Raw genomic sequence first — 70,325 nt, forward strand, 5'->3', positions numbered from 1 at the left:
CTTTTTGAGGGTCTGCCACTCACCAGGCTGGAGCTCATCCATGGAGCTGGAGAATCTGGAATCCTTGAAGGGTTTTAGATTTTACTGGTGATGTGACACAGAAAAAGGGACTGTCCTCCTTTTCTACAAACACATTTTATGTTAATGTTTCCATGAGGGATGAGATTTAAGAGGTCCATATGCAGTTCCTTCATGAACCTTTTCATGAAGGTTCATCCACATTGTAGAGAAAAAAAGGAGAAACACACAGAACCTTTTCTGTTCTTCAGCAACTTCCAACGTTTTTATTCCTTGCTTCACCAATTCTGGTAAGGTTAGAGAGTTTTGCAACATGCTTTAGTACTGAAACAATGTGACTTTAAACCATCCTGACCTTACAGAATTACAGTCTTTACTTAGATTTGGTGTTCTTTGCAAATACTTGGTATATGACAGGAAAGTGCTAAAGGAACAGGTCGATATCTGTTCACTGTACCAATAAAAAGGCAAGAATGTGCTGCTGTAAATACTTTTCCAGTGAAGAAGCAGGAAATGAACTGTTCAGGGCAGTGTCCTCACACTGCATGCAGTGAGACACTGAAAGCTACTCAGGAAACACTGCAAGAGATGAATCAACAATGCTGGCAGTGCAGGGGGATCACAGTGCTCTGCAAACAGAGGGAACACACCACAAAACCTGACTGCACAGCAGCCCTGGGCTCCCAGAGCTGCTGCTGGGGGAAGGAGCAGGGAAGGATTTGGCCAGGAATTCATTCTGACAGCCCTGCAGGAATGAACACCCAGGCTGTGTTTGTACAATTTCTGATTTGAAAAAAAAAACAAAACTAAAAAAAACCCAGTCTTAAAACCTGACTAGTCCCTAATGTGGATTGATCTCTGTGTGTAAGTTGACTTTGGTTTAAAACAATTAATTGGGTTATGTTTTCCAAGCTTATGTGTTATAACAAATAACACAGAAATATTTTCAAAGGCATCTTTGGGATGAAAACTTTGGAATTATTTTACAAAAATAACAAAAAATAAATTACTCTTTCTTTTTAAACAGCTATAAAATCCATGAACCAAACAACATATAACATTGACATGAGATGAAATATATTACACTAAAGGGCAGTTAATTACCACAGTGGTATGAGGCTTCAAGTAAATTAGGAGGCACTTTTTGGCTGAGCAGTAGTCACTGATTCAGTGTAAAGTCCCAACTCACAGAAACACATGAAACAAAACTGCTAAATCTTTCTAAGGTTGAGAAGAGAAGAGAAGAGAAGAGAAGAGAAGAGAAGAGAAGAGAAGAGAAGAGAAGAGAAGAGAAGAGAAGAGAAGAGAAGAGAAGAGAAGAAAAAGAAAGTGCTTATAGAAAGGCAAAGAGCAAAAAGGCCACAGAGGGCACCCAGGTCTGCTGCTTCCCTTCCTGGACTGTGGAGTTCCAACACAATTAAGGCTTCACACAGCAGAGAGGAGCAATAAAACTCCAGGGACGTGGGAGAACAGACATAAGGAAAGGCAGCAGCAGGTCAGATGAGAGCAGGTTCAAAGTGGAACAGATTGAACTCCACTCTGATTGAAGGGAGCATTCAGTACTTGCAGAATTCCAGGCATTAATACTTGTGCTCTGTACAGCCCACGTGGAATGGACTGAGTGACCCCAGCACCACAATCTGGTATCCTCAAGATCCTCAAAACTAAATCTTCCAGCAAACAAAAGGAGGTGCTGTTGTGGAGGATTTAAGTACCAGTACATGAATAAGTTACTATGAAATATTGCTATTAAAGTCCCTAACATAACAAAGAGGAAGACAGTAAAGGGTAACTTCAGCCATAAATTACATATTTAGAAGCACTATAAAAAGCATTATTGATATTTAATATAATTACACACACATGTACCTACATGTACTACTGATAACCATACCTAATAGAAGATTGTATTGATTCAGAGGTTAAAAAATTTAGAAGGCAGCACTTTGTGGCACTCCTGCAAAGCACAGTGTGTTTGGGCAAGAAAAGCACAGCACTGAGTGGTCCTTAAGAAATCCTGTCACCTCAACGAGGTGCAAAGTTCTCCAGCTGGAAGACCAGGTCTACAGCAGCATCCACGTCGGGCACAATGTGGTCTGGCTCCACCAAGGCAGGGGTCGAAGCTGAAATCCCGGTGCCCGTGGAACACGTTCTCAGCCACGCTGTCCCTGCTGGGCAGGGCCACCTCGCTCTGGGGGTCGTACACGCCGGTGCAGACCAGCACAGACCTGCAGTGGGCAGCAGCTGCAGGTGCCAGCTCCGTGTGCCAGCTGCGGCCGGGGGCTGTGCCTGCAGGGGCCGGCTCCGTGTGCCAGCTGAGGCCGGGGGCTGTGCCTGCAGGGCCCGGCTCCGTGTGCCAGCTGAGGCCGGGGGCTGTGCCTGCAGGGGCCGGCTCCGTGTGCCAGCTGAGGCCGGGGGCTGTGCCTGCAGGGGCCGGCTCCGTGTGCCAGCTGAGGCCGGGGGCTGTGCCTGCAGGGGCCGGCTCCGTGTGCCAGCTGAGGCCGGGGGCTGTGCCTGCAGGGGCCGGCTCCGTGTGCCAGCTGAGGCCGGGGGCTGTGCCTGCAGGGGCCGGCTCCGTGTGCCAGCTGAGGCCAGGCTGGAGGCGCTGGGGGAGCCGGGACGGGGCTGTGCCTGCAGCAGCCTGGGCCTGCAGGCGGGCTCGGGGGCAGCGGGCCTGCAGGTAGCGGTTGTACAGGTTGGCTCCGTACACATCCGTCATCACATTGTCCCTGCAAAGCACAAACTCAGTCAGCACCTCAGCTGCAGCTGCCAAAGGCATTGTTACATTTCATCATTTTGAAATAGAGATTGTTGCATTGCACTCAATAGTTTATTTAGTTGTTGTTTTGCACTGGGTGATTGGAAACTCGTACTGAGTATGGTATGTCACGTGGATTGTTATTTCCCCTCGCCATGACATGGTCTCTCCCTCATGCACCCTTCTGCTCTATCCCCTTGTAGTCTGCCCCCCTGGTCTCCCCTCACTCCTTCTCCATGGTACCCCATTGATGTGGGCTCTTCCCCTGCCCCCATTCTCTCGGGTATAAAAGGCCCCTGCAAGAAGGCAACGCCCTCTTTTCCACCTGGGAGGTCACCAGAGTCTGAGGTGTCCCTTCCCAGGCCAATGAACGGGACACTGGTCCCCATGTGGAGAAGAGTTTCTCATCTTTTGCTTTGTCCACGTGAGACCGTGCGGGCCAGGGTCCATAGCCAGCCAGAGTGGGCTCAAACAACAGCCCAAGAGACACAGATTCTTACAAGAGATTTTTGGAGTTCACCTTAGTAGTAATATGAATTAAGCATTTTAATTTTAGCTTGTAGAATTATGTGCTGAATTTTGACCTTTTACTTAAGAAACCTCTGCCATGATACAAAGGGCATAGGAAAATGCAAATTTCTGAAGCGTCTTGCATCAAGAACAATACCAGGAGAAGACCAAGGGATGCAAGAAACCCAGATAAAGGGACTCCTCTGTCTCCAAGCTGATTAAGGCCAACAGACATACTCAGATAAGCACCAAGGTGTAGGGGGATACAGGATGGGTAAATGAAGGTGATATAGAATGTAATCTTATCCCCTAAAGAGTTGCAGCTGAACCAATTACTAAAGATTAGGAGCAGGCCTGATGTTAACAGACCACAGCTGTAGGCAATCAGAAGAGTGCTATAAAAGAGTGGATTGGTGGGAACTGGAGTCAGTTGGCTGCTGTGAGGATGAGGAAGAGGCAGTGCCTGGAGGAGCTGCCTACAGAAACATCAAGGAGGTGCAAAACTCTGGCAATATGGAACCCTTGCAATGTAATGACAGTAGAGCTCGTGCACTATAATGACAACACCAAGGGACCAAAGCACACACGTAAAGGAGAAAGGTTCAGAAGTTCAGTCATGAGGAAGACCACAATCTTTGGCCTCAGAGATCACTGAGAGACCCCCGTGTGACCACCACAAGGCATGCCCAGAAGGACGTGGATCTGATTACCATGCGAGGCGAGGACAGGCAGGGCCAGGGGTTGAATATGCATGGCAAGGTTGTGCAATGTAATGAATGTGGAACATCTTCCAGAATAAAGATGTGGGTCAGAGAGAGGCTCAGGGCACAAGTTTTCATGAGAGCTGTCTCGCTTGTGCCGGGTGCTGACAATACATACCCACTTCACAACTACATCAGACTGTGGAGTCTATTTATTCTGAGTATTGCCTCAATTTCATCTAACAGTTTATTGTATACTTTACACCACTTTGTGTGGAATCAGGCAGACAGGGAGAAGTCCAACCCCTCAGCTATTTTATTGCACTGTTTTCATGAAGCATGACAGGATAAAAATGAATCACTCTCCATACTGGGGCAAGGGGAGAGAAAATCAAGGTATGAGCAGCCCATGAATGAGCTTATTATATTGCCAAACATCTTGGAGATTCTGAAACAGTCTTTAATACAATGCAGCTTTATCTTCTTCTCTGAAAAGGATTCTATGATGTGGCAGCACATGCAGCAGCATATGACCAACCTAAATGACCTCAGAGATAAAGTCTAGGTCTGCAGTCTCTAACTGTCCTTTGCTCAAAGGCAGTTGGTGTTACACCACTAAACCTAACAGAATAAACACCCAGGCAAACCCTTTGTGTTAGATTCACACAGCCTATTTCAGAAAAAAAACTAAATAAAAAATCAGGAGAAATCTTAGTTGCATATAAAACACCTTTTGTGCTTCTGCAGAAATTACATGTAAAAAGAGCAAAGCATCATTAATCTTTAAGATTAGAAATGTCATGAAAGATATACCATAGCACCAAGAAAGTTAGATGGTCTTAATGGTAGGAGAAACAAGCTGGTAAGAGTTTTGTGTGTTTTCCTTGGCTGGCATTTACACTGTGAGTAATTTCCCAGTGTATTTGTCTGGCTCAGCACACCTGACCCCACAGCACAGAGGGTTTGGGGTTTCCTGCTCTACCTGTGGGGCTCAGCACAGAGAGTTTGGGGTTTCCTGCTGTACCTGTGGGGCTCAACACAGCTTACCCCACAGCACAGAGAGTTTGGGATTTCCTGCCGTGCCTCTGGGGCTCAGCACAGCTCACCCCACAGCACAGAGGGTTTGGGATTTCCTGCTGTACCACTGGGGCTCAGCACAGAGAGTTTGGGGTTTCCTGCTGTACCACTGGGGCTCAGCACAGAGAGTTTGGGGTTTCCTACTGTACCTGTGGGGCTCAGCACAGAGGGTTTGGGATTTCCTGCTGTACCTGTGGGGCTCAGCACAGAGGGTTTGGGATTTCCTGCTGTACCTGTGGGGCTCAGCACAGAGAGTTTGGGGTTTCCTGCTGTACATGTGGGGCTCAGCACAGAGAGTTTGGGGTTTCCTACTGTACCTGTGGGGCTCAGCACAGAGAGTTTGGGGTTTCCTACTGTACCTGTGGGGCTCAGCACAGAGGGTTTGGGATTTCCTGCTGTACCACTGGGGCTCAGCACAGAGAGTTTGGGGTTTCCTGCTGTACATGTGGGGCTCAGCACAGAGAGTTTGGGGTTTCCTACTGTATCTGTGGGGCTCAGCACAGCTCACCCCACAGCACAGAGGGTTTGGGATTTCCTGCTGTGCCTCTGGGGCTCAGCAGACCTTACCCCACAGCATAGAGGGTTTGGATGGGCTGCTCCCAGCTCCTCTGCAGGGCCTGGGCCCGGATCAGGTGCTCTGCATACTGGTATGTCAGCCTGCTGGGTTTGCCCATCAGCGCCTCGTACTTCAGGTCTTTGCCAGTGATCTTCTTGTAAATGTTTTCCAAACAAACCATGAATGTTCCATGTCCAAACCTACAGAGATGTAAAACCAAACCATGAACGTTCTGTGTCCAAACCTACAGAGATATAAAACCAAACCATGAATGTTCCATGCCCAAACCTACACAGGTATAATACCAAATCAAATTACATTAAGCACAGATTTAAAACATCAAACTAGGCTTTTTTTATTTCATTATTTTTTAGGAATAAATTGTGTCCTGCAACTACCAAATTCTGCTCAGCATGCAACATTTCTGCAGCTGGTTCACTGAAAATTAAGTGCTGATTAACTGAACAACTGACACCACAACAAACCCACATTACTGGGATGGCACAACCATCTATCTAATTTTAAAATTGCTCACTGGAGGTATCCTGGCTGCCTTACTGCAGGCTGAAGCCATCACACAGATATCTTTTCCAGTGTGTTAATTAGAGATGGCCTCTGCTTCCAAAGACATATCTGAACAGATCTTTGACCCAGGACTGAGGCAGCAACCAAGTCACAGTAAGAAGTTTCTATTTCAAATTACAGACTGAGGGGAAGGGAGGGGAAACAAACCTATTAAAGAAGTACTTCTATTAAAGCCAAATCAAACAAAACCACTCTAAGAGGTCCTGGCACCTTGTTCTGTGTGTTCTGCTTGTTTTTCCTTGTGTTCCCTAAAGAGCTCACTGCATTGTCCTCAGCTCAGAACCACTCACTGCTTTCACCCAGCGGGGTCAGCTCTTTACCCTACCAGGAAAAGAGAAATACCAAAGAGGGACCTAATGAAATGAAACAATGGCCTTGATAATTTTTTCATTTTTGCCTTTGAACCGAGGCTCTGAGGCCCTCAGGAAAAAAACTCTCTTTCTCCATTGTTCTGGGACTGAGGAAACAAAAGGTTTAGAGCTTAAAAGCAGCTTTTCTCTTGAGAAGTGATTTCCTGGATGCAATAATGCAGCCAGCAAACAGGCAGCATTAGCTGAAAGTGCATTAGAGATGTTGCATTCCAAGCCAAGCCATCAAGCATTCTGTGTTCAAGTGCTGACTCTGAATCCTGCTGGAAAAACGAGGAAGCCCCAGATGAATCCCAATGACATGAATAAAGCACTTACCTTGGGGACTGTGCCTCAGCCACCCACATCAGGTCCATGTTGCAGGCCAGCACAGGAATGTGAGGGTAGTTTTCCTGCCCATAGGGATTGCCAGGATAGCCACTGGTCAGCAGAACATCAATTATCAGCTGCAGGCTGGTTTCCCATCTCACTGGCTCCCCAAACAGCACCACAGCTGGGAGAAGCACAGGCACAGAACAGTCATGGAATTGTTATCAGAGCACTGAGGCCTAAAACTTGGCCTCAAGAGACTGAACAAGTCATTTAAAATAACCAGGAACTGATCAAACAGTCACATTAATTTAGGGGCTTAATATATCACATGCCCATCCAATCACAGAAACTCAGAAGTAACAAGACCCCACTGCAAAATCTACAGGTTTAGGAATTTTATTTTATAGGTGAAGTTTCTCCAGAAATTACAATATTAACTTCTAAATTGTATTTCTAAATCTCCCATAACTTTTGAGTTCCCTGTTTACATGCAGTATTTAAATACAACACCAGAGATGTTGATTTGTTCACCTCAGGGCACAATTTGGATGTTGTTTTTAAAAATTGCTTTGGTCTCCAGCAATAACCTGACATGGATATTTTTAAATCCTAAGGTCCAATTTCTACTTTCTTGTAGTTCAGATGAGATGAGAGTGAACACAAGACCCTTCTCATACTACAGCTGATCCGGACTACTTGTAAGAACAAGATTAATTATTTCTGAATAATGAACATCAGTTCATTATGAAAGGAGAGCAACAATAGTCTGTTAAAGGCAGATGAAGAGGAAAGGAGACCTCAAATACCCTTCAAACTTCAAAACCCAGTGGCTGAAAGCTGCACACATTAAAAAACAGCTTTACAACACATGATGCTTTCAAATGAATGACAGATGTCATTAACAAGGAAATTTTAGGATTGTCTCAGACAAATTTTCAAAGTGCCCAACTATCTAAAAAATAATTTCTTATAATAAAATAAAATAAAATAAAATAAAATAAATAAAATAAAATAAAATAAAATAAAATAAAATAAAGATATTTCATTTATTAATGGATAGATGCAAGTTAAATAAAGATAACTGACCCTCAATCTTGGGAAGCTCCACAGCAGACGGGGACTGCAATGAGAAAAAAGGGAAAGTTTTCTACAAGATGAAACACCTGTTTTTAACAGAATAAATTCCAGCTCAGCTCCCACAGCTGTCTCCTGCCACTCCAAGAGGAAATGCACTCTACATTGGTATATTCCTGACATCAGTTCACTCACTCATCACTTGTGTTTCCTCTCTGAAGTGACAGCTCTGGCACAGGGACAGCAGTGACTGTGCTCTACCTGCACCTGCCTCCTGCTTCTCCTCAGCTGCCTCTGGAGTTTTTTAACTCCAGTTGTTAAAACTACTTGTGTTGTGATTTCAGTTGTTTAAATTACTTGTTTAATTAGTTGTTTTAACTACTTGTGTAGAAAAGTATGGATGTTTATTTTTCCACAGGAGTAAGAGGCTTCCAGCAGTACCAAGACATTTGAAAAACAGTTTTTGAGATGTTTTTCTTTAACACTTCTAATAAAGAATGCACTGTATAACATGTAATATATTTGCTAAACAATTAAGAGCCTGACTTCATTATTTACTCTGTGTGGTGACAAACACTTTAACAGGCTCTTGACCTTCCATCCCCATGGGTGAGGAGCCCAGCAAAAGGTGCCACAGCTGAGCTGTGATTCTGTGAGCCACAGAGAATGTGTTTATTACAAGTGAGGAAATCCACTCTGTAGGCTGGCCCTGAGCATGTACAGCACACCCAGCTATTCACTTCTGCTTTAATTCTGGACAATCCAACTGGAACCACTGTAGCCACTGCTGCCATTTAAATAGCGCTGTAAACAGCAAAGGGAGTCCTTTGAGGGAAAATTATTTTCTTCAAAGCATTCATTTGCAATCAAAGCAGCCTTGTGGGTTAGAAACAATAGCAACACAATCATATATTCAGGGAAAAGCTTATGTTATCTTCCACACCTTCTGAGGAAGCTAATCAGCTTTCCAAGGCAGATTTTGCATTAGGTTTCTGTATTAGATTGTGAGTTTTCCCACAACAGCAGGCTATAAAATAAAAGGCTGAGTTAAAGAATTACTACTGAGAGAAAAGAGTTGTTCTTGAGAAAAAGAGTTGTTCTTGAGAATGTTGTAATAAAACAAATAAGGAAGCAGAAGAGCAAAGTCAAAATACAATGTAAGAACAGCAGCAGTTGCTTGGTAGTTAAATATTGATCCCTGTTATAGGATGTCATGCAAGGAGCAAACAGAGAGGTTTGAAACACAAATCTCACTCACCAGGACATTGGGTCTTCTGTCATGGTCAACTGCATCGAGCAGAGGGCGTTTCTCCCTCAGAGTGTCTATGGTGATGGGCTGGCAGAAGCCAAGGCTGGGGCAACCAGCTAAGGACACACAGCTGCTCACAGGGAAAGGTTTTCTGACTGCTCATTCCACCTTAACCATTTAAAGGTATTCAACTGACAAATTGGTTCGCAATGAAAGCAACATCAAAGACAGAATTTCCTTCTGTGAGACAAAAAGATGATCTGATAAATGAGAGACCAAAGTTCTCCTGTTTTGTTTTCAGTCCTCTCATCTACTTCCCTCTTAGCCAAGCCTAATGAACTTTGAATTTAGAAATGCATTTCTAAGAGACAATACCTTCAATACCTTTTTCTCAGGTATGTACTTCAAATAGAGCTTATGCTTAGAAGTTGTATATACATTTTTACAACTTATTATTCACACCAACTTCAATGAAAATCCCACTGCAGGAAGAAGTGCAGAAGGGACTTAATGGAAGCCTGAGCAAAGTTTATGCAAAAGTTAAGGTTATTAAGTTACAGTTTGAGATTTTGATACTACCATGATATCAATATTATTCAAGTCCTTTGGGCACTTGGTATAAAACCACATTAAAACATAAATTTGGCACCATACTAGGAACTATCATTACTATTTATTACTGCATTTGTAGGGTTGAAATATTTGATTTTCACTTCATCCAGAGGCTCCCCTGAACCTGATTAAGGAAAACACTTTGGCAGAAAGTTGTTGGCTTTTTTAAACTCTTTTTTTAAAGATACTCTTGAGCAATATCAAGAAGGGGTCCTTGTCCAGATACCAGGACACATTTTTTATGATAACGCTTGAACATCCGCAGGGGACTGTGGGACATCATCACTTGATCTTGGGAAATCTGTTTGGGATTTAAAAACAAAAGGACTCTGTTGTATTCCAGAGAAGTTGTTTATACATAGATTCAATTAACAGATGTGACAGATTCCAGGAATTACATAACAATCAGCATTTTCTCCTTTCACAAATGATGTATTGATAATATGCCAGAAAAAAATACCTTACTGACAAGTTATCACACATCCATCCCCCTTTCAGCTTCCAGCTCAATTCAACATGAACAAACCTTTCTGTCCTGGTTTTATAAAATCACCAAATTCATTTGGAAGCAAACAGGGAAGGACAATCAGAACTGGTTCCAGTTGTGGGCCCTTTGCTAAACTGTAGCTGTGATTTAATTGTACCAGATTACCACCTTCTTTTAGCTTATATATCCCCACCCCTTCAACAGGACAGGTAGTAACCAGTAAGACTATTATTCTGGAAAGATACTCCTGTGAATCACTACCTACCATCTTTCCAAAGAAATACCTTTAGCTTTACTATTGGAAAAACCAGTGCCTTTACCAGTTAGTTTTGGACAGCACTTTTTACTTTCAGCAAAGCAGGTCAGGGGGCTTAAGGGAAAAGCAGCCCTGATGAAGTGAGCAGCATTTAATGGAAGATAACACATCTGACACATCCAACATGCAGTAAATGGCATTGAGGTGACTCACTGGAACCCCCAGCAGGTGGGACAGCTGCTCAGCCTTCTTCTGGCGCAGGCAGTTCCCAGCGTTGGTGACAAAGACCACGGGCACCAGGAACTGTCCCTGAGGGTTGACCAGCTTGCCAAAGGCTGCTCTGGCAGCAGGAATGGGGGTCCTGCCTCGCACCAGCACCCCATCAATGTCAAACAGGAATCCAAAGGATGGCAGCACGCCGGGCTGGGAGGGATGAAATCAGAGGGTACATTGGTTATGCATGTCCTTACACATATTTAATAGAGTTTACAGCAGCTACAGCCCCCTGAGAACAGGCACCTCCAGTGACAGCAGGGGAGCCATAACCCTGCACATCTTATTGCTAAAAACATGTTGACACAAGCAGCACCACTACTCCCTCTGCCTTATGCATACAGACTCATGAGAGCTGTTTTGCCTTAGAAATATTTCCAGATTATTTCAGAGGATAGGGAAAAATTAACTTAAACTGATGCCAAGAGGTACAAAATACATGCTGCTGTGCCAGTGAGTCACACTTCAATGGCTTAACCCCCACAGAATACTAACAAAATATGCAAAAGTAAATTTTTCAGCAGTAGGCAGGTCTTGGACACAAGTATTGTACTTGGCTGCTCCCTTACAAGGTGTTTGTAGTAAAACTGTTCTGTTCCACAAGAGTTTGATTACAGCCAACAGCCTGCTGTGCTCCTACACATGGCTTCAGTCCCAGTTTCACACAGGGCAGGCTAATTGGCAAAGTCAGCACCTCCTTACACCAAGGTGCTGCTCGAGTTACTAAAATGCATCTCCTTGCCTGCCTTTGGGGCGGTGAGGAGCTGGACTTGGTGAGCTCCGGCAAGGAGAGTGAGCAAGGATGAGCTGGGGGATGAGGGCAAGGAGCAGAGCCAGAGAGAGGAGTGTGAGCAATGAAACTGTTACTGGATCAGGCTGGAACAGCACGGAACAAAACCTATCATCTAAAACTCATCTCTCTCCCGAGCCTAAAGCAGGAACCAGGGACCTCGGGATTTATGGCCAGTGATGAAAAGGGAGGGGTTAAGGGCCAGGGCTGAGCGCGATGGGGGAACAGGCACAGAAAGGACTGCAGCCATGGGAGCTGGGACAGCCTTGGCTAACAGGCACAGAAAGGACTGCAGCCATGGGAGCTGGGACAGCCTTGGCTAACAGGCACAGAAAGGACTGCAGCCATGGGAGCTGGGACAGCCTTGGCGAACAGGCACAGAAAGGACTGCAATGATGGAGCTGGGACAGCCCTTGCTAACAGGCACAGAAAGGACTGCAATGATGGAGCTGGGACAGCCCTTGCTAACAGGCACAGACAGGACTGCAATGATGGGAGCTGGGACAGCCCTTGCTGCCCGGGCTGGCTCAGGGCACGCACCCGCAGCCGCTGTGTCTCCTGTGCAGGAGGAGAAGGGCACTTTGCCTACTCGAGCAGCACTTTGTTGCACATCAGTTATTCACACACCACGTTTTTCCTGCAGTGGGCACAGCCCAGGGACAGGCACCGCTGGGAATGGGGTGCAGCTCAAACAACAGCGGGAATCTGCCCCCCCAGGCAGCCCGGGTTAATAACGGCAACACCGTAAATAAATCGCATTCCCATTCATTTAAATTAGGCTGGGGTTTTGTCTTTACATGCAAGAACTCCCCCCGAAACCTTGTCCTCTCTCCTCTGTACAATCATCACCCTTTTAAGAACAAAACCCCCGAAGTCCTTGTCTCCACATGGCCTGCACCCGTTTCAGGAAAGCTAGATCAGAAATAACCCAACTGCTGCAGAGATGCTGCTAAAGGCTCGCTAATAAAAACAAAGTCTTCCCAGGCTTTGTGAATGGGTACCTGAAACTGCTGAAACTACAGTGGCATTGGAATAATTTTGTAGCAGATGCGATCCTTTACGTTAATTTTGCGACATATAAATAGCAGATGTATAGATAACAGATTACAATGGGAATTTCACAGTGAGTAACACGAGCAGGAAGAAAAAGAAAGGGGGGAAAAGCAATAAGGTAAGAACTGAAGATATATATATGATAGATATCATGACAGATAGAGGTAATGAAGTCGGCAGCTTTGTTTCCCTTTTGACCCCAAAAGAAATTGTTGGTGGCAGGAGCGCTGTGCCGCGCTGCACAACCAAAGGGACAGAGCCGGCAGTGGTCGGAAGGAGTTTCCCTGGTTCTCTCTGTAAGCCCAGAGCACACGCAGCCCCGGGACAGGAGTTGCGGCCGGCAATGCCCGGGAAATCCGTCCCGGCGTGCCGGGGAAGCGAGGATGCCCCCGGGCATCCCCGGGCACGGCGAGTGGCCCGGCTGCGCTCCGCCGCGCCCCGCGCCCGTTTCGCTTTCGCTGCGCCCCGGCCCGCCCGCCCCGGGCCCCGGCCCCGCTCACCGCGCTGTGCCCGCTCCGCCCGGCCGAGGGGCCGCGCATCCCGCGGGGCGCCGGGAGCCGCGGCGAGCGGGCGGCCCCGAGCAGGGCGCGGAGCGGCGGCAGCGCCCGGCGCATGGCGAGCGGAGTGCGGGGCCGGCAGCCGCCCCGCCCGGCCCGCGTCACTCACGGGGCAGCGTCACCCGCGTCACGGGCCGGCGTCAGCCCGGGCAGCGGAGCAGCGCCCTGCGACACCGCCGCGCCCGGCGAGGGCTCCGCGCCCGCACAGCCCCCGGGGCTCGGCCCCTCCGGCGCACCGCGGCTGGCGGCACTGCCCAGAGCAGTCAGCACAGCAGCCCGACCCAGAGATAACTGCTGTTCGATTCAGCAACAGAGGAACCATTCTGTCTGAGTCTGCCTGGCCAAGGGATGAAGGGACTGGAGCATCTCTCTTCAAGGAAAGGCTGAGGGAGCTGGGCATGAGAGGGAAGCCAAGAGGATGGAGCAGGATCTGCTTGGTGGTGCCAACCATTTGGACACGGGAAATGGGCAGGAACCGATGTCCAGGAAGAACTTCTTCCCTGTGCAGTGACTGAGCACTGGAACATTGTCCAGAGAGGGTGTGGACTTGTCTCACTGGAGCTACCCCAGAAGTGTCTGGACAAATCCTGTGCCCTGTGCTCTGGGATGGCCCTGCTGGAGCAGGGAGTTTGGAGCAGATGCCCCACAGTGGTCCCTTCCAGACTGACCCATTCTGTGATTAATTTTCTAGGAAAAAGCCTAACATGCACAAACACCACAGTCCCTCAGCTCTGCACCCCTGCAGCTAAACTTGAAAGTGAGACAAGCAGCACAAAATGTCATTAGTTAATGGATCCTCTGCAAAGCTGTCTCTGTTTATCTTGCTCATCTGCTAATGCAGATTAGGTAAATCCACTTATTTCCAAGTGCTGCCAACAAATATTCCTCAGCACCCCTGTGACTGCGAGGAGAAACTGATCCTTCAGGGACTGCACTGCACTCACCAGGACACAGAACAAGGAAGGTGCCTTCCATCTGCAGCACTGACGTGGCTGGCATTAAATGAAACACACAAATGCATTTCTAAGAGACGAAAGCAGACCCAAACCGATGCAGCAGACACAACAATTAGAGAGTTTATGCCCTTGCTCAAGCCAGGATAACACACAGGGCAGAACTCTGAGCACACATGTAAGAATACATCAAGTACCTGTTTTCTAAGCTGGATGTGCTCAGGGCTGAGGCATTCCAGAGGTGGAATGAGCCATAAGCCTGGCACAGCTGCACTCAGAGCTGAGCCTGCCCACTGCTCCATTCTCCAGGACAAACAGGAGCCATTTCCTGGCTGTGACCACAGCAGCTTCCCCGCCCTGGCTCCACCAGCAATTCCACACCCTGGCAGGACACAGGATTTTGCTATAGGCCACTCTGGGAAATAATTACTGTGCAATTTGTTCCCTCAAATGCAGCCAAGAGCACTCAGCTCAAAAATGCTCCACACTCAGAGCTACAGAGAGAGGATCTGGCACAGCAGGGCCAGGCAGCAGCCAGTCTGCCTTGCAGTTACACACAGCAGCTCTGTGTGTTTATTCCTTTTCTATGTTGGCTGGCAGAGATCAGCCCTGTCTATAAACCTGCCTTTTACATCATGATGTTGGTCACACTCCTTTGAACATTAATGTAATTACAATCCTGTTGCTTTTTTTCCCATTCTTTCCATGTATTCTTCTTTTGTATTTCTGTTATCATCACTCTGTCCCTGATCTGCTTTTACCCTTGTGTGTTCTTTTATCTTACAAATTCATACAGTGACAGAAGGATCTACCATTGGTATCACCAAGCCCTCAGACTGTTCAGGTCATAAGAATCAGCTGGTTTTTCCCCTGCTTAAATCTAGTTTGGTTATCTCCAGTCTACACTTAAGCAAATCTACAACAAATTATCATAAGCCATAAGACATTGTTTGCTGCTTTCTTACAAAGCAGAGAAAGCTGCACTGCAGCCAGGAAGAGAGAAGAATGTGTTTGTGATGTTAGTTGTCTGCTTGCTACCAATAATTGAGCTTTTGATTTATTCTGGGGTTGGTTTTTTTTAGTTTTAATTTGGCAGCTATGCTTTCCACTTTTTCAATTCCTTTTTTTTTTTTTTTGTCTGATCACTTCATCAAGTAACACAAAGCTTGTCTCTATAATTTAGAGCTTTAATTGTTCTGGAGTGGATTATTCACAATAGATTGCAATAGATAAATCCTGAGAGCATTCAGAAATGCTGAACAGTCCTAGACCTGGCTGTTCAATACTCTGTTCCTTAGACAGAAATCCTGCAGGGCTGCAGATGTCCACCTTCAAATGCCATTCATTCAGACCTGTACAACAGCATTAGTCATCCATAAGACTTTGACCAGGCTCTACCTTGCCTCCTGTCCCGGGATTCACAAGCCAAGAGCAGTAGGGGATGCAGAGCTTCAATCCCTACAGGGATGGCTGTCTATGATCCCAATCTTTGGCTACCACTAGGGAATCATCACAATCCTTTGAGCTAGAATAAAACAGACATCAGGTTGTAAATAAGTTTTAATAAAAAATATTTGAACAAAGTATTGCAAAGTTTTTTACAGTAGCTGCTGGAATATCCAGCATTTAAGCAATTCATCTGGGCACAGTTACAAACCACAAAAAAGGTAACAGGTTTTAGACATTGCAGGTGTTTTAGAAAGCATTAAATCTGCTCCAAGGTCACTCCTAAGATCTGCCTTCAAGGCCCCTCTAGACAGGTTCCAGGTTATTCTGGCAAATGAAGCAAGTGTAATAGTGTGAGTTACTTCTCAGCTCAACAATACCCAGCATGAGAAGAAGTGCACACTTACAGAGCAGACAGGATGGCAGGAACACCATGGGTTTTCTTCCAGGATTTAGGAGCTCACTGGTGTGGTTCTATCTGTAGGAGGCCCCACAGCACAGACCCTGTCCCAAACTGCCAGTACTGAAGGCAGCTGTTAGATGCACAGACGAGTTCACCAAGGTTTGACCCTTTCCAGCACACCACGCTGTAATTCCAGCAGCCTGCTCCACATCCAAAGGAACTTGCAGAGCTAAAACCCACTGCTACCAGAACTCAGGAGCCTGCTGCTTTCAGAGGGATTCCCCACAGAGCAGGACACTGTGCACTGCTACAATCCCAGCAGTGTCTTTGCCTCCTCGCTCTGGGCCAGGAGGGTTTCACTGGCGTACTTCTGGAGCAGCTCCATCTTCTTTCTTCGTACAAGAGCTTCCTCAATCTGCAGAGATAAAAACAGGGGGGATTCAGCTGAGATGCTGAGTCCTCAGATACTCAGCTATACCACAACACCTCCCAATTTATGGAATACTTAGGAAAGTTTTGGAAATTCATAGGTCAAAAGGGTTATAGCATTTGCAAGGGGATTAAACAGCTGCAGAGTCAAGTCACAGACATCACAAATTTAGGGCCCTTTCACTGATGACCTGATGTAAATTAAGATGTGTCTTGCAAAAGCCAGTGTGCATCTCTGCAGCTGAGTGCTGTTCTGCCTTACCTCCTGTTGAGTTGGCACTGGAACATGTGCAATAAATTTCTGTTGGCCGTCTTCACCTTCTCTCTCCTTGCCACCTTCCTCATCAGACTGAAAAGTGAAAAAATCACATCAAGGTTATTTTCTATAGAGGTCATAAAAACCCTTTTTCACTTGCTTTGCCAGAAGAAACAACACAAGATCAACACTACAACACAGGAATGAGTGAAGAGGACCCAGCACCAAAAGAACACAAGGATCACATGCACACCCTGCTCCTGGACATTTTCAGCACTACTGCTTCCATTTCTCATATGGCCTTTGCTCTGCTGTGGCATGGCCACAGATGTAAAGCTGCATTTCCTCCCCTTCCATAACTCTGGGTGCCACAGCAGAGCTGTGAACAGAAGAGGAGCCAGCTAAGCAGCAAGTGCTATAAAAATATGGGTACCACTTCCCTGTACAGCTCTGTACTGCTCTGGTCCCACACCCAACAGCTGGGCTCACGAACCACGGGATTATACAAATAAAACAGGGTACTGGAGGAGCCACCAGATCCACCTGATGGATTGTCACAGACACATTGCATGAAAAATCATTTCCTTAGGATTTTTCCTCCTGAGAAGCTGAGAGGCCTCAGGAACAGAATGTAACCAATGGTTATCTGCTGCTGTGGAATGCAACAGGTGCATCTGGGATCTGGCTCATGTGGTTGTTTCTAATTAATGGCCAATCACAGTCAGCTGGCTCGGACTCTCTGAGACACAAACCTTTCTTATCATTCTTTCTTTTGCTATTCTTAGCCAGCCTTCTGATGAAATCCTTTCTTCTATTCTTTTAGTATAGTTTTAATGTAATATATATCATAAAATAATAAATCAGCCTTCTGAAACATGGAGTCAGATCCTCGTCTCTTCCCTCATCCTGGGACCCCTGTGAACACCATCACAATGGATTCCTCCTTTTTATTCTTGTGCTTAACCCACCTAGATACAGACTGAGAAATGAGACCTTGTTTCCAGTACCCTTCTCCAGATCTCACTGGGAGCAGATCTCATGTCAGAAGAAACAGCCATGTCACAGCAGTGACAGCAGCACCAGCAAAGCCCTGCTGCATCATGATCCAAGGGCAAACAAGGCCCTGCAGCCCTTGGGTTTTCACACAGTGGCAGTGTGACATTCTCCTGTCCCCAAAGCTGCTTGTGCTGTTACTGAGGCAGGTTGTGCTCAGGAGCCAGACTGAGCAGTGTTACCAACACACCAAGGACAATAACAGTGCCACTGAGATCACAGCAAGGTGTTTCTCACTGCAGTGAAAGGTCTGTCCTCACCTGCCAGCCCCCAGCACTCCCTAAGCTTGGGCCAAGAGCACTCCCCTGCTACTGATTCTGACTAAACTGTGTGGTGGCCAGGTGGGGAGAGGGCCAGCACAGCAGCAGACAGGTCCTTGGCAGAGTAATGCCATGTCCAAGAAGGAAGCACAGAAGTCACATGAAAAGTCACAGCACCTGAGCCACCCCTACCTCTTCCTCATGGACAGCATAGATGTTTTCTTCCTCCTCCTCCTCGCCTCTTGCAAGTCGTGCTTCTCTCTCCATCTTCCATTTTTCCACTGCTTCTGCTATAACTGGGGAGCAAAGGAAAATGGCAAGTGTGGCTGAGAGCCAGTCAGAGCAGCATGGTCTTATTGCCAGAGCTCTTCCAATGGACTCAAACCCTTTGCCTAAATCCTCTGCATCAGAAAAAAAAGGTGCCTTCAGTTCAGAGTGCATCAGCAGCCCTTGCTGGGCTGCTCTGTGCAGGTTTGGAATCTCACATACCTTTCTTCTCATGCTCCTGCTCCAGGGGCTCCAGAATCCCATCATCCTCATCCCTGTAGCCATAGTACTCAGCATCAATGTCCTTCATAAGCTCAGCCCGAGTCTTCCGTGGGGGTGGCAGGGCTGCAGGAACACCACTGTCACCCACCAGGCCACCTCCATCGCCTGCTCAGTGTCTCCAGGTGTGCCCAAGCTCACAGCACCACAGCTGCCTCGTGCCAGCCAACACCCAGCACCATGGAGCTGCTGCCAGCACTGGGAGCACTGGTGTCACCCTGTGGCCTGCACAAAGCAGTTCCAGTACATGACCCAATGGTTCCCCCACACCCTGGAGTATTTCCCATAATTTGTCTCTGCCTCACTTTCAGGCCCAAGCAATTGCACTCATTTCATGACAAGTTTCATCCCCTTACCTCCAGTTTTTCATTATGAAAACTCATTCCTGCTTCAAAAATTATGCTCAACCCAACTTTCCCTTCTTCTAGTCCTGAACTCTGAGTACCACTTACAACTTCTCACTGAAGTTTGCCTCTTATGCTGAAAGTTTCTATAGGACATCAGTCCTTACCATGTGGAATTCCCAGTAGGAACCAGTCTACTCCTTACTACATTTCCTGAATTGCAAACAGCCCAAGGTGCTCTAGCATTTAGTTATTTATGTGTGCTCATTGTTTCACTGAGCTGGCCTAAGACATTCAGAAATGCTGTTACCAGCACTCCCCACAAACTACAACAGCATTTTACTCAAGACATTCTACTGCACAGATTCATGTCTGGGAGGAGCTGCTCTTTACTTACGTTCCTTTTCAAAAAGTTCTCTTACTCCTGGCAAATCCTTTGCAGCCCCAAAGTATTTGTAGCCTCTGTTTCCTGGGACCTCTTTCCCTTCATGATCTAACATTTTTGGGCCAATCCTCTGGAAAATAAACAGAGTTCATAGTTTAAAACTTTCTTCTAACACAGCCAAACATTTCAGGGGCTAAATTAAAATAACACTGGCCAAGCCATCCATGGCTAACTAAATGTTACATATTTTTCTCAGCAGTCACTTCACTTGTGAGCAGAACCACCATGCAGTACAAGACATTCCACACTTACAGCATAATCTGGACCTCCCAGCTCCTTTATTCTGTATTCCCAGTGTCCTTTCTCCCTCAGGAGTTTGTTTATTTCATCGTTCAGGTCCCGAATTCTGAATTCACCCAATCCAGCTGTTAGAGAGGAAAAAATCCAAAAAATTAGGAAGCTCAGAGAAATACCAGAGGAATTTCAGAATTTATTGCAATGGAAACAGTAGAGTTTACATGAAATGGGATTTTTACTGGAACTGCTTATGACTGGATATTCAAAAAATAAAACATAGTTAGAAAAATCTTACCATTTTGGATCTGTGCCACTTTCTTGGAAATCTCCCCAATGATCTAGTCAAATAAGAACACAGAAATTAATTTCTCAATCAGTGGAGGGAACAAAGAAGAGCAAGATTGTTTGAGAAGTGCATGGCAATAGGGCAAGAAGCAATAAAACACAAGTTGAAACTGGAGAAATTCTGATTAAATTCAAGGGGAAAGAAATCTTTAGGAAGATAATCAAACACTGGAACAGCAGCTCCAAAAACCTGGAATCTAAATCCCTGGAGATTTAAAGACTCAGCAGGACCTGGCCTTGCAGCAACCTGATGTGGTAGGAGCTACTCTTAACACTGAGCTGTACAATCTTAGAAAATGTTCTGTGATTTAACTGTCAGGGCACTGCAAGTGTGGAAAACCCCTTGTAAGCAGGCTGTCTAAGCAGGAAATGTAAAGTTCTACTTCCTACAGAATTAGAAAATGCACAGGCTGGCATTACCTGTCTCCTCCATTTCTCAGCTTTGGGCAGCTCATTGCACTCTGAGGCAAGGAAAGGCCTTCGCTCCTGTTGACAGAACAGCACACACATGGGATTCAGCTGAGCTCTGACACAGCACTTCACACAGGCTCTACTGCTCCATTAATGCCAAATCATGCTACCAAGCTCCAGGGCCTTCTGCTGCCATCGAGTTGTAGTAAGTGAAGAACAGTAATGATTTACAGCCCTGACAAATTAAACTATCACAGACTACAAACACCTACTTAGATCCACTTTATCCAAACCAAAATCTCTCACCCCATAATCCTTTCCAATACAACAAATGTTATATTCAGGACAGTTTCACCATTTTCAGCACACACCACATTCTTAAGGTTAAGCTTTTCTCAATGCTACTCCTAAACAATGTAATTTTTTCCAGTTTATACAGAGTACCTTCTTCCCAACCTTCTTCACATTCCATTGGCTTGCTTATACAAACTGATGCATCATCTTGCTTCTAGGGTTTTGTGAGCAGTTATTTTGTCCCTTCCCCACAGTTCTACCTTTTATTAAAAGGCTCTACCTTTTTACTAAAATCTCCACCTTTTATTAAAAGGTATTAAACCCCTTTTCTCTGCAAAATACGCAATACGAAACAGAAAAGTAAAAAAAGTTTGGAGAAACTTTAGTGGAGAATTTTCCTGCCTGTGTGAGTGTGAAATACAGTCAGCTGAAATATTTTCCTTCTAACTAGAGTCAAGCACAGAATACCTGGGCTCTGAACAAGGCCTGCCTTGAGCTACCAAACCTCCAGAGCTTTTACACCTCACCTTGACTTTTCCTTCCTCCAGCTGAGCTTGCCGAAACCTTGCCAAGGCCGTCCTAAAGAGAAGAAAGCAGATTTACTTTCACAAATCCACATTCCAACAGGAACAAGCTTTGCTCTGGATGTTTATTATGGACTCAATTACAGTCTGTAAAAAACAAAGGCCTGAACACATTCACTGAGCACCTCCAGCTCTTCCAGCTAATGACTTCTCAACACCCAAAATCCTCAGTGGTTCATTTCTCAAGTAAAGCAATGCTGACTGATTCCTCCTATCTGGCCTGGCATCTCTGTTGCCAAAATGGGAACTGCCTAAAACCACAAGGGTACCCTTTACAGCACATTTCAGTGTACTCATCCCCCAGCCTGCAAGAGGACAAGTACATTACTACAGGGTCTCTCCTATACAGAACCACCCAGCACAGCTACAGGAGCTGCACAGCACCAGGTACATGTGTGTGCAGGTGTCCTCCAACTCCCACTGCCTCTGGGCCAGCACACGCACAACTAAGAACCCAAAAATATCATTAAACTGTTGGTGCTTTGAAAGAGGCTGAACAGCGAGTTCTATGGGCCAGCCAGTCACAGATGTGTGTTCTGTGGGCCAGCAGGCACAGGTGTGTGAGATCGGGTACAGTCGGGGCCAGCAGCCACGGATGTGTGAGACCAGCTCTGAGCTGAGCCGGGGCTCGGAGGTGTCCGTGCCGCACTCACATGGCCTTCTCCGCGTTGCGAGCCTGCAAGACACAAACAGAGCGGCCTCAGGCACCCCTGTCCCTGCCCTGCTCCTCCAGCGCTCCCAGCCTTTGGCTGTTCCCCTCCGAGCCCCTCACCGGGCAGTGGCACCAGGGGACAACAAGTGCCGAGTGGCCCCTCAGCCCTGCGGTCACCATGGTCCCGCCGTGCCCTCAGCCCCTCAGCCCTGCAGTCACCATGGTCCCGCCGTGCCCTCAGCCCCTCGGTCCCGCACTCACCATGGTCCCGCCGTGCCCTCAGCCCCGCACTCCCCATGGTCCCGCCGTGCCCTCAGCCCCGCACTCCCCATGGTCCCGCCATGCCCTCAGCCCCGCACTCCCCATGATCCTGCCGTGCCCTCAGCCCCTCAGCCCCGCACTCACCACGGTCCCGCCGTGCCCTCAGCCCCTCAGTCCCGCACTCCCCATGGTCCCGCCGTGCCCTCAGCCCCCCACTCACCATGGTTCCGCCGTGCCCTCAGCCCCTCAGTCCCAGCCCCGCACTCACCATGGTCCCGCCGTGCCCTCAGCCCCTCAGCCCCGCACTCCCCATGGTCCCGCCGTGCCCTCAGCCCCTCAGCCCCGCACTCCCCATGGTCCCGCCGTGCCCTCAGGCCCGCACTCCCCATGGTTCCGCCGTGCCCTCAGCCCCTCAGTCCCAGCCCCGCACTCACCATGGTCCCGCCTTGCCCTCAGCCCCTCGGTCCCGCCGAACGCGCCGTGCACGCAGCAGCTCCAAGCCCCGGAACTGAACCCGGCCCCGCTCCCCAGTGCGCCTGCGCGCCCCGCTCGCGCAGGATCGGGTGACCCCACTTGGCGCATGCGCGCTGCCGGGGGTGGCCAGGGAGGGCCGGGTGCGGGGGGACCTTGGGGACACCGCAGTGCCACCCCTGCCACGGCACCGACACCTCCCACTGCTGCCCCGGGCTGCTCCCAGTCCCGTCCCGCCTGCCCTGGGACACTGCCAGGGATCCTGGGGCAGCCACAGCTGCTCTGGGCACCCTGTGCCAGAGCCTGCTCACCCTCACATGCAGAGAAGCTCCTTCCAATACTTGATGTAAATTTCCCCTTTCCCATTTGGACCCATTGTCCTTTGTCTGGTCCCAACAGTCCTTCTCTATAACCAGTTCATGAGTCTGCCATAAGGAATGAGGAGATGCCTCAGTAGCAGTGAAAAAGATCAACATGAAATACATGGAATTGATTTTTCCCATGTCCCACAATGTATGAAATCACCACTTGCTTGTCCAGCTCCTGTTCACTTGGGAAAACTGACTATGAACAGCAGCACCAATGTCCTCACAGAAAGATGACCAAGGAAGAGACATCTCCTTTTGAAGTAATTTTCTTCTTCTGGAACTTACAGCCCAGTTTGTGTTCCTCAGCTTTTAAATCTTGTTTTGTTTGTATAAAAGTATAGATTTTTTTAGAGGAAAACATCACTTTGTAGTTGGCATTGAAGTCCCAAAGACTTCCATGTCTTTGTAATCAGAGAGGTCCAAACTTTACTGCTATTTAACTAAGACAATTGTGTGCAAAGACTCAATTTGTCCAAGCCTAGCAGGCTGAACCACCATGTGCTATCTGCACTACCCCAGGAGAACCCAGACATTTCACTGCTGCTTCCAAAATTACCAGGAACGCTACCCTGACAGTAACTGTAATGATAAGAGTGCCAGGGCCAATTCAGCTGTCTCCAGCACAGCTGCAGATGCCAGTCTGGCACTTCTCCTGCAGGGAGAGACACCACAGCCCCCTTCTCACTGCTACAGCCCCCACAGCCTTTGGGACTGGACAGGAAAACCTTTAGTGACAATTCAAATGTGAGTCCAGCACCCCATCCCTGCCCCTAACTGCAGATTGCAGGGAGCTGCCAGAGCTGGAGCACAGGCAGCAGCTCAGGCACTCCGGGCAAAGCCCAGTCCTCACACCAGGGGTGAGCACCCCCTTCTGCAGCTGCCCTAGGGTGAAGCAGTGCCCAGCCCAGAGCCCCTGCATGCTGACTGTACCCACTGAGGGCAAGTCAAGAGCCTCTCTTTATCAGCTCCTTTCTGATCACTGACCCCCTGTGAACCAGCACAGGGACAGGGCGAGTGCAGGTGCAGAAGCTTTGGTTCTCAGTGCCACTGTGGCAGCTCAACCACCACTCTGACCTACTCAGAGAGTTTGGAACTGCACCTCCAGCAGCCTCCTCTTTCAGTGGTTTTCCATTAAATGCTTGAAGTGCACCAGCACGGATGCAATCAGCCCCCATCCAGCCCCCACTCCCATGAACGTGTGCAGACAGGACCTCAACATGAGACAGCAGAAAAGAAAAGGCCAAGCTGAACCTCCACATACCCCTTTTAATATGCTGTTTTGCACTGTGTACAGGAAAACCAAAAATAAACAAAAGGAACTTTAGCCAAACTCCCCTTCCTCCTCCAGCTTTATTGATAGTTAAAATTACATTTTCTATGTTCTAGGACTTCAATTGCTCTTACCATCTTACTTTAAAAACCGATTACAAGCAAATGAAACTCAGTTGTCTAAGTGATATAGTATACAAAAATAACATCTTGATTTCTGTGAAAATGCATTTATTTGCAACTCCTGAATAGCTCCAAATTGTTTATGCTATGAGCACTGATGTCTGGGTTTCAGATTGACTTTGAGATATTTATTCAAAAGCTTCCCATTGCGTTCTGTATCTCCAACATTAACATTCACTGACTGAATTACTGTTACTTTTAGATTTATTTCAGATTTCTCTCTCTCTCTCTCATGGCCATTAACAGGCATGTGCATCTTGTTTGTTTACTCCCACTCAGCTATATGCTCTAGGTAGGGCCTGATGCAGATATCACTTGGTGTTAACAGCTACTGAGGTCAGACAATCCAAGGCCATTGTAATAAAATAAAAGTTATGAGGAAGTTTAGACACTTCCAGAATTTCATTCCTCCTGCATAGGATCACTTCCCTGTAACCCAGAGAGGGTTTTTGCTGGTCTGACTCAACTCTTCCCACTCATCAATCCCTATTCACCAGTGGCACGGAAAGGGGGTTCTTTAACAAAGCATTATACATAACACCTCTACCAAACTAAACATAAACATTTTTGTAGTTAAATGCAGAAAGTTGATTTTTCCACCCCTTTCCTCCTTTTACACGGCAAGTAAAGCTCACTGGCCTGGGAGTAGCCTCTATCTGCCAACCTTTGGCCAGTGAAGAGGATTCAGAGAAAAATAATACAACCATCAATCAGAAAAAGGAGGGGCGACAAAGGAAAATAATTAGGCTGTAGCTTCAATTGTGCATTCCCGTGCAAGGTGCCCTGACTCGCCGCAGCGGTAGCAGTTGACTTCGCTGGTCTTGCTGCAGTTGATGGCTACATGGCCAGTTTCACCACACCTGCAAAAAAGCAAAGGTTCTGTCAGAGCAGCCACAGCACCCACAGGAGCAATCCTACTCTGCCCAGGACACTGTCTACTTCAGTTTCATGCAAGCCTAGTCCTGCATTCAAGGCTTCTGTTCCACAACTCTCTGACATGAAGCAAGTTTGTCTTCAGCAGCCATGAACTGCTCCCAAATGATCAACTCCCATTAATCACTGTACATCAGCTTTGTGGGATTGCAGGGTTTTTTCCCAATTATGTCTTGAGTTTTGCCTGTCCCCAACACTTATGCTTGCAGTTTAGCCTTGTTTTGAGAATAATTAGTTTTAACTCAAATACACCATGTTCTCTCTCCTTCCTCCACAGAAGGGAATGTTGGTGGGGGTGAAGAATACTGCTCTCAGGAACGTGCTGTTTCTGGTATATGCTGCATTCAAAAAGCAGACAACACTCTGAAGAAGATGGCATTTCAAACCAATTTAACACCCACTTCTATTCACTGTTCCCATAAGCAAAGCATCCTCAGTGTGCTCCTGCAGGGGCTGGCTGTGCCAGTCAGCTGGGCAGTACAGCTGGGGTTTGTTAGCTCTGGCAGAAGACACAGGGTGCCTACCTCTGCTACAGCCAAGTGCCTCCTGCCACCTTCTGCAAAAGGACAGGACCCTTTCTGCACAGCTCCAATGACTGAGCACCTGCATTGGGTGGCCATGTAGAGATACAGCAGGGAATCTGTACTCCACCTTGCTAGTAAGTATTTAAGCCTTAGCTCTGAACAACAGTGGCTAACTGTTCAAACAAACTGTATTTCCTAACCAAAACCAGACACAGAACCCATGCAGCACAAGAGGTGCATCTCACAGCTGCCTGTCAGTCCTTACCTATAGCATTTCACTTTGGTGCAGTCTTTTTGAATGTGCCCAAACTCTCCACAAGAATAGCACTTCTGCTCGTCTGCGTGGTCGCAGTCGCGGGCCAGGTGGCCGGGCTTGCCGCAGTTGTAGCAGCACTGCTCCCTCTCCCTCTTGGGCTCCTTGCAGTCCTTCGCAATGTGGCCACCTCTACCGCAGTTATAGCAGGCTTCCACAATAAGAAAAACATACCAAACAAGACTATAAAACCTTGGTAGAGCGAGGGGCAGCACGCTGTCAACAGGGCACGTGCACTGCCTGCTCCCAGGGAACCCCAGCCCCTTCTCTTCAGGCACACAGCTCTGCCTGTGGCACTGAAGAGATGGAATATTTAGTGATACTTACCATCCTCCTGAAGGTCACAGTCCTTGGCAAGATGGCCAGACTCACCACAGCGGTAACAGATATCCGGCAGAGACGAAGACATGAACTGGAAGCCTGCTTGAAAAGGGTTAAAAGAAAATAAATAGAAGTAAGTATTACATTCAGAATACTTTTAGGAATCAATCACAAACTGAATTGACAAGTTTGCTTCACTCCCAGAGCCCCTGGCCAAACTCTTAGGTAGAGGCAAGTTTTCCTGGTTCTTATTATCAATGAGATTGTCATCTTCCCTGGGGTCTGCCAGAGGCTGGCAGCGCACACAGCAGGCAGCTGGAGCTGAGCTGTGCACAGGAACACAAGGGCACAGCCCCCACACACTCACTCACCTCTGCCACGGCTCCTCATGCCACGGCCACGGCCCATCCCAGTGGGGCACTCCCGGGCCCAGTGCCCGGTACGGCCACACTTGAAGCACTCGTTGCTGCTCATGGCTGCAGATCACCTGTCTGAACAAGAAGGACATTTCTGAGCACCTTCTGCTCCCCCAGCCCAAGGCTACATGAAAATGAGAGATTCAGAGGCTTCCCAGCCCCTCAGCAAAGGCAGTGCAAACCATACAGGACTTCCAGCTAAGTCAGTCCTGTCCTGTACAGTATCTGATCATGACCACTGAAACCACCGCAGAGGATACAAGTTTGCCTCCACTTTGCTTTCAGTAAGACAGCTTTGAACAGACAATGTGCTATGTAACTTTTCCTCTAAGTATTTTGTAGCCACCCTTTACTTCAAAAAATTCCAAAATGTTCAGAGAGAGGGAAAAAGAGAAGGAAATCCCTTTAACTATTGTAGTAGCAGCTTTAATATCATTATCCCTTTCAGTAAAGCACCTTCTTGCTGAGAGTTAAACTCAAAAGCCAGAAACTTAATCTCTACAAGTTATTTCCTCCTGGTACTTGTTACATTTTCTCTTAAAGGATCTGCCTAGCAGCTACTACGTTTACTGACTGGAAGCCAAAAATAGGCAGTATTAAACCTAAAGCATTCAAAAGCCCTATAGCTTAACACTTGAAGATTTTAGGTCTTTTATGACCTAAACAGCAGTTTAACTCTGAAAAGCAAAACTACAACTTGTAATTAACCTTTAGCTCAGGATGCATATTCCACTCCAGGTATACACGAAAGAAAATGTTTTAAGATGTAAAGACAGCAGCTACTTGCTAACTATGTAGAAGGCTAATGGGGCAGAACATCCTTAGAATGCTCTGGAAGCATCAGGCAGGCAGTTCTGACAGCCCCAACTGGGAATGGAGCATGAGCAGAGGCAGCCTGCACAGCCCCCAATGGACAGGGCAGGCTCCAGACTGTGCTCACTCTGCCACACCTCCCCTGAGCTGCAGGACACTCACACAACACCTCTAGAGCCAGAAAGAAAAGAACAAGGAAGTTACACATTTAAACTGAAGTCTTTTTTAAAGAGTGCTTGAAGACAAGTTTAAAGTACACTGGTCTAAAAATACGCATGTCAAGCTTTGTTTTGATGAAGTCTCCTGAAGTTTTAATACCTCACATACGCTCTCCCAACTCATTATTCTTTACCCAACAGAAGTAGAATCATTATCTGGCATCTTTCACAGTTTACCTGATCCCCCTTCCAGGTAATCCCCCTGTAACCCTGCAGTTTATTCATGTTACAGAATGAATCCCCTCCTCCCAGACCTCCAGCATCCCAGACTACAGAACTCCCACAAGCTGAGCCTTGAAGAAAGCCACTACAGGAGCAGTAGAACAACACATGACCTCCAGAAGGAACCAGATTTAGCTCTTAAATACAGAGTGTGCATCTAAACATGAATTGTCATTTAGCTATTTCCAAAGTACCTCAATGTTTCACAAATTCAGTGTGGCTTTTTATCCACTACTCCCTCAAAACAGTTCCTCTCTCTGATGGTCTTCTGAACAGAAATGGTTATTCCAACCACAGTAAAAGGGTAAGAATTTAAAATACAAGAGGCCTATACTCTAGCATGTCATCTCTACAGCCCCACATCTAACCTCCAGCTGGACTAGATGATGTATTTTACCCTCAAAATGAAAGATGGCCAGGTTAGAGGTTAGGAGTGAAAAGCTGCAAGAGGACCTTAGACACATCTAAACAAAGTGAAACCAACTGGTTGTTGGAGCACTTGGAGAGATTCACTTGATTTCACACTAACTCAGTGCTCGATTTGCAGCGCCCTCTGAGGGCAGGCAGGCTGAGCACTGCCCGCTCTGCTGGCAGCAGCTGGCACTCCCTGTGCCATTGTTTATCCCTGCTTTCATAGCAACCCCGTTGACACTGCACAACAGGAAAAACACAGCACGGCCAACTGCAGGAGCTGGGCTCAGGCACCGCAGTGGATGCTGCTCCTCATCTGCGAGAGGGCCAACATGGGGTCTCTGCATTTGAAATCTATCTGTTCTTCACTTCATTACAACAGTCCTCACACTAAAGCATTATCAAATGGCAACACAAACTCTATTAAAAAGAGCAAAATAATAGGCACCAGCTGCAAGAGACCTGCAGCACATGTGAGAGGCTTCACTCCCAAGCATGAAGCCGAGAGTCCAGCAGGAGGTGACAGGACTGGGACCTGCTGGCCGTGCCCCACAGGAAGCACTGACAGAACCAGCCAGGTTAACAGGTGGCAAAAGATAAATGTGTGACAGGTGAGCCAGACCTGCTCCAGATACACAGTGGGGAGCTTTTAGACCAAGATTAATGGCAGCCTACAGCTAGTCTGTCCTCCTGCCAGTGCAGGTCAGCAGCTGCAGGAGGGACAAAAGCTCACTCCCCCCAAAGGAATGTCAATACACGAGTTTTACATCTGATTCAGAGGTTTTTTTTCCTTTTTAACTGCCCCCACAAAGGGAAAACCTCAAGTTTCTCCTTCCTCTGCTATACAGCAAATTGGTAAAGATTACACAAACTGCAGCAGAAATCTAAAGCCAAACACCAGTCTCTGTGCAAGGATCCTTCCAGACTGAGATTCATTCAAACACCTCTATCTTCAGAGGCCCCTCTGCCCACCCTGAGCTCAACAGCAGTGGAAGGTTACAGCTGCCATACAAAGGTGATTACAGAGTAGGCTGATCCATCCTCAGATTCCATTAAACACATCCAAACAGTTTGCCTGAAGTTTCTCTCCACCAGTATTTCCACGTTAAACTTCTGCATCCTTCCTGTCAAGGATCTGGAACTGCAAATGGGTTCACCAGTGAGAGGTGGCTGCAGCTGACACTGGTTTTATTTGCCTGCATCCCAACAAGCCTCACACAGGACAGAATTCCCCAGCAGTGTGAGCTGTAAGGAGTCAGTTTTCAGAGAAAGCCAACAGCCACCTTCAAGGAGCAACATCCAGAAAAGGCTGGTTCAGAAGACAAGCCCTTAAATGGAGAGCCTCCAAGCACTCTGGACACCACTGCAGTTTTCAGTTACTTCCCAGAGAAAAAAATGAGCCCAGTAAAACCACCCAGGTTCAAACACTTCTCTGTTAGTCAATACCCCTCCATTTTGTCATCACAGGCAAGTTTCCAGCAGTTCCTTTTATCTGTCAAGGCCACCTTAAGTAAGCCTTCTGTAAGAAAGCTACCTAAGTCTTCTTGGAAAGTTTTCAGTCCCAGCTATCACTGTTTTGCACAGCTCAGATGTGTTACACAAAGCAGCCTGTCCTGTCTGTCCATGTGTCATCGTCCCCTCCCTTCTTACAAACCAGAACCAGATTTTTACCTCACCAGGGCAGGAAAAGTGGTAATGGAAAAGAAATTACAACTACAGCCTCATCTGGCATTTCTGAGACAGGTCAAATTCTGCAAGATACAGCAAGGCACTGCCTCCTGCATTAGCTCCCAAAACCCCTCCAGAAACTCAGGTCTAGTTGTGCTTCCTCACCTCAAACCTTACCTCTCTAGAGAAGGGAGTTCTTTACCTAAACTCCTCCTAAAGACCTCTGTAACTGCAGCTGGAAGCTGAAACATTATGAAGAATGAATTTTAGACCTTGTTCTGTGTGGTGGCCATACTGCTAAACAGCAGGGACTGGTGACAAGATCCTGTGGCACCACAGCACTTTCCTAGGATACAGCTGAAGTTCTTGAGTGCAACTTGAGCACCAAACTTTAAAGTGAGAGTTTCTTGATGATTCTATTAGTTGTAGGACACACCTCTGACACAAGAAGTTTCCTCTCTCATACTCTGTGTTTTTCTGTGGCTTTGCAGTTAATGCATATTCAAGACTCTTAGAACAGGAGAGGTGCTATTAATCTCCAGCCTTCAAGCATGAGATTCAGCAATATTCAGCTCTGTTTTAGTAGCCCCTTTAGACCTGATGATGTATAACACTGCCACAAAGCTCCACTGTAAACTCCTCATTTTATAAGGCTTTTAGCCTAGATGCCCTCCAAAGAAGTTGTCTTAACAAACTAAAATACAACTAACTTGGGCTCCTCATAGCAAAAAGGAAGCTGAGCTCCACCTCTGAGATTACTCAGGATTGTTCTGGATAGCAGCAGCTCCTTAGGATCCAACAGCCCAACAGAACAGGGGCAATTCTCTTCACTCTACTTCAGTGCTTCTTGTGCCCTACAAACAGCACAGTCCTACCAGCAGGACTTCACTCCTTCAGCCAAAGCACAGAGCAGAGGAAGCCCCTGCTCCAGCCAGGCAGCTCCAGCAGAGGCACCCCTGGGAAATCAGCAGGGCCTTCCCAGGCTGCTGTGAGCAACCCACAGCACCACACCTGAATGGGACAAGCCAGAGCCCAGCATGACGAAAGCCCACGGTGACAGGAAGCACAGCCCTGCCGTCCTCTGGAGCACTGAGGAGGCACAAAGGCCTGCTAATCACAAGCTAGCATTTCGTTTCAAAAGAGAAGTCAAAGCATTACTCATTTTACAAGAAATACCACCTGGGAGTTTTTATTTCCCAAGCAACATGTTGTAAGAATTCCTGAACACGTGACTGTGACCAAAGCCACTCGTATTTAGCAGTTTATTTCCACAGTGTAACCTGAAAACCTGCTACAGCAGAGTAAGTGATGCTCCCGTCTCCCTCCTCTGTTCTCACTAGAACAAGATACAAAATTAAGTATTCTGACCAGCAGGTAATAACACCCCAATTCTGAAATAAACTAGCCTGAAAATTCAAGGAAACCTGCCGAAGTGAAAAGCTAATCCCTATGCTCCATTTAGGACCCCTCAATTCATTTCACAGCCAGGCTGACCCAGGACTGCTTAACATTAACTAAGACTCAAGAGAGGACAGAAATCAGGCCAAAAGGACATCATGACTCCACTTAGACGAGTAATTCTCAGATACCTCTGTTGACACAAACAAGAGAGAGAACAAAAGTTCATCAAGGAGTGACTCACTAGCACTTTCTGCCTATCCATACTAGTTAATATGGAAAGGGCTAAACCCTATTGAACAAATATGCACATTTTACCACCTTCCACTTTAATTTTCCTGTCTATCTGTATGAAATTTTAAATTTAAACACCACGAGCAACATGTGAGACTTTAAACATACAATTCAACCCAGACGTTACCAAAGTCAGTTGAAATGGCAGGTTAAACCTGTGACTCTCAGGACTGTTGCACAGCTCTAGTGAACCTATTTAACCTCTTCCCTTTGAGGACGGATGCAGGATTGCTACTCTAGGCAAGTCTGCACTCAAGAAGGAAACAGGGCTAGGCAAGCCCAAAGCCGCGTGGCGATGGGATCACGTTGAGCGCACACAGGAAATCAGAAGTCACTATTAGATTAATAAACGTTGTGACAATGCCGGCTCCTAAATGACTAACAGCGGTTACTTGAGAACTACGCCAGACAGGAACTCAAATAAAAGGCCGCCCCGCAGCCCGCGATCTGCAGATGGCACAGACTATTTTTCCTATCCATTTATAGGTCACATTTGGATTTAGAGCAGGCCACCATCCGTGCCTGTGGCAGGAGCAAACAGTTGCGACACCGCGACCCTCCGCTCTCCGGCAGCGCCCCACACGTGGGGAACCACGTGGTGCGCGGGCCGCGGCCCCGCCGACAGGACTCCAGCGGGGACTCAAAATTAAATTGAAAAAATAAAAAGAAAAATAACAATTTAGTGAAGAAAATATTTAATACCAGCCCTTCTCCGCAGTCCCCAGGCTCACAGGACGTTCTTTTCCCCAAACTCGCTGGCTCACGGGCGGGCCGGCCGGACTCCCCCTCTCCACGCCCAGGCGGCCACGTGCAGCGCTGCCCCGGCCCCGGCGCCCACCATCCCCGGCCGAGAGACCGAGCGTGAGGCCCCTCCGGGCCGCGCCCGGGCCGAGCGGAGCGGCTCCCCCCTCGCCCAGCGCCCCGGCCTCCCTCCTCCGAGCGGCGCAGGCTCCCTGGGCGCTCCCGGAACCCAGACCTGACTCACCCGCCGCCGCCCGCCGCCCTCTCCAGGCCCGCGGCCCTCACGGCTCTAGCGGCCCTCACGGCCTGCCCAGGGCGCCGCAGGGCCAGGAATGGCGCCGGCGCCCGCCCGGCCGTACTTTCCCGCGCGCTAGGCCGGAGTGCGCCAGCGCCATCACCGTCCCGCGCAGTGCCCTCGCTGCCGTCTCGGGGCCCCGCGGGACCCCCGGCCGTTCCCCTGCGGTTCCCTCGCGCCCCCCCGGCGGTACCTGCGGTCCGGTTCCCCGCGGCCGCGGCCCCCGCACGACTGAGCTCCGCTCGCCCGCTCGGCCCCGCCGGTCCCGCTGCCTGCGCCACACGCGGTGTGCACACGGCCCGTCGGCTCACCCCGCCCCGCCGCTGTGCGCACGGCTCGCCGGAGCCCGCCTCGGCCAATGGGAGCAGAGCGCCGCTGCGGAGCGGCCAATGGGAGCGGCGGACGGGGACACCCAACCGTGGCGGCCGGAGGGTGGGCGGGGCGCGCCTCCCGCGCGCTGGACGGGGGCGGGCGGGGAGGCCATGGCGGCGCTCGGTGCGCGCTGCGTCCCCGTGACTCACCGCCCGCTTCTGCCCGCGCCGCGCACAGCGCAGCCCAGGCACAGCGCAGCCCCGGCAGTGGGACCGCACACAGTCAAGTGGCTGTTGGGAGCGTTGGAGCCCTTGCCCGCCTCACTCCCTCCCTGTCGCTGCCCGGCCTGGCCTAGTCCGCTCCCCGCGGTGACTCCATGTTGTACGGAGGAGCCCCGCTCTTCTGTCCCGCACGGGTTCCCGCGCCGAGCCGGGCAGCCCAAGGCCTCCAGCGGGAAACCCCGCGCGCCACTGCGAGACCTGCCCGGGACTTGCCGCCTCCCCGTCCCCCGGGCAGCCTCCCTCAAACTTCCGTCCCGCTCCCCGCGCCGCCCTGCCCGGACACCGCCAGGCGCCGGTGCCGCGCTCGGCAGAGCCCACGGGGCTGGGGCGGCCTTGGGGCCGGCACGGGGCCGAGGGGAGCGGGCAGCGGCCGCATCCCGCCCTCAGCCGGCCCTCGGGCGCCGCCGCCATCTTGGCGGGGTGCGGGCGCCGCCGCGGCGCAGGAAATGGAGGACGCGGGGCCGGGAGGGCTCGGGGCTCCCTCAGCGCTGAGGGCTCCGCTCGGGCTCCGGGACAGCCCAGACACTGCGGGGGGAAAAGTTCTTCGAGTTGCTGAGCAGAATTTGCTCTCAGCCTGTACGCGTACGCGAAGCTCAGAAGTAATGTTAGCGCTTAGTTCAGCGTTCTGAGGATGTTTTAATAAATCTCCCTTTTGCCTGGGAACTTTATAAATTAATTTAGGTCAGTTATTGCCCCAAACTGCACTCCTGCGTGCATAGTGCATCAAGGTCAACGCACCAGCGTTACCCACAATTAGTTGTCATCGTTTTGTTTAAATGTCTTTTCCTTCCTGCTCATCAGGTACAAGAAACCCGCACCGAGCACCCGGGCTCAGGAATGAAATGTGTGAGAGGCAGATCTGGAGACGCTTTGGATTGACCTTTCCTCGAGCTGTAAATCTAATATTATAGCACTGTTAAGTTTCTTTAATTAGACTATGAGTAACAACGTCTGTCTTTTCCTCCCTGTTAAGTGCAGCTCATTTAAGATGGACTTGGGTTTATTTGTGTTTTGAGTGCTGTGTTTGCGTGTCTGTGTGGTGTGGTTTATTACATGCTGTATTTTCTACAGAACTTAACCCATCCCGAGTTGTGAAAATGGATGAGCCTCTCAGAAAACATCAGCGTTGCCAGCGGGCTTTAAACTCGTAATAACATTTTCCCCAGTAACAGCATTTCTTCCCATTAATTACTTTTTAAATCTCTACTGTCATAGTCCTAGTCCAGCATAATTTTCATGGCCTTTGGTTGCCTCGGATACATTACAGTCCTGTTCACAAGTAGTCCCACTTTTCGTTTCAATCAATTACTGCAGTTTTCAGGTGATAAAGGGAGGAAAAATAGCATGTGGAGCTAAGGAAGTGCTCAGAGCTTATAAATCCTCATTTTTTTCACTTCATGAAAAAACCCAAGCAACAGATCAATGTCACTCACAAAGGCTGCAGAAACATCATCATTTTTTTCATCAAATCTTTACTTTTTTTTAAGAACTAAAACCTGGTTTCTCTCTTAGTCTTTGTAAGAGGACTCAGGAATTTCAGACTGACAAACCTCTTGTGATAAAACTTTTCTAACTTTTTCTTGTGTTTTGCTGGTTGTACTTCTGGGACTGTCCATGACCCCAAGAAACTCCAAGCTTAGTCTTAGTGGCAACTGTAGACTTACTGTCATAAAAAGCTTTTGTGACTGATGCAGCTGATAAATTGCCCTGAGTAAATCAAAACTCTTTATCTAAAAGAACTTCAAATCATCCCCTGGACTCTCCCTTAGCTGAAGTGGAACCAGGGTGCAGCAGTGAGTGAAAATGCTTTACTCAAGAAGTGTTTCTGCTGGTGACCCACCAATTTATCATCCTCTCTAAGTGCACTGCCTCACGTTCAGCTCCAGTGTTCTTATACAGGATATTTTTAGCTATGTTTCATTGTAATGGAGGAAATTCTCCCCCAGCAGATAGTAAGAGAGTCTTTCAACAGCACTTAGTTTGTGTACTTGCCTCAAGAATTAATTTGGCTTGCTGTATCTTCATAAAACTTGTAATTCTTGTTTTACAAGTTTCTCTTTGATATTTAGGCAAGGGATAATCTTGCAGTTAGAGAACAAAAGTGAGGAGCATGGCATCTATCCCTGGCTCAGTACTTCCTAGAGAAAACAAAGGAGACAGAAAACAAGGTGGAAGCACAAAGTGTTTGCATTTCTTGCACACAAGGAAAATGCAATTTTATGTCAGGTCCAGTGTCTGCCCCAGAAACCCCAAGGCTCCAGAGCAATTTGTGAATAGCTGTGCTCAGAGGAGCTCCAGTGCCCTCCCTGCTGAGGGCAGTCTGTTGTTTCAGCAATACATCTTTCTAACACAGTCCTTGCAAGTAGTGGACAAAGAGCCAAATCTTTTAAAGACCAAATAAAACAACAAATCCAAATTTGCAACCCATGTTGCTGCACTGTTTTCCTCAGAGTGGTTGGAGCTGTGGGTAGAGAACTGATGCAGTTGCTGGCTGATTGTCTTTCTTGAGAATGTGTCTGTACTAAATTAGCTATAGGAAATCTTCTAGGGCAAAATGAATCTGGTTGAGGAGAAGCAATCACACTGACTGATTCCAGATGCTTAGTCCATTTTGATTTGTTGTAATTAGCTGATGAGATTTCCAATAATTTCTTATTTTGTGCATATAATGACACGAGAGTGATGAGCTAGCTCATGACAGATACCCACATTTAGAACCAGGCAAAAAGAACTTCCTTTGCTAACTAAGAGCTGCAGCTACACAATCATCCCTCTATTTCTCTGAAGAGATTGAAGTCAGTTATTCAGGAAGTCCTGTGGAATGAAGAGGTACAAGGGGGCCCTGGAGCACAGATTGGTGTCCCAGCAGAACAGGAAGGTAAAAGTGCAGATAAAGTCACCATGAGGCCATACCTGACATAACCAGTGTGGAGAAAGTGTCTCAATCAAATGTCCTCAAGCACATTCTGTGACATGGCAAGAACATGCAAACCTCCTTGTGCTCTTCTGTTATTTTTAAAACACCCTATGGAGTTACCTGCTGGCTGGGATGCTTGGGATGCTGTTTCTACCCTGTGTCATTTCCTTCCAGGTGTCATTTCCTCTGGTCACAGGGACAGCTCAGCCTGAGCCCAATGCTGTGGCTGTTAAGCTGGCAACGTGTTCAAATCCCAGCAGCATTTCATGGCCTGTGGCACGGCAAAGACCTCTGCTGAGGGTGGCTCTGACACCACACACCCCCAAATATTTTAGGATAACCTCCAAAACCTGAGAACAGCAGAGATGTTGATGTGCACAGTGCTGGTGGAGTTCTGGTGTCCCTCTAAAATGGGAGATTCCACTGGAGGGCAGGTTTGCTCATTCTGCTGCCTCAGTTTCTGGGCAGTGCCCTGCGGTTATCCCGGACAATGGATGTGCCGGGATTGTCCCCGGAGTGCCGGCTCTGTTATCAGCGGCTGCCCTCGGGCATCTGCCGCAGTCAATCTGCAGCCCCGGCTCTCCCTTGCTCCAAATGCTTTTGTCACTGCCCCCAGCCACTTGCACAAGTGATTCCAAACTTGGAGTTTTCTTGATGAGGAATCAGTGACCAGCAATGTCTATGCAGTGTTTATGCAATAAAAAGTGTCAATTCTTAATTTATCATTCTTGGACTGGATAAACCCAGCCTTCCATGGTGTTGCTGAGAGCACTGAATGCCTGTGGCATTCTGCCGACTCTGACAGGGCATGTCCGGAGCTGTGACTCCAGAGGGGGATCAGATCCCACAGCTGTGACAGTGATTGCAGGGGTCCCAGCATGAGGGAAGAGATGAGGATCATCTGGCTCCATGTTTCAGAAGGCTGATTTATTATTTTATTATATATGTTGTATTTAAACTATAAATTATTTTATTTATATGTATTTAAACTATTTAAATTATTTTATTGTATATATTGTATTTAAAAGAATAGAAGAAAGGATTTCATCAGAAGGCTGGCTAAGAATAGCAAAAGGAAAGAATGATAACAAAGGCTTGTGTCTGGACAGAGTCAGAGCCAGCTGGGCTGTGATTGGCCATTAATTAGAAACAACCCCATGAGCCCAATCCCAGATGCACCTGTTGCATTCCACAGCAGCAGATAACCATTGGTTACGTTTCTGTTCCTGAGGCCTCTCAGCTTCTCAGGAGGAAAAATCCTAAGGAAAGGATTTTTCATACAATGTGTCTGTGAAACACAACCAAACCTCTTTGCTGGGCAGTCCCACTGGGCTGGGTCAAACGGGTTTTGGAGCCTCCACTTGAGATTCACAACCAGCCCACCTTGTATCAGTGAACATTTGACATTGAGCAAGTGTCCTACACAAAGCTTCATCTTGTTGAGGGGCCATCCCCCCATGACTGTTCCAGTTGTGAAAAATGTGTATTTTATGATTGGCTTTTTGCAAATATTAAAATGAATATTATATGTGTTGTGTTAGAAAGTAATGCTGTATTAATTCTCTTAAGTAGTGTGGTAAATATAGTTATAAAAATGTTAAAATAGAAACTGTGCTATATAGGATACTTGTTTTAAAGAAAGGACTCACAGTGAGACAGCAGCCACAGGACACTGAAATCTTTCAGAGAAAAAGAATTTATTGCCCTCTTATCAGAAGAAATGAACTTCTTCCTGCCTTGAATGTGCTGCTAGGATTTAGAGGGAGAAGCTGACATGACCAGACAGAATCCTGTGTTTGAATGGAATTTATGCATCATGTATGAGATGTATGAACATGCAACAGGTTGTTGTTTTTAAGGGTTAATCCTCTGTTAACATGTGTTCTTTTTCAGGGATTATGCTGCCCAGAAAAAGGTACCCAGATGTCTGTAACTCTTTGTTTCTATTGTCTCCTATTGTCCTAATCCTAATTGTCCAAATTATTATTACTCTAACTGTATTACTATTTTTATAACCATTTTATTACTATTAAACTTTTCAAATTTCAAAACCAAGTGATTGGCGTTTTTCACACAGTTAACTCTGGGAAGGAAAGAGTCTTAGGGAAAAAATAGTATGTCAAGAGGCAGTGGCAGGGCAGAGACAGCCAGGTGCTGGAACAGCTTTACCGAGTTTTCCAGAGCTGGAAGCAGAGGCAATGGCCTGGTCTAGGCTGACTGGAGTGAGGAGAGTTGAAGGCAGAGCTGCCTTGACCTCTCACAGTGCCGTGGCTCCCAGCAGCAGGTTCCTAACCTAGTTTGGCTGCAGCAATGCTCAGTTGGGATCCAAGGCTGAAATGAGCTCTTTATCTGTACTTGACCAGGCTCCAAGTGATTTCAGTAAGAGGAGGCTGAGTCAGGACTTGGCTATAGGTGGATCAGAGCCTTTGCAGTGTTTATTTATTAAATATCTCCCATCTGGTGTCCTGTTTGCAGCCTGCCAAAGCAAAAAGGATTAAATGCTTGTCCCCCCCCAACATCTTATTACTGAAGGAATGAGTAGAACTTTTTTTCCCCTCTACATTATTCCTGGAATAAGCTGTCAAGCAAGCAGTTGAGTTGTTGCACCTTACCACAATTTTTGCCAAGAAAGATTTAGCAGCACGGTAATTTAATGGAAAATATTATAGCCACATTCCTTTCAGACATAAATTCTCTGCAAAAAGATAGATATCTAATGGGAAAAAAATCTGTTAATATTACAGTGGTTTATCTGCTTTATTGTTTTTTCCAGTGAGGTGTTTCACCCAAAATAGTGCAGAGGATACAGGAGAGTGAGCTAAGTGAGGTTATCCCACCTTTGATTGAAATGTGGATATAAACCTGACAGCATCCTTTCAGCTGCATTTAATAATACATAGAAGTACAGAAATAATGATGAGAAATAGTCTTTAAAAAGAGATGTTCACCTAAAGCCGTGCAAAGCCATGTTAGGGATAGGCCTGTCAGGAAGGAGCGGTGGGAGTAACTCACAGGAGAGGAGAAATTATCTAAGAAATGTAAGCATTGCCAGCAACAAAAAGATAACTGAATTCCATGGTAATTTCCACCAAGCAACAAATGAAAACAATTGGCCTCTACCAACAGAGATGACAAACAGTTCTGTAGTTCCTAGAATATTTGTACGTGCTAAAAATAAGTGTGGCTCACTTTAATTGCACGAGAAGCTACAAGCTGAGGATGAGTAAAAGGTCATAGAAAGGTGCTGGCTTGGAGGTAGAAAAGCACAGGAACAGGCATCTCACAATTCCCAGTTGTGACAAAGGTGTGTGTGTGAGATATGCTGTAAATAGAGTTGCTTTAATTATATCATAGGCTCAAAGTTGGAGCAATAATGCAGCTGAGGCAGTTTTAAAGATTAAAAAAACCCCAGGTACTGTGGGGTTCCCCAGCAGTGCAAACATTCTGTGTTTGGAATTGTAAAGGTGAAAATTTACAGGTGAAAACTCCTGTAAGTTGCTCTCACTTTGACTCTTTTTATGTCAACTCCATATAGATTAAATAGAAATGAAACCTTTTTCTCCTCATAATTGTATCATCACATAATTTTTCAATGCTAAATTTACAATGCTAATTGTTATTACAATACAAAACAATTACAATATTGGTTACAATTTTCAATGGTAGTTGTTTGATTCAGCTAAATACAAAAAGTCCTCAGCCTAAATGCTCTTGGTAAGTGACAACATCCTTAACACATGAGGCAGCTTTTTCTCCTCAGTGCACACAGCTCGGCCTTGCTCTTCTTCTCTTGGGATGTTCTCGAGTTGTTTTAAGGATTTCAGTCCCAGAAATGGACATTGCAAAACCTTTCTGACGTTTTGGGGTTTCACTGGTTTAAGCAAGACTTTTACTTAGGAAGGAACTATCTCCATTTCCTAGGCTTCTCCTCATTTACATGTGTAAAGTTTAACTTAGTGAACAGCTACCAAAGTCTTGAGTCTCAGAAAGGGATTTATTCATGAGCACATATGGCCTGCTATATAAATGCATAGTTCATCATTCATAAGAGGTGTGATCTTCTCTGTATAAATAAATAATTTTCTTCTGTTTTCCAGCTTTTTGAATTGATTACTTATAAAATCTTGTGGTGCATTCTTAGGGAATCTAGGAATAGCTCTCTCTGGCACAAACACTTAACACTTTCACATAAACTCTGATTTGAGTGCAGAAGGGGCCTCCCATCAACCTTTCAGGATACATTTGCAGTGCTCTGTCACCTTCCAGGTCCTTCCCTCGAGTGCTAAATACCCCCAGTTCTACTGCTCAGTGTGAGGAGTGGCTATTTCTATTTTGTAATGTTGTACACAGCAGATTTTGCTTCCCCTGATGATTTTTCTTCCCAAGTGATCTCTGGAGTGGCTGGAAACCCACTTACATGTTTTGTGTGACTTCAGAATTACATTCAGTGCAAAACTCTTTTTTTTTCCCCCAGGAAGGCAGGCTTTATTTTAAAATAAATGGCTACACAAAACCCTTCTCCAAAGCACCCCATTTATGCACGATCCAGGTGATCATGCTGCTGCTTTAATTATTATACAGAAATGTCCCATCACAGAAAGCTGTGGGAACTCAGCACATCACTCCGGATGTCCAGAGTTACCGAGAGAACCCTTGGGGGTCTCAGAAACCCTGGAATGTTGCCAGGAGTGTTTGGTGGCTTGATTTTGATCCATCTACGGAAGTGACAGCAGTTTGAGGACATGAGAATCACTTGGGAGTGATGGGTGCAAGAAAGACACATTTATAAGGTGAAATATAGATTTTAGGGTTTTTGGTACAAGGGGGGTTATGGAGACAAGATGGAGGGATCAGGGCGTGTCTCGTCCTTCTTCTTCTTCTTCTTGTCTTCCATTTTCTGTGGTGATGTTGGCACTTGGGGATTGGTTATGGTGAAGGTGCACTTGCTAATATGGGTGAAAGGTATTGGGAAATAAAGGTAAATATTATGTACGTAGATTTTAGTATAAAAAGACATGACCGCCCCGTGGGTAGTCAAGAGTGCCCTTGGCTGCCTTGCAGATCAGACCTCTGTTGGGCAGACAGAAAATTCTGTAGATAAGAAACAATAAACAATCTGAAGACCGAAAAGCTGAAGAGTCCAGACTCGTCCTTTGAAACGCGTGCACCCAAGAACCACCCTACCCGTGTCGGGGCAGAGACAGACAGCCAGACCAGACAGAAAGCAGCTGTAATTGCACTCAGAATCCATTGAACAGGAGGATGTCCCTCAGAGTCCAAAAACCAAGTTTGATGGCAAATGTTTCACCCAGAGCAGCCTCTGCATCACAGTGAGTGCACTCAGTGATTCTGCCCTGAAAAACAAACCTGAGGAGGGTGTTAGAGCCAAGCACAGCCAGAGCAGCAGGCTCAGACCTCCAGGCAGGCCATGGCTCTGGGTGGGAAGGGTTTCCACAGTCTGGTGTTATTTCCCAAACTTCTAACAACCTAAATGAATGCCAAAGCTGACAGCAACTCCAGCACCAAGTGGACACCAGTTCTGCCAGCAGAGGCAGAGGCAATGACCAGGAAGAGCAGCACCACCCACCCCTCTGCTGCAGGGCAGAGGAACGAGTGCAGAGTCACCACTTGCAGCTTGCTTCTGGGGACCCTGCAGCTGCAGCTGGTGCCAAAGTTGGTGTCCTGAGTCTGGATGCAGTGCAGGCAGCAGAGCTTCCCACAGCCCTGCTTCTTCCACTGGGCAAGCAGGTTTTTGTCTCCTCCTTGGTGCAGTACCCATATGTGGTATTTTCATGAGCCCTCATGAGGGGAAGAGGGATGAATCTGACTCCATGTTCTTAGAAGGCTCATTTATTATTTTATGTTACTGTTATATAAAAGAATACTATACTAAATTATACTAAAGAATAGAGAAAGGGTACAGACAGAAGGCCAGAAACTGATCAAAACTGATGACTCTTTCTCCAGAGTCCTGACACAGCTTGGCCCCTGATTGGCCAATGAGTAAAAACAATTCACATGAAACCAATGAAACACTCACCTGTTGGTAAACAATGTCCAAACCTCATTCCAAAGCAGCAAAAGACAGGAGAAGCAAATGAGATAATATTGTTTTCCTTTTTCTCTGAGGCTTCTCTGTAGCCATGATATTTTCTGAAAAATCCTTTCCTTAGGATTTTTTCTCCTGAGAAGCTGAGAGGCCTCAGGAACAAAATGTAACCAATGGTTATCTGCTGCTGTGGAATGCAACAGGTGCATCTGGGATTGGGCTCATGTGGTTGTTTCTAATTAATGGCCAATCACAGTCAACTGGCTTGGACAGAGAGCTGAGACACAAGCCTTTGTTATCATTCTTTCCTTTTCTATTCTTAGCCAGCCTTCTGATGAAATCCTTTCTTCTATTCTTTTAGTATAGTTTTAATATAATATATATCATAGAATAATAAATCAGCCTTCTAAACATGGAGTCAGATCCTCGTCTCTTCCCTCATGCTGGGACCCCTGTGAACACCACCACACCTCTCAGCTTCCCAGGAGAGAAATCCAAGGGATTTTTCCAGAAGATATGATGGTGACACTCATAGAGCTCTCTGCTGATTGCTTTCCTTGTGTGGAAGGGATCAAAGATCTACCAGGTTTTCTGCTGGTGGAGCCTGAAGATGGGCCAGAGGGACTCCACTCTCCTCTTCCCTTTGTGTGGCTCCATCTCTGCTTCTCTCATCTCCTGACCCAGCAGGTCCCAGACATCCAGGGGACCCTTCCTGCTGCTCCTCACTGGGGCATTGCCTCAGGAACCAGAGGGAAGGGGAGCTGCCAGCACCCCCTCAGAACCACGGCTGCTCGGTACCCAGCCCGTGGCTCTCCTCTCCTCCCTAGATTATTTGCAGCAATTCATTTGAAGTTCTTAGCTAAGCCCTATAACCTTGAATTTTATCTGCAGCAGTTCTTTAAAGTTTGGAAATAATTAGCTCACCAAAAAAAAATTTTGCTCCTCAAGCAGACAAAGTTGTTTTAATCATGCACCTGGTTTATTGGCACAACTCTAGAAATTTATATATCTGAAAGTGTTTGCAGTGAGTAATCTTTGATCTTCCATTACACCTGAATCCACATTATATAAACTTAAAATGGTTTATAGAAAATTCAAATGGATTTTTACACCCTTTTCAAATCCCTCCAGAAAAATCATTCTGTTCACAGATTGTCTGCAGATTTATTATTAATAAGAATAAGCAAAGTTAAGGTCCAATATTGTGAGATTTGAGTAATACTAAGATAAGTTCTGTTAATTTGATTAAGGATGGGTTATCTTCAGTTGATTTTGTTAAGTTAATCTCTGTTAAGTTCAAATGTTACTGAGTTTGGACCATGTCCTGTTTAATTGTTCTTCACTTTAAGCTATTTCCTGTTCTATTCCAGTCTTGTTGAGACTTATTTTCAGTTCTGTTTTTATTTAGTGCAAATTAGGTGTTGGCAAAATTACATAAAGTTCAGCCCCAGTATTGTTAGATTTGGAGCAATGTTAAGTTACATTCTATTAACCTGATGTCATTTTGCTGTGACAGGTACATGACTGTTTGGAAAGGTGTTATCTCAACTTCCTAAGGCAGTTACTGCTGATATATTGATCACATGAAGAGAATTTACTGATTTGATAATAGGCATTATTCACAAGATGTTATTACTCTATTTATAGCCAGCTCCTTATATACTTTAACATCTCTTTGTGCAATTATCTAAAAGACTCATGTTGTTTCAGGGTCCTTCTTTTTTGCTCTCTAGCTGCTTATGCATCTGTTAGACCAGCTGAGCTCTCTGGCTGGTCCCTGCACTGGCTCTGGGGTTTGACTCAATGCTATCTCATAATTTTAAGTATTTTTCAGAGTTCCAAGGAAAGATCACTGAGCTTCATTGAAAGCCTCCTCTGAACTGCTGGTCCTGTGCTTCTCCCAGTTATTACTACAGAAGCACTCCAGCAGTTTGCTGTGTTTGAAGCATCTCTATCCTGAAGGAAGCCTCAGAGGGATCCAGCTACTAAATATTTTGATGATTCTTTAACCCCAAGGCCTTTACTCATAGCTGCTATTCTTAGGAGCCTTGTTGTGAAATGTGTTTAGGGAATTCCCTCCCAGTTGGAGCTTGGGGAGTGGCCAGACCTTGGGCCTACCTGGATGGAGAACTTGCCAACAAACCCAGATGTTTTCTGCATCAAAATTAGATTCAAGTCACTTTGACTTGGCAATTTGACCCTTTATATATGACAGCTGAACCTATTTTTAGAGTGAGTTTGGGAATTATTATCCAGAAGTAATTATCCAAGCCCTCACTAAATTGAGGTTTGTCAACTTTTACAGACTGTGGGGTTATGGCACTGTATTTTAGTGATTACTAATAATCCAATTTCACATGTGTTATTAATTATGTGTATTGTCTGAAATATTCCTAATTGTTGTACCTGACTTATTCCTGATTGCTGTCAGTTTCTTGTTCCTCTACAATATTATATTATAACAATACAATATATTGTTTTGTTATTCCCTTCATGTTCTTAGTGAGAGCCATACATGCTGTTTTTAAAACAAAAAGAAAGGGGAATTAACTCAACCATTTGGACTTTAAAACAATGGCCATTTATTTCCATTTCCCTAAGAGACATTGGACATGATTTTGTGTTTTCATGCTGTAAAACCCTGTGTCAGTGGCATGATAGAATTTGATGAGTTGCTCTTTTATGTATCTTATCCCACATCTAACAGATAACCTTAATGAGATAATGCCCTCACAAGAGTGAGCTGTTTGCACATCAGAACATATGAGCCATTTTTAAATTAATGAAAAGGGGGAGATGTCATGGTCAGGTTGAAGAATTATAAAAGCAAGGCCTTATGAAACCAGGCAAGTTTTGCTCTGCTAAATTGCCAAAGCTGGCCTGTCACTTCTTCTAAGAGCAGTTACAAGTTCCCATGTGAAGCTGTTTGGAGAGTGAGAGTTCATTAACACAACAATCTGGTCTGAGGGTGAAAAACAAATGCACCTGCAATAACAAGGGATTTGTCCTATGAGAACCAGTAGAAAAAATTATATAAACTAACTAAAAATACAGAAGTTTGATAGATATGCAAAATACCATGTACTGACCAATAAACCAGGAGTAAATGTGCTGTGAACCAATGAAACATGACACAGGGCCTTCTGATAACCCTATAAAATATCACCTATACAATAAAGATTCAGCTTTCTGCATGAAGAAGATGGAGTCTTGGCTGATTTATTCCAACACTCGATGACTTTTTAATACCAAATAGTGATTTTTGGAGATCTTAAGGACTGATGGAGGAATCAGAGTAATTCCAAGCCCTTTGGCACATGTGGAAATGCTGTTTGAATTACCCCCACACATGAGCAATGAGACTTCACCTTAAAGGCATTTTTCCCCAGTATTTCATGATTATTTGACCAATTTTACACTACCTTGGGTGTGGAATCAAAGAATCACAGAATGATTTAGGTGGGAAAGGACCTTCAGCATCCTGAAGTCCAACCATAAACCCAGCCCCCAGTGCCACATCCCCAGAAGAAGAGAAAGAGAGTATTTATTTAATATTTGGTATTTACAGAGTTTATCAAATTGTGTGTATGGACTTCAGAGCTGCAGCCACTGGGCTTTCAAACCACCCCTAATTCCTGGTGGATGGTACAACATTTATTATTTAGGACTGTTTTGGAATTCATGTCAACACTCTAAAAGCAGATACAGTCACCTGAGAGAAGGATTGCATTTGGTCCCAGCATTTGTTATTCAATAAAATGTAAAGCTTGTCATGGCTCACAAGTATGGCTTGTTTTTCCTCACTGCTGTCCTATTTTGATAATACAGTAGTTAAATATGCAATAACTCATCTGAGACTCATATGACTTAATATTATCACCAGCTTTAACAGGCATGCTTCATATTAAAGTCTTTAAAAAATTCTTCCTTAAAGATTCAGGCAGCTGGAAGCCCAGTCATCATTATATCATCAATATCTGTCTCCAAGGTTAGTCCCACTGATGAAAGGAGTCATCCAGAAGGATGTTTTATCCATGGGAGCCTGAAAATGGCACAAGACTGGTATCTAGCAAAAGATAGGGAAAAGGAGGTTGTGTGTGAAATTAGGAGAAAAATCAGCTGTCCCTGAAAACTGAAGAATAAATAGAATTATTTGGGTTTTTTTCTTTACAGAAGGAAGCTGTTATTTTTCATAAACTATCACTTATTTTTGTCTCAGTGTATACCAGGATAAAACACATTATCTGCTCTGGTTATTTTCCTGGAAGCAGCTCTCAGTCAGCTTCAAACTGGGAGCAGTGATGGAAGCAAAAACAAATGGAAAGCACCTCAAGAATGTGTTTTCATATTTGGAGCTGGGAATGACCTTGGGTGTTGGCTGCTGCCTGGGCTGTTCCCAGGTTCCTGCAGGGAGTGAGGTTGACACTGCAGCCTTCAGAGACAAACACTCCCATTAGCAACCTGACGAGCAGGTTTGTGGGCAGGAGCTGCACTGAGTAATGAACATTTGGGCTGTTGGGGTGGGAACAGGACTGAGCTGCAGGGAATGTGCTGGGGGGGGGCTGCAGCCCAGGGGCTGTGCTCCCCAAAGGGCTCTGGGCAGCTTTCCAGGCTGGAGGAAGAGCCTCAACGAGCAGCTCCTCACCTGCTGCCCACAGGGATCCCTTCCCCTGTATGGGTACCAGGGGAATGTCTGAGCCCACTCCACGAAATTGTCATTGAATGAGATGGAACCTCCTGCCACAAAGGCAGGGAAGGGGCTTTGGGCCAGGGCCTTGGTGCTGGTGATAAAATGGTTAATTCTTCCTCATACCTGGGCACTGCTACACCTGCAGAGTGGTGGTGAAGCCTGTGAATTCCCAGAAAAAACTCATCCAGAAAACACAGTTATTAGAATACATCAGAACACAGATCAAAAGTGGGACATGCTAGGGTTAAGTTTGTTTTTACAGCCTTAATTTAGGAACTCTGTGGGCAGAATTACAACAGCCTTCAGTGAAATAGTTCAGGGCTGATTTTCCCCACCTCCTTGGAGTCAGCCAGGGTTGTTTGCTGATGGAGCATTCACCTTGTTGGAAAAGCTGGGAGATGCACAAGGAGACTTGAGGAGAGGGAAAGGAGAATTTCATGGCTCAGAGAACCAAAGCCTGTCAGGGTGACTGAATTCTGTCCTTGTCTGTGTGATGGGTCTCAGGTGGGATGGCACACAGAGCCTTTCCCAGGTGCTGACTGTGGGTTTGTGCCCTCTGGACTCCAGGGGCTCTGCATGTGAGACACTCAGCAGGCAGAAATGACCACAACTGGCAGCAGCTCCTAGCCCTGAGTTATCCCTGGAGTTAGCAGGAGAAAAGTCACAGGAACTTCTTCTGAGCCAAGGGTCAGCCCTGGAAATGGCTGAATCTGTTTGATTTGGTTGTCTCATTGTTAGCTGAGTGTGTGTCTCACCATGTGGGGGGACACATTCATCTCAAAAAATGTGTGAAAATGATTAAAATTTGGGAGAGTGCTGAGCAACCCAGCCCAGAGCCTTCCAGAGGAGAACATGGGTGAATAATCCATGGTGCTCTGTCAGTCCTGGCCTGCCTGGAGCCAGGGCAGCCAGGGCCAGAGATGGGACTGAGGAAAACTCCTGCCCTCCCAGCTGTGAAAATGGGACACTGCTGCAGCACAGCCTGAACAGCAAGGTTTTTAATGGAACAAACTTCTCCCACCAAAACTTCTCCCCCCAGTGTCTCTGTGCTGATCATTCCTCTGGAACAGGGGCTGCTCCAGGGCATTTCTGCCAGCACCCATCCCAAACCCCTCCAGACGTGTCCTGCAGCTCCAGGCAATGCTCAGCTCTCTGTGCCCCCACCCCACGTCCTGGGGGCTCATTCTGAATTCCAGCCAGGCCAGCAGGGCAGGGGAGCTGTGCCAGGCCCTGGGCACAGGTGAGGGCTCCACCCTGGCACCCCCAGTGACCCTGGGCACAGCCCCACGCCCTGGCCATGTCCCTCCTCCTCCTCCTCCTCTTGGCAGCAGCAGCCTCAGCTGCCCCAGTGAGGTGTGAGAGCCCAGACCCACCTGGGCTGGGCAGCAGAGCTCAGAGTTCACAGCCAGGAGCCCTCTGGGGGCCTCTAATTGTCCACCCTGCTGGGGGATCTCACAGCCTGCACAACTCCCAAGGCTTGCTGTGTTTCCCTTTCTTTTTAAAGGATAACTCAATAGGAAAATGGAAAAATATTATTCTTTAAATTACATTTCATTTAAATGAATTTTAATTTTAATTTTAATTTTAATTTTAATTTTAATTTAATTTTATTTTTATTTTTATTTTTATTTTTATTTTTATTTTTATTTTTTAGTTATTTAAAGAATAACTCAATAGGAAAATTATTGTCGAGTACTTGGAGACTGATCAGGTGAATTACAAGTCAGTGATGCTCTGTCTCTGTGTTGCAGTGCAAGTGGAAACACAGACTCCTTGGCAATACTGAACTTGTCAAAATCCAATCTGAACCTCCTGGTTTGTTTTTCTATTGGACATCTCTCTTTCTGGGTCTTACACAGAAACTTAGGGAAAAAATGCTTGTGGAAAGATGGTGAGTGAGAAGTGCTCAAAGGTGCAAGGCAGAGCCAGGGGATCCCTCTGCACAGATCACCCTCCTCCTGTTGTTTCTCTGAGAACAAGACCACTGTCCACATGTCATGCCCTCATTTTTGTGCTGTCTCTGAAAACAAGCAATGTATTTCTTAAACAGCAGAGGATACTGAGATAAAGACTGAGGTAAAGACTTCTTTAGCCACCCACTGGCTTCCCCATCTTGAAAGAATGTGAGCATTTTAAAATTTAAAATCACATCCTGTGTGAGGGGTAACTTTAGGAGAGTTCCCCTTACACACAATCCAGCTTCTTTTCATTATTATATCCTAGAAAGCCACTGGTCTAATTTTGCACTTGGGACTGGGACTGGATGAGGGGAGCAATTCTGTATTTGAGTTGGGGCCAGGCAGAGCCCGAGGCACAGGATGTGACAGAGATCCCTGCAGGATGGAAGCCAGGGAGTGCAAGGGCCCTTTCCACCCTGCTGGTCCCACAGAGAATGGGATGTGTGAATTCCAACAGATCCCATTTCAGGTTCACTCCATATTTAAACTCCTGGTGCTCATCTGTTCCACCAAGCAAAGATCATCTGAAAAATGTGCTCCCTGTGAGCAGTGGCTGAAAGGCTCATTCAGCTCAGCAAGTGGAGCAAGCAGAACGCTCCTGGCAGAAGCAGCAGCTGTGAGCTTGACCTTTCCCCACTGCCCCTTTCCCCCTCTGCTCTCAGGAGCAGGCTCAGGCATTCCTAGGAGCTGTGCATTTGGAAAAACAGAGCTATTTTTATTCACCCTGTGGTTTCTCAGCAGAGAGGTCTTGGGGAATATTTCCTTTCACGTCAGTCCCTTTAAACATTTTACAGAGTAGAGTCTGTTCTGGGAAGTCAGTAAATTTGAATTCATGTTTTGAAGTTTTATCATGGCTGGGAATATAAGGTGCAGGAGGCAGCCAGCAGGGCTGATGAATAAAGCAAATGCAGGCTGTGCAGTCCTGCTCAAGCTATTACCAGAGTATTTTACATTTGTTGTGCATCCAAATTAAACCCTTTACAGAAGCAGAGCAATCCAAAACCATCTGGCACTAGAATTTGGGATTTCATAATGCCTTAATGCAAACCATGTGAGCGGGATGTCCACAATGTCTGTGTCAGTGGGTTGGAGGAATGGATGGGGAGAGGATGAGCTTTGCAACAGTTGTGTCCATTTCCATGTGTGCTGTCAGTGCCCACCTTGCACCACTGGGGCTGGGCAGGGACAGCCTCTGCTCTGTCACCTGTCCCTGCCTGAGCCTGGGCACTTCCGTGCTCCTGGACACAGAGGAAAAGCCCAGATCAGAGAGGAGGAGCCAGGGGCACAACTCCAGAATAAACTGAATAGCCACAGGAGTTTTTCCCCTCTTGACACCGAGTGACAGCTAGGATTTGTTATATAACATCTGATCAAAGCCCTCTTTGGCCCTCAGGATGGGAGAGACGCTTCATCCTCTGCCAGGGCCCTGCTGAGGTGCTTTCCCCCCGTTCACTGCAGTGTCACAAGCAGGGCAGTGACGGTGGCAGAGGGAACTCGGGGTCCCTGGGCATCCAGGGCCCCTCTCTGCCCTCTCAGGCTCAGTGTGGGCAGGAGCACCCTGGGCATGAGGCAGCCCCTGCCCATGTGCTCAGGGCAGCTCACGCCCAGACACCTTCAGCCCCTGCCTGTCCTGCCTGTGCCTCTCCCAGATGTGCTGCAGGAGGCTCTGCTGTCCACCTTTGCCTTCCTGGGCTCCTTGAGGAGCCTGTGGGCTCTTTATCCTCTTCCCTGGGTGGATTCTTTATTGTTCCCTGTCAGATTCAGCTTTTTTCTGACTCAGAGATGGGGTAACTGAGAGGTGCTTTAAAAACTTTTCTTCTATTTTCAGCTTCTTTTATCTCAGAGTTTACATACAAATACCTACCATGTAAACCTTCTATCAAACTTGAAAAATTCATTTCCCACACTTCCCTAGATGTTTTCCTTGAGGGCACTGCCAGAAGAGCCCTGCAGTGCTGCTGACACTGGTGTGGCCCTGGGGACAGCCCTGTCCCTCAGCCATCCTCAGCTTGGGGCACCCTGCTCTCCTGGGAGGAGCTGGATCCTAATGAGATCCATCCCTAATGAGAAGGAATTGGAGATGCCAGGTTCCATTGGCACTGGGGAATGTGCACAGTATGGAATGGGCAGATCATGGAATCCCAGACTGCTTTGGGTTGGGAGGGACCTCAAAGCCCATCCAGTGCCACCCCTGCCATGGCAGGGACACCTCCCACTGTCCCAGGGTGCTCCAGCCCCAATGTCCAACCTGGCCTTGGGCACTGCCAGGGATCCAGGGGCAGCCCCAGCTGCTCTGGGCACCTGTGCCAGGGCCTGCCCACCCTCACAGGGAGAATTCCTTAACATCTGATCCAAACTCTTTATCATGGGAGCCTGTGGGACCCCAGCACATCCCCCTGGCTGTCCAGGATGGTCAGGACCCTGCCAGGGGGCTCAGAGACCCTGGCACAGAGCCCAAAGCACCTGGGGGTTTGATTGTGACCCATGGAGCAAATTACCAACCTTAGATGAAGATCAGCAAGCCACAACAGTTTAGGTAGAATAATAGTGAATTTATCACAGGGTGGAAATGTAGATTTTGGGGTTTTAGAATGGGGGTTCAGGGTGCAAGATGGAGGGAACTGGGTGTGTCCAGCCTTTCTCCTTCTTCTTCTTGGCCTCCATCTTCTGCTGTGATGGTGGCACTTACAGATTGGTTTAGAGTAGAAGCTCACTGTCTAACATGGGTGATGGATATTGGGAAGTAACTGTAAACACTGTATGTGTAGTTTTTAGTATAAAGACACAACAGCACCCTGGGGGCAGGCAGGGTGCCTGGAACTGTCCTGCTGGATGGACCTCAGCAGGGCAGGAGACAATTTTTTATAGATAAGAAACAATAAACAACCTTGAGACCAGGAAATGAAGAGCCCTGACTCCTTCTTCAAGTGCTGGGCTGGGAAAAGAGACTTTGGAACTTTTCTTGGGGTCACTGTGAGCAGCGAGAGACCCCGACAGGAGCCATTCCCCCTTTCACTCCATCCTGTGTGAACCATCTCTCTCCATCTTCCCTGAAGCTCCTTCAGGCAGTGCAAGGACACAGTTTGGACAGCCCAAAACTTCTCTTCTCCAGGTGAACAATCCCAATTCTCCCAGCCTTTCCTCACAGGAGAGTGCTCCAGGCCTCTGAGCGTCCTGCTGTCCCTGGATGGAACAGACACCTCTGCCCTGGCAGGGTGGAGCAGAGGACTCACCTGGCACCAAGCCTTTCCAGCCAACATTTTAAATTAAAAGCCTCAGTGACAGTGCCAGAAAAATAATCACAGCAGTTACATTTCTTTGGGATGGCAGGACTGAAGTCCTTATGGCAACGTGAAGCCAGGAGAGCTGGAGAGGGACTGGGGACAAGGATGGAGGGACAGGACCCAGGGAATGGCTCCCAGTGCCAGAGGGCAGGGATGGATGGGAGATTGGGAATTGGGAATTGTTCCCTGTGAGAGTGGGCAGGCCCCAGAGCAGCTGAGGCTGCCCCTGCATCCCTGGCAGTGCCCAAGGCCAGGCTGGACAGGGCTGGGAGCACCTGGGACAGTGGGAGGTGTCCCTGCCATGGCAGGGGTGGCACTGGATGGGCTTTGAGGTCCCTCCCAACCCAAACCAGTCTGGGATTCTGTGATTCTGTACCAGCAGCCAGTACATTATCGATTATATGGTGACTTCACCAGCAATGTTTACTGGTAATTTAGTAGTTACACATTATTCCAAAATGTGAAAAACACCAATCACTTGTTTTTAAAATTTTAAACGTTTAATAGTAATAAAATGGTTATAAAAATAGTAATACAATTAGAGTAATAATAATTTGGACAATTTGGATTAGGACAATAGGAGACAATAGAAACAAAGAGTTACAGACATCTGGGTACTTTTTCTGAGCAAAATAAGCCCGAAAAAGGACACACGTTAACAGAGGATTAACCCTTAAAAACAACAACCTGTTGCATATTCATACATCTCATACATGATGCATAAATTCCATTCAAACACAGGATTCTGTCTGGGCAGTGTCAGCTTCTTCCTCTTCATCCTAACAGCGCCTTCGAGGCAGGAAGAAGTTCATTTCTTCTGATAAGAGGGCAATAAATTCTTTTTCTCTGAAAGATTTCAGTGTCCTGTGGCTGCTATCTCACTGTGAGTCCTTTCTTTACAAAAAAAAAAAAGAATCCTACATAGCACAGTTTCTATTTTAACATTTTTTATAACCTAAAACTATATTTACCACACTACTTAAGAGAATTAATTCAGCATTACTTTCTAACACAACACATATAATATTCACTTTAATATTTGCGAAAAGCCAATCAGAAAATACGCATTTTTCACACCAAACGATTATAAATTCAGCTTGTCAAATGAACAACTTCGATTATTTCGTAATTCTCTCTTCACAAAGCTGTCTTTCTGATGCTGGAACACAGCAACAGCCGCCTGTTCCGTGTCCCCGCTGCCGGGGGGGGCTCGGGATGGGTTTTTGGGGCTCTCCCGGCTCGGGATGGGTTTTTGGGGCTCTCCCAGTGCCCGAGGCCGCCGCGAGAGGGAGGACGCGCCCCGTGCCCGGCTGGCTCCGGCGCTGCTCACGGGAAATTCTATTTTAAACCAGGGCAGCCCAAATCCCTGCAAGATGTTGGCTGACATTTGTGGTGCAGTGCAAGAATAGCTTATTTTGGGTTGCCATAAACACATCCCGAGCTGACATAAACTAAACGAAGAGCCTTTACAAAGTGTTTATACCAGTTTCACTGGGCTGGTTGGGACCTTTGTGTTTGGATAAACACTGAGCCTGAAATGCACTAATTTAGCTCAGAATGGGCATGAAAACCTCTGGTTTATCTTCAGAAGTAAACGGTGCACTGTATTCAGCAGCAGCTTCACAGAACTTCTTGAAGAAGACACTCCTCATCTGTATTTCATTGTTTCTTTTTTGAATATTTTGTATTATTTTTGTTATTGGTTCTGCTTCCAGACAATCTCTTACCACTGGGGCATTCTGTGAATGCAGCCACTTTCCCTTGTCTGAGGACAAGGGAGAGGAGATGTCCCAGCACTTGGCTGCTGGAGAACTTTGTGTTTTAAGCAGAATTTGTAGCTGAAAAATTCACTGAGGATTTGTTCTGAGGATGGTGCTGAGGCTTGTTTGCTCACATGAGGGGGAAATCACTTTTGGAGTGGCTCAGGTTTGAAATGCCTGCATCTGTACAGTATCTTCCCTTCCCAATATTTTCCCCTTCCCTTGCTTCTCTCAGTTGAGATCACCTCGTTCCTCCCTTTCAGACACTTCCTCCCGGGCTTTGCAATCTCCCTTGCCCAAGGAAATGCAGCTGTCACGATGGTTCCCAGATCAAAATTCAGCCTTTAATGCAGCTGGGGCTTGATCCATTAACCACTTTGAAGATTATGACCAAAGCCTGTAAGTGGCATCTGAAATATGAGCCGGCAGCAGGAGTTAATGAGGCCCAGGGAGCTGCAGAGCAGCTCTGCTGTCCCAGGCAGGGACCCAGGGAGGGACCAGGGCAGCCAGCCCTGCTGCAGGAGGGGCAGCGGGGCCAGGGACGGCCCCAGGCACCCCAAACAAGGTCAAAAAGCGCTAAATTTGGAAGTGAGAAGGGGGTTTTGGCTGTGGTATTGAACGGACACAGAAAGGAGCAAAGTGTGAGAGAGGAGCGATGTGGCTGTGCTGGGACTGCCAAGCCAGGGAGCAGCACCAGGGGGACCAGGAGCTCTGGGAGCAGAGAGAACACGGGGAGAGGCTGCCCTGGGGCAGGAGGATGCACGGGGGGCTCCCAGGATGCACAGTGAAATCCCAAAGGTGCTTAGTGAGGTTCCCAGGACGCTCAGTGAGGTTCCCAGGATGCTCAGTGAGATTTCCAGGATGTACACTGAGGTTCCCAGGATGTACACTGAGGTTTCCAGGATGCTCAGTGAGATTTCCCAGGATGCTCAGTGAGATTTCCAGGATGCTCAGTGAGATTTCCAGGATGTACACTGAGGTTCCCAGGATGCTCAGTGAGATTTCCAGGATGTACACTGAGGTTCCCTGGATGCTCAGTGAGATTTCCAGAATGCTCAGTGTGATTTTATCCCAGACTGCAAGGCAAGATGGATTCTATTTGCCATCTGTATGGCAGCTGTCTTCTGTTCATTGGGCAGTTTTCCTTATCTCTTCCACAACCAATCCTCCCTCCAGAGAGGACATCTGCTGATAACAGCTATTGAATGTCCCTGCATGGCTGATAAGAACTACAGCATCCCAGTGTGAGATGCTCTGCCCAGAGGGAGGAGCCAAGCATTCCTACCCAGATATAATCTGGAGATTCTGGAACACCAGCACGGCTTCTGCACTGGATTCACAGAGGAACAGAAGCTGCCTCTTCTTCCCCTGGATCTTCAGAGGAGGACTACACCCTTTTCTACAGGATCCTGCTCCAGCAGAGCCACACCTGACACTGCAGGAGGGCTGCAGCCACAATTCCAATTGGACTGCTACCAACACCCTGACCCACAGGGTGTCAGGTTGTGTTCTGACTCTGGCAGTGTTGTTCTAGTGCACTGCATTGTTTATTTTATCCTTTTATTTTCTTCCCTATTAAAGAACTGTTATTTCCTGCTGCCATATTTTTTGCCTGAGAGACCCTTAATTTAAAATTTATAACAATTATAAACAATTCTGAAGGTGGAGGGGTTTACATTCTCCATTTCAGGGGAGGCTCCTGCCTTCCTTAGCAGACTCCTGTCTTTCCAAACCAAGACAGATTTCCAGGATGCTCAGTGAGGTTCCCAGGATGCACAGGTGCCACTTGCCAGAGGAAGGCTCTGGTGATGTAAATGGCAATAATCCAATTTATACACTGTGCAAACCCAGGGCACCGGGAACATTTCTCTGTCTACTCTGGGGTGTCCTGACCCCCAGGGAAGCTCTGACTTTGACCCTCATTCATGGAGAAAGTTTCCTAGACTTCAAAATAAACCAGAATCCACAAAAGTGTGAAATAGATTATAGAGAGTAGTGTAGTTATATCACTTGGTGAGAAATTTAGTTTTGGGATTTTTAGTGTGTTGTGGATGGCAGCAAGATGGAGGGCACAGGGTGTCATCCTGGGTTTCTTCTTCATGCTTCTTCTTCCTCCTTCTCCGTGGGTTTGGGTGGCATTTTGTAATTGGGCAGAAAAGTCCGCATTGCAGCTCTGTGGGATCAGTGATTGGGTTAAAAGGGAAAATAATCCAGGTGTCAGCTCTTAATTGGATAGCTCAGTCTTAAAAGACCTTGGAACAAGAGACTGTTGGCCATTTTGTGCCTTCTAATGAAAAGCTGCTGACCTCACAGTAATGAGACTGTTTTACTGATAAGAAATAATAAACACTTGAGTCTGAACACGAATTACTGTCTCAAGTGCCTTCAATCCAGACCCAGAAAAACCAACGACTGGTACCCCCACAACACACCCTTGGTCCTGTCAGCTGAGGGGAAAGGCAGGGAAATAACCCACACTGAGCACTGACAAGCCTGTGTTCACATCTGGGAGTTTCTCCTGAGTGAAGAAAGAGCTCCAGTATTTAAAACTCCTGTTAAAAGTGAGCTGTACCTTCATGTTGACCAGCACAGCCTCAAGAGCCAAAGGTGAACCTGCTGTTTCCCTGAGCTGCAGGAGAAAATGAGAGGAAGGAGCCACCCACAGCATCAATTAAACAGGATTCATCTCACATCAGCATGGAGAGAGTTGATGAGATCAAGGATCTACCAGAAACACTCCAATAAGTTTCCACTGAATCAACATTTTCTGATGCAAAACTCCGAATATTCTGTGACTCTGTCCTGTCTGGAAAAGCTGCAGCATCTGAAATTGTTACACTGAAAGTACCAATTATCATTTCTCCATTCCATGAATACCAAATGCTCACAATTGCTGCCTTTTGGAGTTTATTATAATTCTGAATATGATCCTGCTGTGACCCACTGGAACAGAGCAAATGGCAGAAAATGTAAATTGACAAAACTTGGAGATTTAGGCATTAGAATTATTCCATTCAGTGTATCATTCAGGCTTAAGTTATTACAAAAATAACTTAAAATTTTGTTTTCAAATACTCACCTCTACTTGTGCAAGGCAAAGTCAAGTCACTACAGCTTGGTTTGTCTCTTCTGTTTTACACATCAGCAGCTGAGTGAACATATTTCCATCTGAACATTAAAGAAAACAGCCTAAAAAGGAAAATATTTAGTCAAAGCTTTGTATTTTCAGTTGGGTAATATATTCATGAACAACCAAATTTTGTTTGTTCAGGACAACCAGCTGACACAGTGAAAATGGAAGTGGCCTTGTTCATACAACTAATCCTAAATTATTCTTCAGCCTTCCCCAGTGAGCCAGGCAGGATTCAAACTCAAGGTATTGGAGGTGCCTCATCCTCACCTGGCTGATAATGAGCAATTTTCCTGTGACAGGGGGAGCACTGAGCCTGAGTTCCAGGGAATTTCTTTCCATTTGCATGCCCTGATGTGGGCAGCCCTGAGATGAGCTCAGCCTGAGCTGTGGTGATGCAGTGACCCCAGCAGAGCTGTCAGTGCCAGAAAATGCCACCACATCAGGCCCTCTGTGACCCCTCTGCAGGGCACAGCTCCCACACGACTGCCAAGAAATGAGACTCCAGTTTGGAACTGATATTGATATTGATATTGATATCAATATCAATATTGATATTGACTGCTTGCTGCTGGGGCTTTTGGTTTGAGCAGGTATTTGTTTGGTTTCATTCTTTGGAGCTCATTGCTGGGTCAGCTTTGGCTCCTGTGGCTGGGGAGCAAAATGTGAAATGCAGCTTGATTGGGCACAGTGAATTTTGGGCTTTTTTACTTCTTCAGTGGCTGAGGTTTAGGTGAGAGTGTAAATGTTTGTGTTGTTTCCCAGACCTGCTCAGGGTGCACAACTGCCCTTGAACAGCATCTGTGTCAGAACAGCACAGCCACGTGTGCCACCACACTGGCTCAGTCCCACAGGCTCCAAACCCTTCCCAAAACGTGCAGGGCCCCTTCCAGGTGCAGCTGTGCCCTCGAATGAGCTGCAGCACTGTCACCATGACATTTTCTGAAAAATCCTCTTTGCCCAGGGTTTTCTCCTGGGAAGCTGAGAAGCCTCAGAGAGGAATGAAAACAACAATTATCTGATTGCTGCTCCTGTGTTTGCTGCTCTGGAATGTGGCTTGGACATTGTTTACCAACAGGGGAATGTTTGATTGGTTCCATGTGAATTGTTTTTTCTTAATGGCCAATCCCAGCCTGGCTGTGTTGGACTCTCTGAGTCAGTCATGAGCTTTTATTATTCATTCTTGTTTAGCCTTCTGATGTATCCTTTCTCTTTCTTTAGTATAGTTTTATTATAGCATTAATATAATATAATATGATGTGATATAATATGATATGATATAATATGATGTGATGTGATGTGATGTAATATAATATAATATAATATAATATAATATAATATAATATAATATAATATAATATAATATAATATAATATGATAGAATAGAATATAGTAGAATAGAATGTAATAGAATATAATATAATGTGATATGATATAATGTGATATAATGTAATATAATGTACTATGATGTAATATGATGTAATATGATGTAATATGATATATGATGTGATATATAATATAATATAATATAATATAATATAATATAATATAATATAATATAATATAATATAATATAAATATATCAGCCTTCTGAGAACATGGAGTCAAATTCTCGTCTCTCACCTCGTCCTGGGGACCTCACAAACAGCACAGAGCACCTCACACCCTCCCCAGCTCAGATGCACACTGTGCTGTAGGGGTGGCAAGCACTTGGCTGCAGGAGCTCCCACATGTTCTTTATGTCCTTGAAACTGGAATTTTTTAGTCTAGGGCCAAGAGATGCCAGCTCCAGCACTCCCCTACACCAGTGAACTCAGTTTTTGCTTTGAGTTTTTGAACTCAGAACTTTGAGGTTTTGCTTTGCTTTTGTTTGCTCAAGCATTAATGAGCCTTTGTGATGCAGGATTTGAATAAAGTAGAGAAAGTGACAGAACTTTATTTTTCTTTCTCTGCTTCATTCAAATCCTTTTCTAAAGAGCAGAAAACTTTTCTGCTCTTAGAGTAACTTTCTACTCTCTTTTTCTACTCTTAGAGTACTCTCTTGGAGTAGAAACTTTTCTAAGAGTGGAAACTTTTCTAAAGAGTACAAAAGGATTTGAATAAAGTAGAGAAAGAGAAATAAAGTTCTGTCACAGACAGAGTGACTGAAAGAGTGACACTTCAGATCCTGAGCCCCTCAATTCTCCATCCCACCATGTCACTGCCATTCCTGGCCTCACACAAGGCCAGCAGAGGAATTTGTGCTCTTGTCTGCAGCTGCACAGAGCCTCTCAGATGCCCCCATGCTCTTCTACCTCTGCAGGTATTTGTTTCTAGCTGCCTGCAGATATTTTGCAGGAGAATTCCCTGCAGGGCAGCAGGGAAATGAGTGTTAACTCTTCCCAGGCCAGGCTGTAATCTGGAAACAAGCCAGAAATCTTGGATTCATACCAGGATGTCAGTGTTTTGTTGAGGAGCTGTGACAGCCAAACCCTCTGGAGCACCAAGCAAGGCCCTTGGCATTTGGGATGCTCCCTGTGAGAACACTTGGGAAGGTGGCACTTGCAGGATTTCCCCTCCCTGGTGCCCTGTTTGAGCTCAGATCTGAAACTTTGCCTTTTCTGACCAACTTTCAGGTGTGTTTTCAGAATTCTGCTTGGGCTGAAGTGCAGCAGCTGTTGCTGACTCTGGGTTCACCAGCACTGGCTGGGGTTGCTCTGGGATTCATTGTCCAGCTTGACTGGGGCAGTGCTAGGGTGGCACAAAGCCCTGGGGGTTGGATGTCACCATTTCCCAGGGTCAGCCCTCCTGCCCTGCTCTCCTGCACAGAGATAAAGCAAATCCCTCCTCCTGCAGGTGACTCTGCAGGATGGGACAAACAGGAATGACCCAAACCCCACGGGCTGAGCACGAAATCAGTGACTTTGTGAAGGTCACCTTGGCTCTGGGCATTTCCCTCTGCAAGGCAAACCTCACTCCTGCTGTGTTTGCTCTTTGCATACACCATAAAGTATCCAGGATATGAAATTGCAGCACGCAGATGCAGGAACGCCTCTCGCTGAAGGACTTTTCTGATTTAATACTGCACAAAGGTGAAAGCTTCACTCTGGTGTGGTGTGAGAATTGGAGAAACAGAAACTTCCACAGACACTGAAGAGTTTGAGCTGTAGCCTTGGGAGAAGCTTGGATTGATGTAAAAATACAATATACAGATATTAAGCAGAAAAATCATAAACTTATGATTCTAAGTTGTAAGAATATGCCTTAAGTGAGCAGCTGCACTGCTGAGATGGTGAAGGGTTTGTAGTGTAGGGCTGGGGTTGTGTGGAGTGAGCTGAGAGCTCAGAATTAGAACAGAAGCATTTGTGTGCATGTGAGACAGAAGCCATTGGATAAAAGTATCCACAGTGCAGCAGAAGTGAGTGAAGGTGATGGGTTAGAAAAGCAAAATAAACCCTGTGGCAGCTGTCCATTGGGTTAGAAAGTTCTGTATTGCCTTGTAACAAAGAACTTGTGACTGCTCTTGAGCTATGGCTGAATGCTTGCTCCTCTAAAATCTCACAGCCCCTGGACTGATGTTTGTCTGAGCAATAAATCATTTTTAGCTTGGAAACAGTCCCACCCCTTCATCACCAGCAGTGCCAATGACAGTGTAGCTGCCCCCAGTTCTTCACCAAGGACTGGCCCAGCATCTCCTCTGGGCACTGGAGGCACAGAACTGCCCCAAGGTGCAGGGCCTGAGTCAGCAGCTGCTCTCCTGCCTGCCTGGGGAGCAGGGAATGTGCCAACCTCATCAGCACCTTGCCATACCTGCAAGCTCCCTTCAGGAAAAGAGCCTCAGGGGTGGGTGTCTGTGGAATTTAGACCCAGTGTGAGACAGCCCGAACGGTTTGGGCAATAAATGAGTCACTGGTGGCTCTGAGCAAGCCCTGTGTCCCCACAGGTGCCTTCAGAGGAGCTGGCATTCCCTTCCATGGCGGATGGCAGCTGCCAGAGCTCGGCTCTGCCCGCCCAGGGATGCTCAGCACGGGACTGCTTGCAGTAAAGTGGAAAAATTATAAGAAAAAGGCCTCATAAAAGCCAGCCTGCTCTGTTGTATCCATTGCTCACCTGTCATTTCTTCTAAGGGAAGGCAGCACTTTGCATGTTCCCATGTGAAAGCAAACCCAGAGTGAGCAGTTGGTTAACATAACAATCTATTCCTGGGTGAAAACCACCTGACACCTGTATAAACTGTGCAGGGGTGGCACAGTTAGAATAACTGACCCCAGAAAAAACAGTTCTTACTGCTACTTAGTGGTTACATTCTTAGATCTGAAACTTAACTGCTATTTTAATTTTGACTGGAGTCTCAAAGTCCTGCAGAAAGCAAAGCTCCTCAGCTTGTGCACAGATTGGAGCTGGCTCAGGCAGCAGGGATGGAGCCCCGGCTGCCATCCCCAGCCGATAACAGAGATGGAGCCCGGGCTGCCATCCCCAGCCGATAACAGAGATGGAGCCCCGGCTGCCATCCCCAGCTGATAACAGAGATGGAGCCCGGGCTGCCATCCCCAGCCGATAACAGAGATGGAGCCCGGGCTGCCATCCCCAGCCGATAACAGAGATGGAGCCCGGGCTGCCATCCCCAGCTGATAACAGGGATGGAGCCCGGGCTGCCATCCCCAGCTGATAACAGAGATGGAGCCCGGGCTGCCATCCCCAGCTGATAACAGGGATGGAGCCCGGGCTGCCATCCCCAGCCGATAACAGAGATGGAGCCCGGGCTGCCATCCCCAGCCGATAACAGGGATGGAGCCCGGGCACTCCTCCCTCCCAGCAGATCCAGTTTCAGCCACAAAGCACCGGGTCCTTATCAGCCCCAGGAGTGCCTTTGTTCTGCTGCCGGCTCTTGACCTGCATCAGGAAGGCAAACACCTGCAGAGCTGCCTTTCCTGTGTCTGGGGCAGGAACCAACAGCTGGGGCACTCTGAAGTCCTGGTTCCAGCAGAAATTTCTCAAAATCCCCTTTACCTGTGTCTTTCCTGCTGCCCCATGCCCTGTTTGCCACACTGATCAGGGGGACATCTGATCCAATATTCTGTCACTGGATAAATCAGGGCAGCACAGAGAATTCATCCATGGGCATGGGATGGTGGAGAGACCAGAGCCCAGATTTCTTTCCCACAAATCCTCATTTTAACCCAGGTGTAATTATTGACTGGGAGGACTCTGGGATGCTCTCTTGGATTGCTCTCAGGGCAGTTTATAAATCCAACAGTTCAGTGCTTCCTGCTGCACTCCTGACTCCTGACACCCAACTCACCCCAAACCATCAGAATCATTCCAGTCATCAGTTTTATGAGGTAAGGAAAAAAAGGAGAGTTCTTTTTTCTCCAAAATGATATTACTTCTGCATTGTTTCCAGGCTCAGCCCTGTCCCAGATGTACAGAAATATCCAGTTTTCTATTTAGCAATATGGTGTGATTGCTCTCCTCTGAAGAGAGAGGCTGGTGCTGCTCCTCAGTGAGGTAATGGGCACAGGGGAGTCACTCCCCTGCTCACATTTGGCTCCTGCTTTCCAGTGTCTCCTCTATAAAGCAATTTATGGTACATGGAGGCTCCAGGGGCGTGGGAGCTGTGTGAGAAAGGCAAACAGAAAGTTAACTATTGCATCATCCTCCAATGTCCAAGTGACCAGGTACAGCAATTGCTGTGAGAAATCCAGGATTTGGTTATTTTCCTTTTAATTTTTTTGAGTATTAAACTACAAGAATGAGGGCATAGAGCATATTTTAACCAATAAAGTTTGCTGTTAAGTCAATCAGAGGGTAAGAGATGTAAAAAGAGACCAGGTAGGGTGGCCTGCTTTGATTCTGATACAGAAATACTTTAAGCCCTGTAATAAACCATCTAAAATGAATTTATTTGCTTATTTTAGCAGTGACATCCTTAATGGCAGGCAGTATTCTGGTTTGCTGCAGACATCCAGGTGGGTACCTGCACTTCTGAAAGCACTGGCCTTCCTCTGAGCTGCACAAACAACCAGAAATCAGACCCAAAGAGAAGGAAACCAGGTAAAAATCCTGGAACAACACTCAAGAGGCAAGTCCAAGTCAGTTACAGAGAGGTATTAGTAGGAACCTGAGCTCCTTGAAAATACTCTTTGTATAAAGAATGCTTTTTCATCAGTGAACTAATTCAGGTAATTTCCCTGCACACAAAAAATTAGGTCAAAGGTAGTACAAAGTGCATTTTATTAATCAATGTTCAGTTTATGGACATGTCCAGACCATGATACAGAACAAATGAGAGGTGCACTTCTTGTCCTGTGTAAGGAAACACTTAGGAAAGGAGATACTGGACATTTTGGCTGATGGCACAAGTGACAGGGACATTGTCAGCTGAGGTCTGGAGCTGCACGTGAAAAATGTCTCAGTGAAAAGCCTGGACTGAGCAGAGCAGCTCTGAGAGCAGCATCTGGCCAGCATTTGGCAGAGGAACAGCTTTTCTCTCCCAGTGGAACCAGAGAGAGCAGATCAGAGCCCCCCCAGTCTGAAGGAAAATCCTCCTATTGAAGGAATTAATGTAAAATGGTTTGGCTCTGCTTGCCCTGGCACACTCTGAACTCAACAAAAAAGAGAGACAAGACCTTCCACAAAGTAAATTAAAGGTGAGAATCCACTTCTTACCCTGAGAGACCCCAAGTGCAGGTGCTGCAGATCAGACTGTGTGGATGCTCTCATCCCTGCTGAAAAACACAGCTAAAATTGCTCTCTCCGCAGTTACAGCACTGAATAAAAACCTTTGGGTTTGAACTTGAATTATCCACCCCTTCCACAATTAATCTCAGTGTCATTGAGTTTCAATCCTGCCTTCTGCCCAGTAGAGATTCCCAGATTAATGGTTTTTTACCATGTCCAAAAAAAGAAATAATAACTCAACAGAGCAAAGAGCAAGGACATGTCAGGGCAGGTAGGAAACAATCTCTTCCTAGAGATTAGTTGTAGATAAGCTGGGTTTGTGTGGCAGCTACACAGATTAGGGTTTGGATAAAATACCCTTGTGTAGAGAACAGAGCAGAATTTCTGTTTCCCCTGATGCACAGGACTCACTGTCTGCTGTACAAATATTTACACAGGCGGGAGCTTCAGGCTTCTTGTGTGTCCTGCACTCAGGGACTCCCTCATCTCTATTTCTTGCTGTGAGAAAGGCAAAAAGTGGCTGAATGAAGCATGACAGAAGTGGTAACTCTGTATTCCATCACCAGCACCCCCTTTTCTCTCCACCCCTGCCTCAGGCTGCTGAGTACACATCCTGGAACATCTGCCTGCTTCCCCTACCCAGTACAAACACCTGTGCACCATCCATCACCCCAAAGCACTGCCCTGCACATGCAGAGCTCTGGGTAAACACAGAGCACACTTAACATCACTCTTGCAAGGAAATTTATTAAATAGGTTGTTATATATCCCCCCATCATGCTTTGGGCCTCAGTGTTTGTCCTGGGTTGTAAGATCTGATTTGGGGTGTGTGTTCTATTGCCATCTGTCAGAGCTGGGGCAGGTATCTGCTGTTCATGGGCAGTTTTCTTTATCTCTTCCACAAACCCATCCTCCTTCAGGAGATATTTTCTGTCCATGGCCACTGAGTGTCCCTGTAGGGCTGATCCAATTCCATCATCCCATGGGGAGAAGCTCCGCCCAGGGGAGGAGCCAAGCATTCCTACCTGGATCCAATCTGAGCTTTGGGACAGCACAGCAGCCTTTGCCCAGTGCATTGCCAGAGGAGCAGCTTCTGCTGCCCTGCATGGCCAGAGGGAGCCCAGGCCCATCTCCAGCAGCCCTGGAGCTGCAGAGGAAAACTCCCCCCTTGTGCAGGATCCCTGCTCCAGCAGAGCCACAGCTGGCACTGCAGGAGGGCTGAGCCCCCATGGGATGGGGCTGTGCCACCCCCTGACACACAGGGGACAGGGCATGGGCTGACTCTGGCAGGGGTTTGGTTTGTATCACTGCACTTCATTTTAATTTTCCTAGTCAAGAACTGTTATTCCTATTCCCATATCTTTGCCTGAGAGCCTTTTAATTTCAAAATTGTAACAATTCAGAGGGAGGGGGTTGACATTTTCTATTTCAGGGAGGCTCCTGCCTTCCTCAGCAGACACCTGTCCTTTCAAACCAACACAGCATTTAAAGGGATTTTATTGTGGCCATCCATATGGAATATTCTGATGGAATTTCTTCCCAAGCAAGACAGTGTGCTGTCCCATGTTTTATGTTCTGCTGCTCAGATCTGCTTTGGGGCCAGCCCAGAGGAGGCCACCAGGTTGATCAGAGAGCTGGAGCAGCTCTGCTGTGAGGAAGGGCTGAGGGGTTGGGGTTGCTCAGCTTTGGGGTGACCCCACTGTGCTGTCCCAGTGCCTGAAGGGAGGATGGGGCAGGATTATTCACCAGGGCAGCAGGGACAGCACCAAGGGCAGTGGCTTCAGATGGAAAGGGAGCAGGTTGAGATTGGATATTAGAGAAAAATCTCTTCCCTGTGAGGGTGGGCAGGCCCTGGCACAGGTGCCCAGAGCAGCTGTGGCTGCCCCTGGACCCCTGGCAGTGTCCCAGTCCCTGGACAGGGCTGTGCTCACCTCAGGGGGCTCCCTAGGGCTGGGTAGTTGTTGCCTTATTTTGTGTTACATAGCAAGAGTTCTGTTATCATTATGGTGCAAGGATTCCATATCACCAGAGTTTCATACCTCCTCAATGGTTCTCATGAGCAACTCCTCTAAACGCCAACCTTTCCTGGTCCCTGCAATAACATCTGACTCCTCTGTCTCCAGATCCCCCAAGCCACTCTTTTATACCACTTGTTCTTATTGGCTACAGGTGTGGCCTGTTAACATCAGGCCTGCTCCTAATCTTTAGTAATTGATTCAGCTGCAACTCTTTGGGGGATAAGATCACATTCTATACCACCTTCATACTGTATCCCCCTACAGGTAGTCCAGAGCTGCTCCCACCTGCCCAGGGAGCAGCCCAGTCTCAGCACTCACTGCATCTTCTGCCTTGATCCCTCCTCCAAGCCCTGTGGACCAAGCTGAGAGATTTCTGAGGCAGTTGTAACATTCCAGAGCTCTCTGCCAGCTGCTGGGTCAGCTCACACTCCCTGGCAGAGTCTGTGCATCCAGAATGACAGAAACCAGAAAAATTAAAGAGCAGATCAGAAATTCCATTAACAAATCACCATTACTCTTCTACCCCTTAAAAAAAAGGAGCAAGGCAATGGGGCATGGGCAAATTGCCACTTTTTGGCTCACCATTGAGCCTGAATCTGAAGCACTTTCAAGGAGGTGTCTCAGGCTGCCAGCCGGCAGCAGGAAGAGAAAGTGAGGCTTGGGGTCACTCTGGAAAAATCTGGATGAGAAGAACAATTCTATGGAAAATTTGTATCAATGTGAAAGACTAGCAAGTTTTTCACTTCAGCTGTGCTTGATGTGATGAGGCACTGCAGCATCACAGTGGCAACAGCAGCTCCTGAGCTCTGATATGCAGCTCTGAGGGTAAATAATGTCACTTTTCTTGTGGTTCCTTTTGGGAGTCTGCTGACTTGGACAAAGAACATGAAGGGTTCCTCAGGAATGAGCAGGACAGGAGAACCAGGAGGAGATGTGATCCAAAGAACATCTGAGAAGTGAGAGGATGAGGATGCAGGGGGGTGCCTGAGGTGTGTTTTCCCAGTCCCTTCCCAGTCTGTGCCCCAGCAGAGCAGCGCAGGCAGAGCTCCTCCTGCCCCTGTGTGAGGTGGCACTAGGGACAGCTGGCACAGCTGCTTCAGTCAGGTGAGCACATGTGAAATAATGCCACTCTGCCAAGGAAACATGCTCAGGGTACTTAATTTGCCCAAACCAGTTTTAAATGTGCCAGGAATAAAAAGCCCCAAATCTGTAAACTTCATGGGGTGGAGAAAACTGACAGGTCACAGCTGCTCTGTTCAGATCTCTGCTTTCAACTTGCTTTGCTCTGCATTTGTTACATGGGAAAGGACAGAGAATCTGCCTTGTCAAAAATGGATTTTCAGGCAATGCCAGTGTCACACACCCTCTGGATCTGCAGGAAATCCAGCATTCCTGCCTCCCCACCTGCAGATCCATGCTGTCCCTGTCCCACGGCAAGCCCAGTGCTTTCTGTTTGCCTTGATTCCTCCTCTCTGCTGGCAACAACCCCCTGTTCAGAACACAGCCACACAGCACAGTGCAACAAGGGCAGGAGGGAGCATTCCCAGCTCCTGGAACTCCATCCCTGGGGGCTGCAGTGACTGCCCTGCCATGGGCAGGCTGAACCCTCCACTGCAGCCCAGGCTCTGCTCCTGTCACCTCTGGCAGTGAAATGCCTCCCTACACCCGTGTTTTCCTTCCTTGGACAATCACACCCTGTTGTAGACACACTGCTGTGGTTACAGGTCCTGGAAAAGTCAGGATGAACAATTTCTCAATTTCTTAATCAGATAAATTGGCAATCCTTCACTTGCTTCTCTGCTATAGAACAGAGAATTAAGAGGTAAATTCAGGTAAGGTGACCCAGCCAGATTTATTCCAGTTGTACAATGTGGAAAGGAAAGGTAAAAACCTGACAGCTGGCTAGGAGATGTGGCCCTGATTTATCTGGAACAGACCTGGGGGCTGCAGCTCTGTGTGTGTAAAAGGAGCCACCATGACTGGGACATGTGCAGTGACCTGCTGCCCTGTCCTGATTTACCCAGGCAGGCCAACCTTGCTGCCAGCAGCCCTTTCCAAAGGTAGCCTGCTCTGTGCCTGCCTTACTGCAGGGAAATATCCCGGCTCTTTTGGTAACCTCCTGCTTTTGGCACCCAGCTCACACAGGCTTGGGACAGACTGTGGTGTTGTGAGGTCCCCAGGACAAGGTGAGAGATGAGAATTTGACTCCAAGTTCTCAGAAGACTGATTTATTATTATATTATATATTATACCTTATGTATTATATATTACATCTTGGTTATATTATATTATATTATATTATATTATATTATATTATATTATATTATATTATATTATATTATATTATATTATATTATATTATATTATATTATATTATATTATATTATCTATTCAAGACTATACTAAAGAAAGAGGATCCATTAGAAGGTTAAACAAGAATGATAATGACAGCTCGTGACTGACTCCTCCGAGTCCGACAAAGCTGATGGTGATTGGTCATTAATTAAAAACAATTTACATGTTTGGATAAACAATTTCCAGACCACATTCTAGAGGAGTAAAACATGGAGAAGCTGAGGCTTCCCATCTTCCCAGGAGAAGAAATCCTGGCGAGAGGATTTTTCAGGACAGATCTCTTTGCATCTCTGATTTTTATGTGCTCACCCCTAGCCCTCCCCAGCTTTTCTCTGTGTTCTGGTGATGTTCCCTTGCAGTTTTCCCAGGACAGGAATAAATCCAGGGCTGAAAGTCCCAGGTTGTGCCCAGAGCCAGGCTTTGTGCTGTGTGCCTGCAATGCCTGGCTCGCAGGGACCCGGCTCCGGTTACACGGGCTGGCGTCAGGCAGGCTCTGCAGCTAAAAATAAAAGCATCCAAAGCACAAACCCCGAAGAGAGCGGGATATTAAAATTCCAGGAAAGCTGGAGGAAAAGCTGGAGCAGCCCCGAGAGGAAAGCACCAACATTTTGGGGCGGTTTAAATGAAGCCTCGGGGTTTGGCTGTTTTGAGGCCTGTCAGCCGTGTGGCCCTCAGGGCTCGGCCTGTGGCTCCAGGTGTTTGTGCTCGCACAAAGGAAGATTTGGAGCCTTTTGGGAGGCAAAACCACCCCTGGTGCTGGCCCTGAGAACTCCTGACCCCAGAGAAAGCTTTGGAGCCTTTTGGGAGGCAAAACCATCCCTGGTGCTGGCCCTGAGAACTCGCACCACAGAGAAAGATTTGGAATTTTTGGGAGGCAGAACCACCCCTGGTGCTGGCCCTGAGAACTGGAACCACAGAGAAAGATTTGGAGCCTTTTGGGAGGCAAAACCACCCCTGGTGTCCCTGAGAACTGGAACCACAGAGAAAGATTTGGAGTTTTTGGGAGGCAGAACCGTCCCCGGTGTCCCTGAGAGCTCCTGAGCCCAGGCACACCTGGCCCAGCCTTGGATTCCCCCTGGATGCCAAGCCCCGGGATGGTGCTGGGTGTGGGAATGCGGCTCTGGTGAGTCCTGAGGGGGAAATGGGCTTTTCACAGCTTCTGCCGCACCTTGAATTGTCTGCAAGGTGAACAATGGATCTGTGAATCCAGGCTAAAGGGTCAGGGTTAAATACTTACCGAACCTGCTTCCAAAGGTGAAATTAATTTAGTCTGCAATCAGATGGAAAAGCCCCAGTGCTGTTTCTAAGGGGAGGTTTATGAATTTTGTATGAAGGATTTGGTGGAAATTTCCACATTTTCTGAGCACAAATCATAATCTAATAATCTTTGAAATTGTCGTTTTCTGTTTAAATATTAAATAGCTACAGGGATTAATGTTTACCAGGTACAGAGTTGTATTTTGGAGTGTGACTGCCTTTGCTTGGAGCAGCACGGTTCCATTTCAGCCTAGCAGACTGCTTGCCTTTGACCCGGCTGCAAAAACCCTTTCTAGATTTAATCGAAGTCTCTTTTAAAGCAGGAGCTTTATCTCTGACTCCTATTTGGGTGCTTTGAAAGTAAACCCGCCAGGAGTGTGAGAGTGAGGTTTAAAAGCAGCTGTGTGTTTGCATAACAATGGATTAAATCCACACAGTCCCGGGGCTGCCGGAGTCCATCTGCCCCGGAGCTCCCTGCGTGTGGGTCAGGAGTTTCCAAATGATGCCTCAGATTAATGAGTGCAAAGGCCTGGCTTTTCCAAGTGTGCCACAGTTTAATCCTGGCCCTCGATGGGGTTTTGTGAATCACAGATTGAACTGGGTTGGAGAAGACCTTTAAGATGAGCTGGTTGTGCTCAGGG

General features: G+C 46.9%; 3 protein-coding genes and 1 long non-coding RNA gene across 8 annotated transcripts; 1 reads left to right on the plus strand and 3 right to left on the minus strand.

Moving 5' to 3' along the window:
* Positions 1–254: 254 nt before the first annotated feature.
* On the minus strand, positions 255–13,293 carry LOC118700307 (haloacid dehalogenase-like hydrolase domain-containing 5). Its single transcript, XM_054516069.1, is given in 10 exon segments — positions 255–2,133; positions 2,135–2,307; positions 2,623–2,747; positions 5,632–5,820; positions 6,892–7,066; positions 7,972–8,005; positions 9,218–9,311; positions 10,009–10,121; positions 10,777–10,986; positions 13,180–13,293. Coding segments are annotated over 10 exon segments (1,317 nt in total). The 3' UTR covers positions 255–2,043.
* A 2,438-nt stretch (positions 13,294–15,731) lies between these two features.
* On the minus strand, positions 15,732–22,673 carry ISY1 (ISY1 splicing factor homolog). Of its 4 annotated transcripts, none has more exons than XM_036404730.2 (11): positions 22,590–22,673; positions 21,896–21,918; positions 21,186–21,237; positions 20,374–20,439; positions 19,904–19,946; positions 19,624–19,736; positions 19,324–19,441; positions 18,526–18,648; positions 18,229–18,332; positions 16,730–16,816; positions 15,732–16,453 (listed from the first exon to the last, which is right to left on the minus strand). In XM_036404730.2, the coding sequence occupies exons 1-11, from the start codon at positions 22,590–22,592 to the stop codon at positions 16,346–16,348; spliced, it is 840 nt and encodes a 279-aa protein (XP_036260623.1). In that variant the 5' UTR covers positions 22,593–22,673; the 3' UTR covers positions 15,732–16,345. The 4 variants fall into 4 exon arrangements, with proteins under 4 accessions (XP_036260623.1, XP_036260624.1, XP_054372069.1 ...); XM_036404731.1 differs by lacking the exon at positions 22,590–22,673 and adding an exon at positions 22,114–22,149; XM_054516094.1 differs by lacking the exon at positions 22,590–22,673 and adding an exon at positions 22,072–22,104.
* A 1,567-nt stretch (positions 22,674–24,240) lies between these two features.
* CNBP (CCHC-type zinc finger nucleic acid binding protein) lies at positions 24,241–33,332 on the minus strand. Of its 2 annotated transcripts, none has more exons than XM_036404711.1 (5): positions 33,207–33,332; positions 26,909–27,028; positions 26,544–26,636; positions 26,169–26,367; positions 24,241–25,306 (listed from the first exon to the last, which is right to left on the minus strand). In XM_036404711.1, the coding sequence occupies exons 2-5, from the start codon at positions 27,009–27,011 to the stop codon at positions 25,189–25,191; spliced, it is 513 nt and encodes a 170-aa protein (XP_036260604.1). In that variant the 5' UTR covers positions 27,012–27,028; positions 33,207–33,332; the 3' UTR covers positions 24,241–25,188. The 2 variants fall into 2 exon arrangements, with proteins under 2 accessions (XP_036260604.1, XP_036260601.1); XM_036404708.2 differs by having other exon boundaries at positions 26,544–26,639.
* An 859-nt stretch (positions 33,333–34,191) lies between these two features.
* Positions 34,192–34,541, plus strand: LOC118700302 (uncharacterized). Its single transcript, XR_004982267.1, has 2 exons — positions 34,192–34,287; positions 34,408–34,541. It is a non-coding gene; the product is annotated as an uncharacterized LOC118700302 (long non-coding RNA).
* Positions 34,542–70,325: the final 35,784 nt, after the last annotated feature.

The sequence above is a fragment of the Molothrus ater genome, chromosome 11, assembly GCF_012460135.2.
Source record: "Molothrus ater isolate BHLD 08-10-18 breed brown headed cowbird chromosome 11, BPBGC_Mater_1.1, whole genome shotgun sequence".
In the NCBI taxonomy this organism is placed as follows: Eukaryota; Metazoa; Chordata; class Aves; order Passeriformes; family Icteridae; genus Molothrus; species Molothrus ater.

Excerpts from the sequence above, each read along its gene's own strand:
- ISY1 (XM_036404730.2), bottom strand. Across the intron at positions 18,649-19,323 it reads AGAACTTTTTGAAAAGGAAC|CCCTGCCACCCCCACGGAAG; the intron begins GTAAGTAAAGAG and ends GTGTTCCTGCAG. Across the intron at positions 18,333-18,525 it reads GCAGGAGCATGAGAAGAAAG|TTATAGCAGAAGCAGTGGAA; the intron begins GTATGTGAGATT and ends TTTGCTCCCCAG.
- CNBP (XM_036404708.2), bottom strand. The coding sequence starts at position 27,011 with ATGAGCAGCAACGAGTGCTTCAAGTGTGGCCGTACCGGGCACTGGGCC. Across the intron at positions 26,368-26,543 it reads CTGTGACCTTCAGGAGGATG|CCTGCTATAACTGCGGTAGA; the intron begins GTAAGTATCACT and ends TTATTGTGGAAG. Across the intron at positions 25,307-26,168 it reads ACCAAAGTGAAATGCTATAG|GTGTGGTGAAACTGGCCATG; the intron begins GTAAGGACTGAC and ends GCTTTTTTGCAG.